Consider the following 72,089-nt stretch of genomic DNA (forward strand, 5'->3'; position numbering starts at 1 on the left):
ATGTCATGTGTGACGCCTCGAAAAGGAGATAATGGCGCACACTCCGGTGTTACAAGCCAAAAGCACAGTTTTCCCTGTCTACGTCCTAAGAAAGTAGTCACATTAAACTATGAACCACACATAGGACTTTACTAAAGGGCTCGTATTTCTCAAGGTGAAGGAAGGTGTAATAATTCACAAATCAATCTAGTATAGTCTAGTGTTCTATAAAAGCATGACCATTCTTCCATGGTACCGTTGGACACCCCTGACTTAGAGGAAATACTGACTTAAACCTGCCATAATTGCCTTTGTGTCATGTTTTGGTCTTGTACGTTACAAAAATGAAATACCATCAGCAGGAATCTAAACTCTCTACACTATATACATGTATGCTATCTACCATCATAAGCATTTTCAACCTTGTAGAATGAAGGTCGGTATAACTGAACCGAGACCAACTCATTGAGCTACAACATCCTTCTCTAGCAGGAACTCGCTCCTCTCTGCAGAGATTTGTCAGTGTAGTCAACCACTAAAATGAATTTGCGCCCTGCCTTTTCTGGGTTATGGGCTTAGCTGAGCACGTGAACTGTCTGCCACCTGCCACCAATCAAACCTCCACCTGCCACACAAAACACCTGGTGGATGTTTGCTGAGGGCAATCAGCCTTTTAAATTTCCCTGAGCTGGTGGTTAAAATGATGCGGCCTGGGGACAGAGAGAGAAATACTCCCACAGCTGATTTAAGATGTTAACTCTTGAGTTTGCATGCTGGATAAATGCAATGGTGGTTTTACTTAATATACTTTAATATCTTCTTAATACGACTCATTAAGGAGACCTTTGAATTGTTCTCAGCTCTGTTTTTTCGAATGTTCGATATGTTTCCCTGGTTCAATATGGCAAAATCACCCACCTTCAACTTACAGCCTCCTACGCTCTCAAATGTGCCCCCCCATTCATTTGACTTTAGACATTGATATCTCCACATTGGCTGAACAGATTTTTACCATTCCACCTGCATTTGAAATGTCCATCTCCCGTCATGGTTTTGCACTGTGAAAATAGCCCCTACTAATGTCTTAAAATGAGGACTCTGTGAACATAGATATGATCCCAATAGGGTCCTAACATGGCTGGCACATGTACAGACTGTGTGTGTGTGTGTGTGTGTGTGTGTGTGTGTGTGTGTGTGTGTGTGTGTGTGTGTGTGTGTGTGTGTGTGTGTGTGTGTGTGTTTTGGGGGGATGGGAATACTACATCTGTCTCCAGTGTTCAGCATGTTCCATTTGCTGTTGTTTGTAGTTCAACTTTTATGTTACACGTTGACCAAAGTCACTTTCTCTCAGGTCTTTAATTGTGTTCAACGTGTGTAAATTAACAGTTTCTTTATTCTAAATAAATCCTGTAAAACTAAGTCAAGTTCTGAGATCTTTTTTTTGTCTCCATTTGATCACTCTGTCTGGGAACAGCATTACCTCTTGCATTTTAGACAGCTGCCGTGTCACTTTTTCCACCCGCTGAGCCAGTGGGAGGAGGGCTGCTGCAGCTGAAAGCTAAAGCTATGTGTAGAAGACATCTCCTATCGGCAGCAGGAAAACCAGTGAGTGTTAAGTCAAAGTCTCTGGCAATGGAGGGCAGAGCTTACTGGAGCTCCAGCCCTAAATGAATAAAAACTAATATTATGGAGTAAATGATCTTCTGTTGCCCTAATATTCAATTCAGAGGATTAAGGAGCACATTTACTGGCCATTGTTGGGGATCCTTATTTGCATAACGGCATTTTATGGCATTCTGATTCAAATGTAACTATTGCGTTACTTTCAAGTACATTTTTAAATACTCAAATGTGTCAAAGATTTTGGACCCCACCTCCACCCCTCTTTAATGGAAGTTAAAATACATTTGCATGTTGAAATATTATTGATAAATATGAATAGTATAATGAAATGGACACCTTATGCAATTAAATTATTAACAGAAACAGTGTACATAAATCTGAACGATTTTTATTGTTGCTGTGGGACAAGGTGAGCATAGTCTCTGATTAAACTTCAGGTATTTTTGCAGATATTATAATTCCTGTTGTTTTTTATATTATATTGAGAGAAGTAACACTGGAATTGCATGAAAATTTGACGTGCAGAAGCACCAGTATTCATTCATTCATCTTCAACCGATTGTCCCTATCGGGGTCGCGGGGGGCCTGGAGCCAGTTGACATCGGGCTTGAGGCGGGGTACACCCTGGACAGGACGCCAGTCTATTGCAGGGCACATAGAGACAAACAGAGACAGACAACCATTCACACTCACACCTACGGGCAATTTAGAGTCATCAATTAACCAAACACGTCATGTCTTTGGAGTGTGAGAGTAAACCGGGGAACCCAGGCAGACACAGGGAGAACATGCAAACTCCCAGCCGGTATTTGAACCAGGAACCCGAACCCTCTCGCTGTGAGGCGACAGTGCTAACCACCACACCACCTTGTCACAGCACCAGTATTACGGAGCACGTATACATTTGTTCCTTTAATCTCATATAAGGAAAATTAACAGCTATACTTCCAGTTCAAGAAGGCTACTTTGGGATCACCTGGGCTCGCTAATTCTGTTGTTGCTCGCTGACTCAGGCCTCATCCACACGAAAGCAGATCGTATGAATACGATCTGTTTCCCACCCCCTTTTCTTAAAATCAAGAACTGCATTGAAATTGAAACTGACCTAAAAAGCTGGAGTTCACATGCTAGGCTTTTATGCGGCGCTGTAACTGCCACAGAAATACACTGACAACACCCGCCCAACTTCACCTCTGATTGGCTTACCATATAATTTTACTCTATCTCAGCCAATCAGCATCATTTATGTAGTCTTCTGCCCTCAGAAATTCAATTTCTTGAGGGTCTCAGAAGTTTCCACAGCCATTCAATGGGACCTACATGTGGTGATGAGCTTCTACATTAAGACCCCAGTACTGCAAGGATGAGCTGGCATGAAGAGGATACTAACTATGTTGAAGAAAACCCTCAAGGGAGATAATTAAGGAGAAGATAAAAGAGAAAGCAACCTGTGAAAGACAACACCTCCTCAAACAAGATTAGATTAATTGATGTTTAATCCAATTAACAGGTGTGTTAGTTAGACATTATAGTTCATGATTTAATGATGAAATCTGTGATGAATGAGAACTGTCTCTGATAAACTACCGCTGAACTAATGAAAAGAACGTCTACTTTTAAGTTTATATTAAATGTGCTTGTCGACAAAACAAATTAATATACTGTAATTTTGTGAGAGGAGATTTAGGAAATTCAAACATGTCTCTGCTACTCACAAGCATGAACAGACACACAATGGCCAACTCATCCCTTTCTCCTCTCTCCCCTTTAAAAAAAAAAAAAATCCTTCTATCTGACTGTATTCTGGTTTCACAAGCTCCACATCATCACTCCTCTCTCTCTCCCCCAGCACGCCTCTCGCTCTCTTTTCTTCTCTGCCCTGCAGTGCAGCTTGTCTGGATCCACGGTTTTGGATCACAGTCCAAATGTTAGGGTTTACTGTCCAGAGAAAACACAGTGCAGAGCCAAACAAAAGGAGAAAAAAAGGGAAACTCAAATTACTGCAGGGAGCAGTTTTCTGCATCATCTGATGTTCAGAGATACGGATTTAAATTACCGTTGCTTGTATTTGATATGGATTCACGCTGCTTTGTTTCAAAACCTAGAAAAAGCCATATTTATGCACCAAAGTAGCAATATTACGGTGTAAAAATACTCTGCATTTAAAATCTAACATAAGTGAAAGCACATACATAGAAACATATTTAAAGTACCAAAAATAAAAGTGTTCATTATGAGGAATAGCCAGATTCATATACAGTATCAATGGGTTATAATTATCATCATCATCACTCCACTTTGACTCGTTAATCCATCCATCTTCAAACGCTTGTCCCTATTGGGGATAGGCTGGAGCCGATCCCAGCTGAGGCGGGGACGTCAGTCTATCACAGGGTACATAGAGACTAACAGAGACAGACAACAATTCACACCTACAGGCAATTTAGAGTCACCAATTAACCTAACACGTGCACGTCTTTGGACTGTGGGAGGAAGCCAGAGAACCCGGAGAAAACCCACGTAGACACGGGGGGAACATGCAAACTCCACACAGTGCTAACCACCAAATCTATTTAGTCTCATTCTTCTGCTTTAAAAAAAAAGACATCAGCCATGTGCCTAAATGACAATCTGGAGCATTAAGGAGACTTAATTTAGGAATGTGGAGTACACTTTTTGGTGAACATGTGGCTTGCTTCAGGAAATCACCAGGTGAGTTCCTGCAGAGCGGCTGTAAGTACAGGTACTTTGTTTGGAAGTTAGTGGCTGACCAAGTATGTTTATTACAGTCCTCACAGTCTCCAATGGCTTTGTGGTTTGTGCAGGTGAAGACGATTACGTATCACTATAGCACAGTGCCACCTTTAATAGTAGTAGTAGTTTAAAAGTAGGGACTGTACTGATAATGTAAACATGAGAAATCCACATCACAGTACAGTATTAACAGTTAAGCCTTTAATTATCTCCTTTATGACTCATCCAGTTAATAACAATGAAGAAGATAATTAAATACATGTATCCTACTCCAGGTTAGTCTTTATGAATTGAAGGCTCCAGGAGCAGCAGGACATCCATCGAATGGGATCATGTTTAACTTGCTAATTAGTTATTAGTTAGTTGCTAATTACTCTGAGTTTCCTCCGTCACTTACAGGCTGCTCCTCAAGAGCTTGTAGCTCGGCTTGAAATGCTTTATATTTCCTGTATAGCCCCTGATGTTGCTTTGCATAGCTGTGGAAACTGTGTGGTTTGCTCCTATGTGCCTCTTAGCACAAAGGATAAAGATAGGATGAAGCAGTGCTATAGTCATGGTTGGTGATGAGGGTCGCCGGGGCCTCCAGCACATCAATTTCCTCTCAACCCTACAGCGCAAGTTCCTCTATGCAAAATAATTTTGGTGTTTGCATAACTTCTGAGATCGCTTCTTTTTGTTTGTGTATACAGTATGTAAGTGCGGGACTGATGTTTGTGTGTATATCTCGGGGATGGTAAAAAACAAAAGTCTCCACCTCCGCACCTGGGATACATTACATCCTTATGGAGCCATGTGGTGGGCACATGAGTCTTAAAGTGGCAGGGGCTTCCTTTCCCACATTACAGTCATTAGCAAAGCCCGCACCCCCCGCCAGCCTGGCTGTTTGGACTGGCCCGATGACATCATCACGAGCTGGGTGAGATGGACCCCTTGTCGTCTTTTTAAGGCGATTTAATACCTTCAGTTTACTTTCTACTCTCAATTACTTGTTAAGGCGTCGTCTGAGGTTAAGTGCTAAGTTTGTGTGAGGGGGATGCTTCTTCCTCCTCGGCCCCTTTCACCTCAAAACTCTGTTCATGCGCCTCTTCTTTTTTCTCTATACATGCTTCCACTGGGTTCCCCTCATTAGGAAGCACAGCCTCTCCTTCCATTGTTTTGCAAACGATACCCAGCTTTACCTCCCGTTAGAAAGTCATAGCATTGGTCATTGCAGCCTCTATTTGACAGCTTGCAGGACATCAAAGTCTGGATGTCCTGAAACTTCCTGATGCTAAATAAACTAAAAACTGAGGAAGTGGTTCTCTTTGACAGTCTGAAGCCACCAGCTTTCTTTTTGGGAAGCTTGGCCCACTGTTCATATCATCTTAGGAGGATTTTAAATTCTGAACTTAAATTTGACAAACAGATCGATTCTGTGCTGAAGGGTAGCTTTTCCCAACTGTGAGTTCTAGTAAAATTAAAACTCCTTTTATCCCTCCAAGACTGTGGAAAAAGTAATCTATGCGTTTATTACCGCTCACCTAACTGCCCCACCACCTCAGATCTGCGTCATTCGAAGCCCAGCTTAAATCTATTTTCGTTGACTTTGAATGTATTTAAACCAGTTTATCGGATTTTATTTGTGTATATGTTTATATATGGGTATGTTTATATATTTGTGTGTATACAGATTCTGTATTTATTATATTTTTAAGCCCTTTGGTCAACTCAACTTGTTTTTTAATGTGCTACACCAGAATTAGATCATGTAGTTTTGAGAAGTCTTCCTGATTTAACTAAAGGAGTTTGTGTTGATCTACGGTATATGTAGGCCACCACATTCACCAGACTTTGTGTGCGTGTGTGTGTGTGTGTGTGTGTGTGTGTGTGTGTGTGTGTGTGTGTGTGTGTGTCTGTGTGTGCGCGTGTGTGTGTGTGTGTGTGTTCGTTGACCTCTGCTGGTTACATTTGGCTCTTGATGGAAGAAATTCCATTTGAGAATTACAGATGTTTTTTTTTCCAGTTTCTTTTGTCTGGTCCCTCCCACTCTCCCTCTCTCTCTCTCTCTCTCTCTCTCTCTCTCTCTCTCTCTCCCTCTCTCTCTCTCTCCCCCTCTCTCTCACTCTCTCTCTCTCTCTCTCGTTTCTTGATTGCTCAATGGAAAATCACCATCATAGCAAATGCTAGTTTCCGCGTCTGCTCAAACTTACTCAGTCAGACAAAAATCCTACATGGTATAAATTGGGTTTCATGGACCCAGTTGTTGTTGCATTTCAAAGCCATGTCCTTTAAATTTGCCACCCTACTTATTACCAGGACTAGACGAAATTCATGACCAGCACTTATCACGACAATACACAGTCCACGTCCCCCTTTTGTCAGACGTCTATTTATGCAGTATGGATGAGTCAGGGCAGGAACGAAAGCAGAGGAGTTAAACAGAGAGCGAAGAGGGGGGGGGGGGGGCATTGGGTTTAGAAACGTTGGGAGAATATGTGAGAGAGAGGTTAAAAGATGTGTGTGTGTGTGTGTGTGTGTGGGGGGGGGGGTTAAAGGAAGGGGGAGGATTTAGGGTAGAGCAGGCAGCCCATGACATAGCTAAAGCATGAGTACATGCCTGTTGGCTGACGTCCACTCCGAAGTTCTGCATCTGGTTAAAATCTACAGCCTCTGCTTTCCTCCCTCTACTTCCCCGCTCCTTCTTCTTCTTCTTAATCGCCACCTTTTGTTTCATTCTCACCTCTTCCTAAGTTCTGTCTTCTTATTCAATTCCATTCCCTATATCTTCTCTGTTGCCTAATAGTTTTCTGTTTCTGTCAACAAAGACAAAACACAGACAGGTGGAATGACAAACCTATTTTTCCTTTTGTGTAGTTTGGAGGAAAGGGCTTTTTTTTGCCATTTGCCAAAGTGTTTTGTTTTGTAGTTTTGCTCTTCTTCTGTGGTTGTGCTTGTACCCTTCTGTCATTTTTAAACTTTGTGAATAAAATGTTCAGATAACAAGAATAGAAAGTGGATACCAAGAATTCTGTTTCATTGAAATCATGCAAATAAGAATCTACTGCCAGCCGGTTAGCTTAGCTTAGCTTAGCACAAAGACTGGGGACAGGGGGAAATTTGTTTTTACACATTTGAGATTTTGCAAACAAGATATATGTTTATTTTTTTGTTGCCTTGGTAAATGGGGGAATCAGCCCTCCTGTTTCCGTACAGTATTTGTACTAAGCTAAGCTAACTGATGTTAGTGGAAGCTTCATGTTTACCATATATGAGTGTGGTATCAATCTTCTAATCTAAGTCTCGGTAAAAAATTAAGGAGGGTTTGAGAGTTCCTGTTTTTTTTTCTTTGAAATGCAAACAATGGGTTATGATTTGTATGCATATAATCATAATTTGTTGACTGTTGAAACCCAGAAAATATGCAGACACACTAGTCTTATAAAAGCAACTGGTTCCTATCGTTCTGTGGAGAAAGGAAGTTTCCCTTTCATTATCAGCTAACTAAGTCCAGAGTCTGCCTTGTCACGTGGAAAAGTATCATCTCTTTTGTATTGTATTAACTGAGAAAAGGAAAAAAAAAAAAGAGTTGGCAAATTAGCACAGGACAAACTGCAGTATGTTCACAATAGCTGACCAAACAAGCAGGAATTTTGTCCAATAGTGCAGCTTTTCAATCAGTGTGAAAATGTATCCACAATAAAGCATTGAGGTGGCCTGGCTGCGACTTATAATGCCTTGCCTTGGAATAAACAATATTCAGATTACTGCAGGTGAATTATGTTGTGTTAAATTACTTTGCACTTTTATTATTTCACTACAACTATATGGTCCTGCACCCTGCATTGAAGCAAATAGTGAAAGAATGAAGTGCTTGGCGCGACAGCTGAGCGCTGGTTTTATAGTGACAGTAAAGACTAATGGATGAGACCACTTGTAAAAACAATGTGGTGGTCCTGACTCTGTAGTAACTCCCACTCATTCCATGGTTTACGTGGGGCAGTGGGACAGGTATGGACTCGTCTCACTCACTCGCTCTCTCTCTCCCTCTCTCTCTCTCTCACACACACATGCACACACTCACAAACACACACTTCTTCTATCTGTTTTCTTCAAATGGTTGTTTTGGGACAAATGACTTTGATGCATAAGACACATATTTATTCATATCAAGGAAGAAACCAAGTTTGTCTTCTCTTTCTTTCTATTATTAAATTATTCCCTCTTTGTCATATCTCTTTTACTTTAATCCCCCTCTTTTCTTTCTGTCTGTAATATAAACACACACATGCCACACACATTTCATAGCTTCAGGGCCTGTCCGCATTTCCCCTCTTCACCCAGTTCAGTTTGTTGAGCAGATGATCTCCTGCAGCCAGTCGTAATGCCAGGGCGGAGTCTGAATTCATGAAAAAAAAACCTTTTCTTTTCCTCCTCTTTAGTCGTGCTTTGTGCCTTTCTCTTTTTTCCTGCTGAGCACAAAACTTCATGATGACCAGAAAATTCTTCCACGTGTCCACTGCTGGATTTGGATGGAGGAGGGGAGAAAGAGAACATGTCTGGGGTTCCTGCTGATTTTTAAAATGTCTCCTAGCCTCAAATCCAGGTCCAGGTGTAGATGGGGTGCACATGCACGCACGCACGCACGCACGCACGCACGCACGCACGCACGCACGCACGCACGCACGCACGCACGCACGCACGCACGCACGATGTTCTTTGGTATAAGTTTGCATCTGTGTTTCTTTGATAATGTGTGTATGTACAGTATGTGTGTGGGAGAGAGAGATTATAAAGTCATACCATCAGAGAACTCTCTCCCCTTCTTTTGTTTTTTTAGAGCTTCTTTTCCTTTTTTCCTCCCTTTTATCTTGAGAGTCTGATAAAAGCAGTACAAGATTAAAAAGCCTTAAAACAACGTCAGTGTTTTCGCACATGATCCTCACTTTTGTAGAACAAAATGTTGAGGGGTTCCTGAAATACATGGGATAAAAAGGAAACAAGCTACTAGGAAACTACAAAACTGTAGTATAGAGAAAGGGTGTCATTAGCTTGCAGCAATGAACATTGAATATACTGTATACAGTATATTAGTGTAGGAAAAATCAGGAGACAACAAAGTTAAGGAAGCTATCTGTCTATCTGTAATACGGCAGTATATACTCTATATCACAACATATCAAACATAAAATCAAGAAAAGTTGTTACCGGGGAACATAAATAACTACATTTTTGATCAGTTCAAGAACTTCACTTGACCTTCTGTTAGAATGGCTTGTTCATCTACTTAGTCTTTGTCTTTGCTTTTTTCATTTCCTTGTTCATCCTTTTGTCAGTCCACTATTTCAAGCATGTGTTTATTAATAAATCAGATTTGCCAGATGCTAGTTTCAACACCACTGTGCTGTTTTGACCTGAGTAACCCAGGAGAGGAAAGATGAGGCAGTCTGCCTGGGGGGTTTGAGAGTGTAGGGAGACTCTGAGCCGAAGAGGGCAGGCCCTGACTGGTGTGTGTGTGTGTGTGTGTGTGTGTTTGTGTGTGTGTGTGTGTGTGTGAGAGAGAGAGAGAGAGAGGAAGAGGTCTTTATAAAGTTAATATTTTTAAACCCTTGGAAATCCCATTTCCATGCAAATGTCAGAAATAAATTTAGCCTTATTTGGGATTTATAAGATCATTAAAATGAATCCACTGAGATGGCAGTGAGCATTCATTAGCAAAACTTCACCACCCTGTATTCATTAATTAAAGCATTGCTGAATTAATAGCTTATAAACCAATTAGTATCAAATTAAAAAGAATATGACACATCCCAGAAAGTGTTTTGAAATGTATAATTTTTACATAACTAATATATTATATAATGTTGTCAACAAAACGAGAGACATATATTGTGTAATGGCTTCATGTTCATGCTGTGCCTTCATTTTTGACACTAACAGTTTTGTGTTTGCAAGCTCACTTCAATAAACCTTTAAAGATATTGTAGGGTGAGAAGTTAAGAAAAAAAAAGACGGAGATTGTTGTGCCTTTGAAATTGAAACAGCCGTTATTTATCAAAAGGTTTTTACCTTTATAATCAGAAAATATCCTCGGGCTCTATTTTCATCTCATCTTCCGAATTGATTAAAGACAGAGGGAAGGACTTTGGGGCTTGGGTGGTTTTAAAAAAGACTGTGTCTTAAAAAGGATGGCACCTCATTGAAATCTACAGCCTATAAGGAAATAACACTGAAACACCTACGGTAAATGTGTGTCTGATCTGTTCCTCTCATAAAGGTGAAACTTTTCGATTGCTATTTAAGATCAGCGCTCACTTATATATCTTTCTTATTTTGAGATGTATATAGCAACCTGGTAAGACATTTTTATATCAAGGATTTGCAAATTTTAGACTGAAATCTTTATTTTATGGTTGCAAATCACCCCTATTTCCCATTAATCCCGTAATTACCTATGTATTTTTCTTTTGTTATCATGATGGCTGACATCATGGATGTCTGAGACTTGCTGATCAGCCTCTCAATCCTGACCAGGCTGAGATCAGAGATGTGCTTGGACTTGCTGTGTGAAATGTGACCCCTTTCCCTGCCTCAGGAACAACAGCCACAACAAAGTTCCAACCATGTTTCCCTTTCCAAATCAATAAACACATGACTTAAATATATCACCACAATTTCATCTTTAATCTAAAGGTACAAAACAACACATTGAGGTAATGAGTATATGTAAACAGTAGGAATAGCCATTTCAAAACTGCTTTAAGCTTTTTAGCTATATATAGATTTATTTCCTGATTTGGAATATGGGGATATCATGTTTTTATTATGCGGATATTTTTAGTGATGAACGTGTTGACATGTAGAAAAGTATGTTATCAGCACAGCACGTGCAGAGCCATTATACAGCAGTGACACATGTTTTTGTCTAAAATAAATGAAAGAAAGCATTCAGCATACTGCACAGATATGATGATATCCCAAAGATGGGATTCTACGTTGTACATGGAAGGTCATAAACATCATCCCCTTTACATTAATGTATGACAACACACTAATACACACACTCAGGTGATCCAGTCAGGTGGTGAGGGGGGCCATGTTGCCTTATTTTATTAACCGGTGTCAAACAGGATGACCATACTGGGCAGGAATCAGGGTCGTTTCCTGTTACTCCCTGGGGTCTTTAGTGTCAACACACACTCTCTCCTTCACACACACACACACACACACACACACACACACACACACACACACACACACACACACACACACACACACACACACACACACACACACACACACACACACACACACACACACACACACACACACACACACACACACACAACCATGCTTTTCCTTGGTATAAGTTTGCATCTGTGTTTCTTTGATAATGTGTGTATTTATGTGTGTGGGAGAGAGAGAGAGAGAGAGAGAGAGATTTTAAAGTCATGCCATCAGAGAACTCTCTCCCCTTCTTTTGTTTTTTTTAGAGCTTCTTTTCCTTTTTCCCTCCCTTTTATCATCTTCTACTTCCTTTCTTGCAACGTTTCAAAAATCTGTACTAACAATCGTGTCCAATTTTACAAAGCTTCGCAGAGATATTGGTAAAGTTTTAGAGTGATGCGAGGTTTTTACTTTTAGTGAAAATTGCTGAGAAAGAGATAAGAAGAGAGAGACAGACATTTTTCCAGCATGTAGTCTGAGCTCTAAATCTGCAGCCTCCAGCCTCACAGATCTGGTCTTCTTCCAACACGGCAGAAATTCTCTCCCCTGACTTCTTCTTCTTTTTCTTGGATTCCTTCTGATTTTCCTCTTCCACGTCTGTTGACCACTCCCTCTGTGGCCACAATTCCATTTGAATCACAAAGCAGTAACATTTCCCATCAGGTCTAAAGGTGTTTGCACTTTATGGTATTCCTATCAGACTTTTCTCAAGTAAAACTAGCTACCAGTCTGCAGATTAATTAGGTCATTATAAACTTAGGCTATATGTTCAAACCTTTATAGCGTCATTTAACATTTTAAGCACAAAGTTTCCAAAGATACCAAATCTGCTCGCTGCATAGGAGAAACGCCTTTGGTTTCAACATTGTGTGAACATCATCAAGCCAATACTTAATATACATGTCACAGTATGGAATGAGATGCTTTAAACAACCTTAAGGGGAAACTAAAAAGAGAAAACTGTAAGTTACGGGGTTAAAACAGTTTCACAGTACAATGGAATGTGCATTATGAAAGTTTAATAAAAATGACTTTTATAATGATGTTATGCACAGTGATCCTTTCCCAGATGACGTGGCTGGGTCAGACTCCTGAGATGGTGCCTGCTTCTCGTGGCTCAAACCAATGTCTAAAAGAGAACAGAAGAAAAAAAACTTGATGACAAACCCAAGCAACCAGAGAAAAGCGAGAGCCGGCAGCGTTGGATTTCATTTCCCTGCCATGGCCCGCCTATTGTGGAGAACAGTCGTGTTTAGGGAGTGAGGTCTTCAGTTTAGAATAAAATTGCATTTCACTCACAGATGACGATTCACAGTCTCCCTTTCCCCATTTTCTAACTTATATGTATTTCTCCATTTTTCATTATCTCATTTATACTCTTTTCTCAATGCTATTCTTTACTTTTTTTCTTCCTAACCAGATGTGCTTCTCCTCTGGATCTCCCCCTGCGCAGTCCCCCATGATTCATTTTCCACAGACATCTTAAAAGGTCCAAAACTCGCCCCTCCCCCATGTCTTTTTTTCCTCTTCCCTTTCTGTTTTTCCCTGAGCTCAGACTCCGACTGCTGGATTGTCTCAGCCTGCAGTGCTTGTCAGTAACAGTGGGAGCAAAGCTCAACACAGTGAAGGAATGAAGCTCATGTGGAATCTCTACAGCCAAAGGGGTGGTTTCTTTGGGAACGATCCCCACTGTCTTTTTCTCCTACCCTGGTGGTCAGAGGGTGGAGGTGTCCAGGTGCTGTGGTGGGTGTTGGGTGGATCCACTGGATGACACCCTTCAGGAGATTAACACACCTCCAGATTGAGGGGGAAGTGATAAAGTAGGCGGGCCACTTTTCTTATGGGCTGCATTACTTTCACTGATGGGAGAGAAAAAAAAGTGGAGAGGGAGAAACCTGTGCTTGCAGGCACTCATCCTCCTCCTCCCTAGTTGCTTTTGCTGCACAGCCACATTCCCACCCTTCCCCACTCCTCCCTATCCCACCCAGATACACACTTGCTCCCTAGCTCCTCAGCAGCGACCCCTTCTCTGTGATATACTATGACTTTCCAAGGAGGTTGATGCTTCCTTGTAATTAGTGGAGGGATTTCTTTGCTGAAATCTGATCTGATCTGTTTGATAATGCACTTAGGAAGTGACACTTTTGGAAATATTTGCGTTCTTACTGAGAGATACAGAAGATGACAAGATTGGTACAACTCTCATAATTGTCTTTTAAATATGAAGCAACAATCAGGAGACAGTAAGCTTAGAATAAAGACTGGAACAACGGGAAAACCGCTAGCCTTCCACTGTCCAAAGATAAAAAATAATCCACCAACACATCTAAAGCTCACCTGACATGTTTGTCTCATGTAAAAATGACAAGTTGTTTTTGTGGGGTTGATGTGACTATTTCTTGACTAGGAATACTGACCTGGATCTCCAGTGGCAGCGTGGCGTCCACGTGGTGATGACAGGATTCAAGGAAAAAAATGATATATATATATTGAGATAACACAGGCGCTGGTTGGTATAGGCTATTTCGTTAACTTTGAAGAGGCTGCTCTCCTGAGTTTCTAGTCTTTTCACTAAGCTAGGTTAAGCTAAATTAAGCTGATGCTTGCGGTAGCTTCATATTTACCGTACAGACGTAAGTATGGTAGCATATTATTTTCATGTCTAACTCTGCAAGAAAGGGAATCGGCGTATTTCCCAAAATGTCGGACTGTTCCTTTAAATATAGGCTATGTCTTGACATTTAAAAACTGGTAGGGTCATAGTAGCCTAAAATGTTGATGACATTGGGGTCAAATTCAAATATCCACAATGAACTATGACCAACAAGAAGAAAGAAGAATTATATTAAAAGGTCCGGCAGATTTTTTTTATAATTACATAAACAAGAGGTTGCTCTTTGCTGCAGTTATATGTAAAACTTTCATTACACAAAAGGGAAAGCACACCTCTCTCTCTCTCTCTCTCTCTCTCACACACACACAAACATACACACACACACACACACACACTGTAAATCCCAGGTCTGCTTCTGTGAAGCGAGTGTGTGAGTGTGCCAGCCATACCTTGTTTTTACAGGCACGTGGCCTGTGATTGCATGTTAAGAGAAACTCCCCATTTCAACAGCAATAAAGTGTAAATTGAAAGGTGGGCCAAGGAAAGGTGAAACCTACACTTACCTGCAGCCTGGTCTGCAGTGCATCTATATTTCCTCAGTGTCACAAATCTTCACGAGGGGTTACATAGTCCCTTTTTCTTTGAAATGTTGAACACACATTTTTACACTACCAAGTCATACCTACATCAGCACCTAGGTGCCCAGACACACACATATACAAAGTGTAGACTTTAATTGTTCAAGGGAACATATTGTAAAATTTTAGATTTCCATGTCCTCTTTGATTATAAAGCAGGTTCATACTGTGAAAGTATTAATACCCTAGACTGTATATTAAAGTGAAACCAAATACCCTGCATGTGTTAATTTTGGAACCAAGGTATGCGCAGTATTGATTGAGCGGTGGAGCTGTGGTATTGGAAAAATAAACACTTGAACAAACATCAACTTGATAAGAACTAATAATCTTTGGAAAACGTATTTGATGTGAACTTTTTAGTTTCGCCCATGTCCCATCTGCTAGCATAGAGGGGGCGGGATTTGACCCAAACTGCAGCCAGCCACCAGGGGGCGATCCAGATGTTTTATCTTCACTTTTGGGGAGCTGTCAAGCCATTCATCGTTGTATACATTCTATGATTTAAACGTTTAATCCACAGAGAACTTAACACAGCCTTTATTCAGAAACTGTACCTTTTAACAATCTGTCAGGACGTCTGTATGGTTGTTATAGCACAACTCTTCTACCGTATATATAGGTTGAAAGTGGTGTTACAGCCATTCCTTGGTGCAATGCTGGTGCAGAGACGTTGAGAACGCAGATGGTAAAGGCGCTAAAAAGCGCGTTAAAAGTGAAGTATGAACCTGAAAATGAGCAAAATAAGGGACCATTAAAAATGTATTTATTATAATATCTCTTCCTAGCATAAGCAGGTATTCCAACCCGTGCTCATCTCAACTTGTCACTGCTGTTTTATCAGGACCCTCTACTGCCATCCTCTAACTCTTGTAAAAAAAAGAGTCAGAAACCACAAGCAGCAAGAGCCCAAACAAGTGCAAAGGTCAAACGGCTGAAGCCTAACTGTTTTTTCACTGTTTTGCAAGGATTCAATATATTCAACATTCTTCTTCAGTGTGCAGTGACCTCATGCTCATGATTTATTCAGCAGCTACATCGTGCTTTCCTTGGGGGTAAACAGGAAGTTCCATTTTAATAGGGCAGCTTGATCACTGTGATAAAGTCTGTCCACGGGGAGAAAATCCAAAGACAGGAGATGATTGTGCTTTGGAAACACAATAACTTTAGTCAAACTAAGCTATCGTCTTCTATAATATGCATTACATTGAAGAACTGCTATTACTTGGATACTATGTCCAATTTCCCCCTATATTAAACCGTATTTAATTCTGTGGGGTTTGGCACTAAAAAGATAGTGAAAACTAAAGTGCCTGATGCAAAAAGACCCATCAGCTGGAGTGCAAACAGCAGTTATAGGGGTTTAAAAGTGAATGACTGTTTAGTTGCAGCACACTTATGAATGGTTACGCAGAGCTTTCTTCCAGCACACATCCTTAGATGAACCGGGAGTCCTATCATCCCATCCAAGATCTACAGCAGACGAAACCTCCTGCCACGTTGTCTCTCCTGTTCTCCCCTCCCTGTCTCTCTCTCACTCTTCTCTCTCTCTCTCAGTCTCTTCCTCAATCCCTTGCTCTACATTTCTCACTGTGGTTTCTTTGACCGTAATCTGCTTCTCTGATTTTTCATCATCTCATTACATCTCTCACTTTCTCTTTCCGATTTCACCTTTTTATCTTTCTTTCTTTCTTTCTTTTAAATCTTTCTTTCTTTCTTTCTATCTTTCTTTCTTATGATGTGGTTTTTGCAGAGATGAAGGGAGGGTCAGTCTAGTCGCCTTGCTTCCTGTGCTCTGTGCTGTCTAAACGCCAGCTTGGTGACCACACAGCATTGCATGATGGGTGCAGTGATTGTCACAGGCCATTTTCACCAAGCTGCACTCTTTCATTTTGTCAAGACTCTCAGACGGAGACACTGTCTGGTCCCATGAGCCTCCATATTGTGCACACAAAATGCAAAAGTTAAGACTGAAGTTCTGCATTTGAATTTTTTCAGCAATCCGCAGTATTTAAAAAAAAAATAGAACTATATGATGTATATTTCTTGTGTCTATGCACAGTCTGGATTATGTATTTTATTTTGTAAATCTATTCTGAAGGAAAAGTCTGTACAGTAAGTTTTACAATCTTCCCTCATCTTCAGGTGTAAATCTGACACACGTTTTTCATAGAGAGCAGGAATATAAGTCATCAAATAAATTGTTTTCTTAATGCCATCATCCCCACTCCACATTTTAACTTTGATTGAATAAACCAGGAACAGTGTAGTTATATTGTATGTGTCACCATTATTCTACCGAACCAACCATATATTTCTACTTGTAAAGTACAGTGGCCGATTTGATTTTGGGTGCAAATGAATTAATAATTACCCAGGCTATAGCTGTGTCCCAGATTAAAGAGAACCTTATAATGCAAATGTTCAGTTTCAAACTTTTATTTTGGGTTTCTACCAGAACATGTTTCCAAAAAAAACTCCTTTTCCTCCACAGATGAGACAGTATAGCCTCATACAGACCAAAACTCCTGGTTAGTTTGCACACTCCACTTTGACTCATAAAGTCAAACAATTTCCAGATTTATCTGCAGGAATGCTGTACTTAAAAAAAGAGAAGAGAATGAGGTTTATGTTTCACTTTAACACATGTTGGATAACTGGTGCAACGCCTCAATAATAAATATATGCCGATAACTTATATATTTACATCTGTTTAAAAAAAAATGTTAAGATTAATGGTTAACGGTTAATTAATGATTATATTAACCATTAATCAGTGAGCACCTGAATGCAAAAATCTGGCAGGTCATATGGTCATGTGATATTTCTATACTTGATCAGAATCAGAATCAGAATCGGAATCAGAAATACTTTAACTCCAGATATACAAACAACAAGTATTATACAGACTAAACATATATTAGAAAAGAGTAAACTCATATGCTGCACAGACGCACACACACATGCACACACACACACACACACACACACATACACACACACACACACACACACACGGTTGATCAACCAGTTCACCCCAGTCTCCAGTCTAGACTGCAGACTCTCACTAAAGCTCCGGGAGGCCACAGCGATCTAAACTGCAGCTCTTCCTACCTACTCATTACATTTAAACATATTTTACAGAATCACACTATCACTTCACCTCAAACGCCTCTAGCAACAATGTGAGAGACGTGAAGCATCGTAACACCTCCCACAATCCTTTCTAGTGACCGCCCAGACCATCTGCAGACAGAGAGAGAGAGAGAGAGAGAGAGAGAGAGAGAGAGAAGAAAAACGAACTACTTCGCCCAAAATGAATTGCGAAAAAATAATCAAGAAAGATTAAAAAAATAAAACAGCTGACAGTCTGTAGAGTTTTTTTTGCATCTGTATTTTTAAACTTTTTTTGTAATCCAGAAAAAAAGGATTGCATCAAACCCAAACTGGATTTGGGGTTGCTAAATAAACTGTTCAAAATGTGTATATCATACGTTTATGTTTTTCCTTTCATGTTGCTGTTACTTTTTCTGACCGCACATTCAAGGCGTCGTTTTCTCCTCTCTTAACTCCAGCTTGTCCCTTTCATGAGTGAGAGAGCAGCATCCTCTTCTGGTTAAAATGCTCAATAAACATTAAACACTCCCCATGCTGGATTTCTTACCCTTTTATTCCTCTGGAGTTTCTACAGAACACACTTGAACTTCAACAGGGGGAAACTGTCATTCTACTGTAGACTGTAGAGATGATATTTTCAGTATGATGGTTTTAACTCCATTAATAGAACATGATTGGAACACATGCATGTGCACATTTCTAGCAGGAAATATAAGATCCGGCTACTGTATCATAGTGTACTTGTGACACTAAACAGCTGTGGAGAGCACTATCATATTGTCCACTGGAGGGTGCCACTGCATCAACTACAGCACTATCAGCAAGTGTCACAAAATCCAAGTATGCTCAGTAGCAACCACAGTCTGATCTGTTGGACACCACATCTTTTGTCACTGGATCAGCCGGAGATCGAATACCTTGCTTGAGGACACCTCAGCACAATTTATTCTGCCAATTCAAGGAAACAACTTGTTTCTTTGACAACAAATCTGCTATCATCACATAATAACCTGTATTTACCCACTACTGTGAAATCCTTTGTAATCTCCTCTGGGAAGAGGACTATACAGTAATGTTGTTCAAAGAAAAACAAAAACAACAAAGACATCTTTGCCAAAGAGTGCTCGATTCATCTTGTTTTTCCACTTTCAACTGTAATGACCCCAGCATGTTATAGCCCTTCAATGCATTATGTATTTTAAAACTCATTTCTGGGAGAACACCAATAAAGCCTTTTGTAGTGCAGATTGATGTAGCTGTGTTGACAGCTAACCTTATGTTGGGTTTGTCTGCTTCCAAGCAAACCTGACTCCTCTGCCGATCATGGCAATCATTTCCACATCACTGGCTTGTTGTGGTACAAGATGCATCATTTTATCCAAGTCCATTTGTAGACTCCGCTACAAGCCACAGTAGCATCAAGCAAGCTTTGTGAACTCTTTGTGAGCATCACAGAAAATAAAGAAAACTTCTGAGTGCAGCATGACTCTGCTGTCAGTCCCCAGAATACATTTTGTTTTGATTTTCTCCTGCAGCCATGTATTTCTCTACAGATGCAGGATGACAGACAAGCTGCCCAATGGATGAGTGATCCGTCACTCCAGGTTTATGTATGTATATATATATACATACATAAACAGCCATAAATCATTTTCTGTTTTAGGTCGGGACAAAAAAGTGGCAGGCAGTCATTTACATGTTCAGTTTAAAAAAGCAGTTTAAAAGTTTTATATGTAACTATTTTGCTTAAAATGACATGACATTTTACAAATGTTTCCAGCAATGTTCTAATCCAAAGAGTAATTTTAATCAAGGTAACAATCCGTTCGCTCATTGTTTAGCTGTGTGAGCGAATATTTGAATACATTCATCAAGGAGCCAGAAACTTAACATCAAATGAATGTATGTGTCGATGTTATGTATGTCCATGTTGCTCCTTAACTGTTGGATGCTTAAATAAGCAACTGTTTGCTGACATAGTTGGTGACACACTGTGGTCGGTCTTCAAAAAATGTTTTTGATCTTCATATGAAATATAATTTCTTTGGAAAGGATTTTTATAAACAGAACAAATAGTATTGTACATGTATATGAGAATCTGAACTCTGTCATACTGTTATCTCTCCTTTCATTACACCGTGCATCTTATCTAAGTTGCTCCCACCCTCATGGTTTCCATTTTACAGCATGCCATTGATTGACACTTGACATCTTCCTCCTTGAAGATTTCTCTTGGAACATGTTATTATTTCTATAAGCTGCCCCCCCCCCCCCCCCCCCCTTTTTTTAGGAATAGTTGCATATCGGTTTATTGATACTGATATAATAAAAGAGAAGCCACACGTGGTTTCTGATGTTCAATGTCTTTAGAAAACAGAATGAACAGTGCCCAATGTTCAGTTCTCTGGAAGGACTCCTCTCTAAATCGAGTCTGATACGGTATGATGCGATGAGAAAAACCTCTACCGTGTTTGCTTCCACTGTCCTCCGCTTAGCTGTATTTACCAAAGGTATCATTCAGTCATCCAAGAGTCACCAGGAGACTCAGTGAGGAAACGAAAGCTTGATCTGAATACATTAGAATTGTAAATGTAGTCAGACGCTCACGACAGCAGCCATACATAAAGATTGGTTTCAAAAAGTGACAGTAGTCCATAGACATGTGTAAAGGAGGAGAGAGGCACAGATCGGCGGTCTACAGACAGATGGGCCATCAGGACACATAGATAATCATGAATATGGTAATTGGCACTGTTAACTAAAATATGCCCTTGATGAGAAATGAAAAAAAAGTGGGTCTCTAAAGCTGCCAGGGCAGTTTAATGGATATTTTCGCCTCATTAAGAAGCACGGGAACAGCTGCAGCATGGTTTAAAATAATCAAAAACTAAATTCTATTTTTCTCCATGTTTTCCTGACAACCAAATCATTCACTGAAAGTCATTTTTACTGGCATTACACTTCTAAATATCTAATGAAGAGCTAGTTGTGGCCTATTGTGCCAGTCGATCACTCATGTAGCTCCAAAAAAAGCATTTTACAATTCTGAAAATCGGTATGACCCATGTAACTACAGATCATAATCTATTCTGCTTCATCATCTTCAGCTGAAGAATTGGTCTAAAAATATTATTGGTACTGTTCAAAACTAGATTAATGTGGATCTTTTATCTGTGAAATTATTTCTAAAATATGTATGGCTTTTATTTTGAAAGCTCAGTGATTCGTGAGCCAGAATGGTTATAATTATAAATCACCTTCAAATATATTATTTCTTCTGACAAAGCTAACATTAGCTTGCTAATATTAAAGATTAAAAAGGACCAGATATCTGACCTGACACTTGATCAACATGTTGTTCAATCATGATGTAAAGTGAGGAGATTTTAAATGTCATTGCCCCGCTCAAATAACATTATGTGAGACTAAATGACCAGTAAACATTTTATCCACACATTCTAAAAACTGTACATATACTCATGTAAAAAACATGTAAAAATAAAACATTAGTCATACATTTACAAAGGATTTGCTGTTAAGTTTAATATAATTTTTTGCCTCCTTTAAGTTATGTTACCACTTATGATGCTACAGTAACTGCCTGTTTATACTGTTTCTTGCTCTTGATTGGACTGTGCTTCATAGGTTACCTAGCAACTGATTTACACATTTCTAGAATCTCTACCAGCCAAAATATTTCCCAAGTTTTAACGCTGCAATCTGATTTAGTAAAGCACTAGTTTGAAATTAGCTGGTAGAACTGGTAAAACATGAACTACTTATTCATTCTTTTTAAATGAGAAGTATTGCACTCATAGATATTTTGCCACAGTGGATACATATAAGCATTGCACATGAGACCCTCAGATCAGAGGAAGAACTTTGGTTTGTTTACTTGCAGATTTCACCTGCCAGTCAGTAAAAATCCCTTCTTATCATCTGCCTTCTGAGAGAAAGTAGTGTTTACGTTTGCCTGACGTAGAAGTTCAACAGGACTTTTTGGGTTGGGAACATTCCTGCATTAGCTCTGGGCTACCTGTTACCTCTGGGCTACCTGTTACCTCTGGGCTACCTGTTACCTCTGGGCTACCTGTTACCTCTCAGTCCTTAACATCCAGATACTTGTTGTGAACACTGATTATTGTGGACATAGTTATGATTTTTATTTCCCATCTAAATTCTCACCCTAGAGGAAGATATAAATAGCTATAGCGCCCCACTGAGGGTCCTCCGGCCTGTGTAGAAGATGCACTTTATAATCAGACATGGGTCCAGACCACCAGGAGGTCAGCTGTTTCCACCTTCCCTCTTGTCACCCTGAGTGGAAGTGTGCAAACAATTAATTAGCTAACTGAAAGTCCATGGCACATCCAGGGCTCAAGTGATTAGTGTTGATTTGACATGAAGACCCTCATGTTCTCAACACAGTATGGAGTTAGAAAACACAGTGTGTCTGAAAACTGACTCTCAAGTAAATTCATATATACATACATGTAGATTACCATAAAGCTCAGGCCAAACTGTAAACTAACATGATGATTTGTGAGTTAGCAGTGATTCTGTTGCTTTCCAGTAACATTTAGTATTAAGCAAAACAAATCACAATCAGTGCTCCGAGCAAACAAGCTTCTGCGGATTTTTTTTAATTTCTGAATAGCATACTGCAGCCTGTTGCTATGGTTGCAGTTCTCATCATATACTCTGGACAATTTTTTCATCAACAAAATAATTCTAAATCAATATTTTGTGTCAAATTATTAATTTCTTTAGTAACGAATTAACGGGATGATGTAGAGCAAGTGGGTCATTAGGAAATCAAACCCCTTCATGGTGGGAGCATCACCCTGTCGGGGTTCTTACTCGCTCTACATGATCCCTTATATAAACAACATACTTTGAAAACAGGTAAATAGGAAAACTAAACAATATGAATGGATGAGTAAAATAGTGAAAATTGGGCATATGCTAGTGTTCTAAAAAGTCGATTGCTTGCCTGTCTGTATAACAATCTGGAGTTCATCATCTGAAATTGAAATGCTTGTTGCTCCACATAATTGTGCAGTGTTACATTTCCTTGACATGAACATCTGACATGACCTGAATCAATCATTGCGTTTTATATGTTTTCACCACAAAGCCACCACATGCTGCAGACATGATGTTTTTTTCATGAATTTGCTTTTACAGTACCCAGCTTGTTTCCGGCAACCAACTGTGAACAATCTCAGCCCTGTTTGATATCTTCCGCTGTCCAGAACACATACTGCGTAGTGAAGATAAGGAGGTGGAAAATTACCTTCCAAATATAGAACAGAACAAAAGCATTCAAGAGGATACACATTCAGACCTAAATTAATAGGGCTGTCACAAGAGAGAGAGAAAGCAGCTACGGTAAAACAGTTAAAATTTAAATTAAACGTCCTAGTTAACACTTATCAATAGACTTTATTATCACTGAGTTTGGATTGGAACTGCTGCATTTGTAAGTTAATGTTATTTCTCTTAATTTGGCTGCAGAAGGAAATCTTTTCACGCTGACTGAAAAGCAGGCATGACAGATTTGCACAAACCTACTGAAGTTTCACTAATCAATCTAAAATCCTCGTCTTTTCGTTTCAGTGACAGCACAGGATAATCCTGTCAGTCAAAAACAGCCATATTGAGTTCTCCGTTGGCTATGCAAAAGCTGTAAATACCACTGATGTCATATTATATTTGAATAATGATCTTTGTCTTTCTGTTTTATATTGTGCTGTTATTCTTTATGTGCATTGTCTTTTGCAGCTACCCACTGTCCAATATTAACTTCAGAGCTGGGATTTTGTGCATATTTGAAAGACAATCCAGTGACTAAATCCCAGGAGGCGAAAGATTCGATATAGTGGCTTTGTTGGTGAACAGGAAAGGCCTTGGATTGAACTGTTCAACTTTTTCTTACACTATGGCCTTAGCAGCACCTGCCTGCACCTTGTTTTCTAATCTTACCATCAACCTCAAATGAATCCTCTGACAGGAGCCTCACCTCAACTTTACCGTCTGTCCGTTCTGAATTTAAAGATAGAGCTCTCCAGGGGGTGTGGTCGTGTCCCTGAGCCTACATATCTGATGTTGTCGAAAATATTGAAACAAGAGAAAAACTACGGATCCCAGGTATTGAAATCAAGATACATCTCCACTGCAATAGAATTCAGTGTTTCAAGTTTGGCAAGCACAGGCACTGAAGAGAATCTACACCTGGATTCAAAGCATTTGTTTTCAGTTGAGCATCTAAAGACAGAGGGGACAAAAAGACATTTCATACACTGTGTCCAAAAATAAATTGCTGATTGGTATTCTCCAACTAGCATACTCATAAGGGAGCCCTGTGTATATGACTTAAGCAGAGGTGGAAAAAAGGGTTTTGCCAGGATAATCTAAAGTCCTTTTTTCCATCTGTGAAAGTTATGCCAGGATTAGTTTTCTAAGTTCATTGTTTAATTTTTCTTCTGGCAACACATTTTTTGGGCAGGATAATTTGTTTTTCTAATATCAATTGGACTTTCTAGCCCCAAAAAATGTTACATAACGTGCTAATGTGCAAAACGTGTACCTTATGTTTAGAGTGCATAAAGAAATGAAAACTCACCTAGAATAAAACATGCATGCATTTAATCCTAGAGTGTGGGCTAGCACTCCAGCCTCTTGTGTCCAAAATGAGCAAATATGAGGCAAAAACTAACCTTTTTTCACCTGTTCCTAAGTCATAAGCACAGCAGAGAAATCACTATAGATCAGACTTCGACGATGGATCACCAGCAGAAAAAAAAGTCTCACTATAGCCTCACAGGGCTTCCATATCCATGCATATCACTTCCACTTCAAAGCTCATGGCACCAGCATTGCATCTTTTCCTCAAATTACCACTGTGAATCTAGTTGGCACAGGTCAGCTCGCTGAAGAATATTTTAATGATGTGTTTTTCTTTCTGCTAGTGTTCAGTGAGCAAGTCATAAGAGAGACAACTCACTAATCTGTTTATCAATAAAAGTCTCCTTCCCAGTAAGCAACTGGGAATTTAAATGACTCATTTATAGTATGCATAATTAGATTCATGTTGATTTATTTGGGGGATCTTCAGGATGCACTAAGCCTGTTTAGTTTGCCTGAGAGTCACTAACAGCTGAAAAAAGACGTAGGAGGCTTCTGTACACTGTGTGCATGCCGAGAACTGAATGAAATGATTAGACCTGCATCATTTCAGCAGTGTTCAGGACACTGTGGCATTTATTTCCATCATGGAGTTGCATGGTAAACAGTGTGTTTTATCTCTTTGGTAATGACAGCTGATGTTGACTTTGCTGCTTGCTTGACATTCTTATTAACCTTGTACAATCAGATATTGGGTAATACAGTATTTCCCTTTTTTTGCAAATCTGACAAACGCTGTTTTCATCAAGTGCTATTAAGTGTGCATAAATGCTGCGTTTTCAATAAAGGCAGAAAGAAACTCTCAAGAAGAAGAGAGTAGAGAACAAAACATCCTCTGCAGTATAATGATTGTCAAAGATGATGTTTCCTGGCTGAAATAGCACCACAAAAAAAGAAAAATGTCTTGTTTGAAAATATTCCCCACCTCCCTGAACTCTATAAAAGTCCTCAAAAAAAAAAACTAAATGGCTGCCATCCATTAGGGCTTAACGTCTTCTTGTGGGGCTTTCCATGTTGGTTCAAATGCTTTCGTCAAAAGATGCATAAAGTTGAAGTGAGATACTTCAAGCAAATTAATAGTGAAAGTTAAATTCTAGTAACAGGTTTCACATTTCTATCTCATATTGCCAGAGCTATCTCTACAGCGCTGTGTTAGCGCTGTAGTATGGTCTGGGATAGGGGAAAAAAACGCTTTGACTTTAAACCAATCACAATTTGCTTGGGAGGAGCTAAGTGGAAGGCGCTCTTGCAAAACAGATAGCGGAAGAGGCCTGCACTGCGGATGTCAGGATTTAAACCATCACTGTACATCCAGGGAGCTAGACTACAGTTCAATCTGAGCGGGAAAACAAACAGCAGCATGCAAAACACTTGCCTGAGAAATGACATATCATTGTGTCATAATGACATACCAAGGTAAACTTGATCGGTTTGCTTTTAAAAATTAGGAGGGTTACTTGAAAGTAATACATAACACATACAAAAACAATCTTTTTTTAATTTCAGAATTTGAAAATAAATATATGTTAAATTTGGTGAAAGGTGTAGAATCTAAAACAAAGCTCAGGACGTGGAGTTGATTTTGAACTTCTTGACTTGGAACTTGACTCACGACTTCATAGCTAAGACTTGAGATGTACTTGCATTTGTTTTTTGTAGAGTACAGTATAAAATCAGGTTAATTTAATCCAATTTTAATAGCCCTATATCACAAAGTACAAATGTGTCTCAAGGGGCCTTTAAAATCTTTACACCTTCTATCCTTTGACCTTTGCTTCAGGATCCTTCTCCCAGGAAAGACAATATATGATAAATGTTGTGTGTATAGCATTAACCAAAATAACACAATTACAGTAAATACAATCCAAGTGACAAAACATACATCTAAAATATCATAAAATATATCGAGAAAATGGATCCAGGAGGATGACAAGCAGCTTTCGGGTTACACCAAACAGCTAGAGCCTGAGTCATGGCAAGTATCAGAATTTCTGAAAGATTCAGGAGACCACCACATGACAGAAATACCTGTCACTTAAAGTACTGTCTTGCAGCGTGATTGTCAAGTTTCTAAATTGGCCTCTAGACTCCATTCACCAAAAACAAAGGAGAACAATAAATGTCGTCTGAAAGCTTCATTCTGAAATTGTCTTATTTGATGCAGAAAAATATTAAAATATTCTAATTTAACCAGGCTGGCTTGTGTTTGCCTTGAAACCCAAATGACAGACAAAGTATAATTGTTTACAGTGTATTGGTTGTCTCTCCTGGTAGTGCTATGATGACTCATTGTTCGAGCAGAGCAAGGGATGTTGGGAGAATATAATTTGCATGGTGTCATCTGAGGAATTAACAACGCTGTGCGGAGCTAGCCAAAGTCTGATTAGGACGTGTCTGTCTCAGTAAAGCCCTTTCATGTGTGTCTGGTACCCTTTCCACAAATATTTATCAGCAAAGACACATCAAGGAAGGTCAGGCCTGATGTGTTCCTGACAGCATAATGTTGATGTGATCTTCTCAGCACTGACAGGCTGTGTCAATCAATGTTAACATACAGACTATCTCATTATATCCCATTAAAAGTGACTGTTCCTTCAAAGCTTGGACGTTGAAGAGGAACGCTCTTGTACAATATACTAGGTGGCACTGTTGCTCTTTCTTCTGACTTATACTTCAGAGAGAACAACTGTGCCATTGTATTAATAAGTACCTACAGCATGAGGGATGTGATCAGTGACATCTCAAAGACAACCTTGGTCTAATTATCAGTAATATTAGTAATTGGATAGTGTCTTTACAAGAAAAAGAAAGAGTAATCTACTGTGATCTCCACAGTGCTCTATAATAATAATAGTTGTGTTGTGATGATGATACACTATCTGCATTAGTTAAAGGGTAATCCATTTGTGTTACATGAGAAGCTATGACAAATTTCAGGATTTCACAGGCGCTCTTTTTGGGGAAGTGTGGCCGTAACTAATACCTGTGCTGGCTTTTAAAATCAGATTACAGCTCATATAGTCAAATTGTTCTTTCCAAGGCAGAAAGTGGGTCAGGATGTTATAGGCAGCGTGGGATCTGACTGCTCCTCCCACACATATTTCTCTTTTCTGAAGATACTGGGTGTCTTCAGCGGGTGGCGGTGTGAACCCAAAGTCACTGTGTAACTTTAGTGAAACTTCACCCGTATGAAATCTGCTACATTGATAACAGGCTGTGTAAAGCTGTTAAAAAATGCAAATGTTTCTGTCTCTCAGTCAAGATATCAATAGCTCTTTTCCTCAAACAAGATGAGCCATCATAAATCGGTTAAATCTCCTGTGTGACCAAGCAATATGTTTGCATTAAAGATGCCAATGTTATGTATTGAATGGGATTCTTTTGCATCCTACAGGGTCATGCTTGCGAAAACAGACAAGGTTTTGCTAAAGCTGCTAAGGATATTAACACATCAACAATGGATCAAATGACTAGGATTAATATGAAATGAATCGCTCGTGAAAATAATAAGATAAGGTCAGACAAGACAAGACAAGATTAGATAAGATAAAACTTTATTAATCCAGAAGGAAATGGAGAAATAAAACTGATATACGGTGCAATAAATATAGGTTGGCTTAGTCTCGGGTGTGTGGCGGTCTAGTCTACAACAGCACTATAATATGTGGGAAAGTGTGAACAAGCAGAACATTTTTGCAGGCCACAGAGAACTGGGACTATATTAGCACTAGTGCTGTGACGATAATGTATCGTAATAAACAGGCTGTAGTTCAGCTCATGCAATAGAAAACATTGCCAAATTTAGCAGATTGCTTTGCTCTTCCCTGTGTGAAATTTGCAAACAAGCCTTGTTATGTCCACCATATGGTTCCTTCATTGTTATACACAACTTTCGCTGCAGTAATTCAGTGGTAATTTGCTCACCGAATACTGCCCAAACCCACTCCCGTCTGGACATAAATGCGTAAACTGTATCAGGCCAGGCAGGCCTCGGTCACAATAAGTATTCTACAACCGCAACAAAACAGAGGGTTTGACATTATGCCATGTCCCTGAGGGGAGATTACCGTAAAGTAATTCATAGCACTACTCAGCAAACTATGAATTACTTGTCAAATCTTGTCATGCGTAGCACTGGGGGTATAAGAAGGTGCTGGAATTGAGCCTCGGTGATACTCAATTATAGCAGGACAAAGGCATACAGTGCAGTGACATATTGTAGAGAGAAGTGCAGCAGACCAAAGCTTTGGTGACATGAGGGACACAGCAGTGCATAAAATTGTGATTCTGTTTTTGGTGTTGGTAAGCCTTTCAAATGGAATTCACATCAGGGTAGGCTTTGTCTGGTTTGCTCTTTTGCTGAGAGAAAAAAATGTCCTATTAATGACTGAGTTAAGAGAAAGCTGTCAAGCCTGTGGTAGCAGCAAATGATTCAGCGGTGCATCAGCACATCTGTGTGGTCACTTCCCTGACTTTTCACCACCATTAATACTAAGTGCGCAAGACTCCTCTATATGAAAATGAGGCCAGAGCAATACCAGCTTGCACATTAATGCTCTTGTCTAACTAAGTTGAAATGAAAGAGCTCAACTTGGCTGCAGGAATTAAAATGTTTTCTCGGTATGATCAAAGACAACAAGCTCAATCTGCTCCTGGCTGGCTGATGACTCACTCAACTGAATTGTATCTCTTCACCTTGCAAACTTTTCTCCTTCAAGTGGACAAACATAAAAAACGAGTTAGCTAACACTAGTATTATATGCCCTTTCATCATTATGACTCATTATCTTTGTGTGCAGGGATAAAGTGACCTTGAGCAGGATAAACATTATACAGGATGGATGAATGGACTCTCACACCTTTGTAATTGCAAAAACACTTCCATCCTCCTGTCCTGTTTTTCTTGGATAACTCTCAAATGCAATCACTTACTTTATTGAATTTGCTTAAGTAATTTTTTTTTCACCCAACCCTGTTCCTTTGAAATACTTTGTTTAAAAAGTCAAAGTGTTAAAGGGTTATGCAGTAAAGCTCAGGGAAGCTCAGACATGTAGTTGTCTGTGGACAACATGCTTGATCCCGCAGACCAATCGAAACCATTCAAATCAATGGCGATGGATGGCTCTTATTGATGTGACCCCATTGTAACTGTTTAGAGTAACTGGCAGCAACTTAAATAAGTGGGAACAGTAAAAGAAAGAGACTACAGTATGTGTGTATTTTACCAACAAACACAGAGGCTTTGTCCTTTTTGCAGCAATTGTTAGGAACTGTAGCAAACATTTGTCACTAATTAGTTCCTTACTGATATTGAAAGAAACCATGCTCTGCTGCTGCTACTTCCCAGCCAATGTATCTCTCTGTACTATGTGTTGAAAATTTTGGGACATTTTACCGACAAGACTTCAGTGGAGCTTCCTCTTTTCTATTTAAGGCAATGCACCAAAAATAATTCCTGGACATTACATTTGTTATGTTTATAAATGTTGAATGGAAGTGTTTCCCAAAACAGGTTGTGATATTCAAACATCCCGTATAAAATGTTTAACTGAATCAAGGAAATAACAGAATATGAAAATGATTCACATGTGATTCACATGTTATTATGCATCACTAATTCACATCAGATGAATGAACTGGACTGGAATGTAACATTTACTTATTTACCTGCAGTTTTGAGGTGTATTTTACTTGAGTATTTCATTTTATGCTACTTTATATTTCTACTCCACTAGTGCCAATTGTCTGTGGCAAGAATGGGTTCCATTAGTTGCACTTAGTTGTGCAGTATTTACTTCTCACATCAGCGCTGGAGTGAAAGTGAGAAGGTATTCCAACATGATTACTATAATGCAAGATCATTTCCACCAGGTGTAGTTTGCCTTACATTCTCTTGCATCATGCCTTGAGGTAAGCAGCCTGCAGCAGGCTTGATTGAATTTCAATGCATCTGTGGCTAATGGAAATGAAAGTGTTCAGCAAAGACGTCCTGGTCAGGCGGGTGCAGTCAGTGACCCAACACACTTTTTAATGGCAATGTAGTAGTAATGGCATCAAATGCGTACACACAACATCTCACGTATCTTCACTTTTTACCTCAGCCAGTGTTCAGCACACTAATAACAGATTTGCTCTGCATTAAGAGCAGATAGAGAAGAAGGAATTGACTATTAGAAGTGTATGTGTGTGTGTGTGTGTGTGTGTGTGGGGGGGGGGGGGGATGTGTGTGTGCATGTGTGTGTGTATGTGTATGTGTGTGTGTGCGTGTGTGTGTGTGTGTGTGTGTGTGTGTGTGTGTGTGTGTGTGTGTGTGTGTGTGTGTGTCTGAGTGAGAGTGACAAGATAAGAGGCAAAGCCTGGGAGTCTGCACCAAGGGTCAGATAAGAAGGCAATGTAATTTGCAGCTTTGAATGACATTCATTGATAAAATGTCATCTGTTAGAAAGGACTAAATAGTCTTGTGTACATCATAATTAGAATGAAAACAAAGCCACTTAGGCCCAGCTCCCAGCAACGCTAAAGTGAATCAATACTTCATTTCATTTTGTTTTGCATCTCAAGAGAATCAGGGTCAGTGTCAGCCCATAATTCAAAGCTCAATTTGAACATGAGAACGAAAGACAAGGAGCTCATATGTTTAGATCTTTTAGATGGGGAATTTTGCCGCAATTCTTTGGGATTCTAGGGGGTTCGTCCGGGTTGCTGACGCACGCACTCACCCACTAACACGCCGATGCACAGATGAGACGAGTGAATGGTAACATGGATCCAACAGGGTGACAACTTACTTTAGTCTGAGTAATAGCCTTGTTCATTAGCAGTGACGGGGGATCCCCTGAAGGGATTCAGCAGCATGGAACAGCCATAAAACTAAAATGTGAGCTTTAAATAGATGAATTTGAGAAACCAAAGCCGCTCTGCCCCGATCTTCCTCAAACCTGTCTCTCTCGTTGTCAATTTTCTATTTCAGTTGTGCTTTATTTGCATAGATGGTTGACAGCCATTCCTGAAAAAGCAATAAGATTACAAATAAATATGTAAAAGCGTATAATGATTTAAATCAAAATGTAAGAACTTGAAAAACTGTATATGCATATAGCTTCATCTGCTCATAAGATAATGTACACCGACATGATTTAACAGACAGCTTCTCCTTAGATTTTGTTTTCAATTGGAAAGTTAGGTCTGGTAAGTTAAATCTGGTGAAGTCTGGCAATTACAGTGCTGCAGAAAATTTTGCCTGATGTCCTTGTTACACAAATTCCTCTATAATTTCCCAGTGGTCACCAGACAGAAAGTCATGAAATCCTTCTCTCATCAGCATACTAATCAAGAGTTTGGATAACTTCTCTTCTCTTCTTTAGAGCCACGTGGTGTGATCGCTGTCCCCATGGACTCAAATGCACTTTCCCTCCTCTCAGAGCCTTTAATAACAGTAATAATTAGTCTGGTTTTCAAAACAAAGGATTGACTTTTAAGAATGTATCGAATTATTCACAATGTGTCGGTTTGTAAACCAGTACATTGTGAATAATTCAATTCAATAGTTTCCCTTCCTAGGTTAGTTTCTATTTTCATCTGTATAGTTGTCACTTGTAACCACCCTCAGCCAATCACATGTGCCCTTAGCCTCTTAGCAAGCTCACAAACTGTTACTGAAATGTATCCAGCTAGCTCTTTTAGCTAGAGCAACAACAATGCCAAAGTAATTCTGAACCACCTAGAGGTTACTATTGTAAACATATACATATTCTAAAAACGAAAACAAAAAAACCCCCTGCAATTTCCCAGCTTGGGATCAATAAAGTATTTCTGTTCTATTCTATTCCAGCGCTTCATAACTAAGCTCTCTTTTTATTAAGCTTAACAAGGCTAAATATGCTACTTTGACAGCTGATTAGCCTGTAAGCTCTTTGTTACGCAGCTAACACGTTATTTTAGTGTTACCGCCTCAGAGTAACTTAACGTTTCTCAAAGAAAAACACAAGAATCTGTGAAAAACAAAAACATGCAGACTTTTTCTGTGGTTGTTGCAGTCAAATGAAGCTAGCTGGCTTGCATGCAGGTGGTTAGCCTGCTGGGAGGCTGAGGGCACAGGTGATTGGCTGAGAGGTGAAGGAGCGGGTCAACTCCACCGTCAGGAAAAGTGAGGCTAAAAACAATTGGGAATAAAGGTACTATGAAATAAAAATGAAATTAAAATAAGAATGATTCAATCACATTTCGTAATAATACTAAGTTGAGTTTGAATAATGTTTTATATGTATTCATATGACTATCTATTTAATAGTAGGCTGCTGCTTTGCACCTCCATCCTCTCTTTTTCACTGTCTTCCACCTCACCCAAATCAGTTTTATTCTACTCCACATCTTATTAAAACCCATTTACTAATGAATGAAAGGATTTAGGCCCATTCTGAACAACACAGCCATCTATTCAGAATCCAAATCCGCATATAATAACACTTTACAAGCCAGAGAGCCTGGCTAAAGAGCTGCCAGAGGTCTTTTAACTGCGGTTCAAAGCAATGTTAAGTGTGGGAATCAAAATCCTCCCTCCCGAGACTAATAGTTGGAAGCACAATGGTGTCCTTTTGATCTCTCCTCTAGCATGTTTCTGCTCCGCCGTCATCTGACTCATTCATTTCTCCATTCTCTGGAGAAATTATGCTAATCAGGGCGAGCCAGATATTGTTAAGTATCAGCAGTATCCCGCCAGAAGTGCAGCGCAGAGATGGATAAACATTTCTTATTTTCAGCTAATTACAGTCCTGTTTTGCCAAATGGCAGCATACTGAGTCGGTGGGCGGGGGGCATCTCTTTGATCCTGATCCATCATAGATAATTTATTAGAATTTGTTTGACTTACTATGCATTAACTGTACGTGAAGAGTACAGTGCATAAGTCCTCCACCAATCTGTTTTTTTTGCCCTTTCCTTTCCTAATATTTGACAATACAAAAGAATGATTCTTGATAATAACAGGAGTCTTCGTAGCCATTTACAGTATGGATACTGGTGGCTCCCAGAAAAAAAATAAGCAGGCATATAATACACCATAAAGGGTTGAAATGTTGTTTAAACTTCAGTATTTATACAGATCAAACAAGATGCATGTTTTTAATGAGTGACTAATGAGTGACTTTTAGAATAGCTAATAGGTGGAGTTTCCAATCTTTATGGTAAACTTGGCTAACCCATTGTGAAAACTTGTCTCCATATATCAACCAGGCCCCTTGGGTTTCCCTCCTTGATATGGGAACTGCATTTTTTGGGGTGGCCGTAGCTCTCTGCTGAGGTGCCCTTGCCATGGATTCACACATGCCACGATGCCAAATCGGGCCAGGGGAGCTCCTACCCCCTACTTCTTGGACTCATCCTGGGACCACACCATCTTTGAACTTGGCCTTCATTTTGATCTCAACTACACACCTGTAAAGATTTTGGGACTGCATCTTGAATTTCAGGCCAGGGGCGTAGGTTGTGGGGGCCCTTCCCTACACCATTGCTCAGATCACACACATTTTTTTAATTGGGCCTTTATTTTGATCTCAACTACACACCTGTTATGTTTTGTAACTGTATTATGCTAAATAAGTGTATTTACCAAAATGTTTGTCTGTCCCTTTAATTATCCCTGATATTACAAGGGATGCCAAATTGTGTCTCTGTCACATTTGATTGTTGTCACTGCAGAAAATAACAGATGGCACTGACAACATAACATTTAGATCTAGTTCAGACATTTGAAACAGTGTTTCAAAATACTTAGGGTGGAATATGTAGAATATCTGAAGGTATGGAAACAAGCTGTTACACAAAACGTACTGTGTACACAGCACTGCTGAGGAATACTGTATGTGCATGTGTAGATTCAAACCAAAGTGTGTGTGTGTGTGTGTGTGTGTGTGTGTGTGTGTGTGTGTGTGTGTGTGTGTGTGTGTGTGTGTGTGTGTGTGTGTGTGTGTGTGTGTGTTGATCACTGCACCAGGAGTGCTCTCGATCCACTCGAGTTTCAATGAGGATTAAGACCAGTTTCCAAAGACCCATCAGATAAATCCAATCCTTTCAAATCCACAAAGGCTGAGATGTGCAGACAGTTCAATCAATATCTTCTGTTTCTTGGACATGTGTGTCAAGGTCATGCATACAGCAAAGCCTCTGGGTGATATATAAAAAGATGAGTACTGGGGCATTGAATGCATTATAGTAGATAGGAGCTTAAAGTTGTATTTATTTAAAAGATATTGGATTGGAATAAATTAATATTATGAAAGTCATTTTAATCTCCTATATCATATTAGCTGTCTCCTGCAATATTGGCACAAGGCTAGGTAAGGGATGATGTATGAGGGGATGAGGAAAGCTAATCACTGCTAAACAGCACCACTAGGATTTTGTAAATATTGAGAAACTCTTTTCTATCCTACACAGCACAGATGGATGTGTCAGTAAGCTCCATTATTAAATCCACAAAATATATTTGTCTCAATTTTATGGTGGTCATATTTCAAAATGTTCAGAGAAAACAATCCATCTGTGTCTATATAAATGGAACACCATAGCAATTTCCTCCTTATAACAATTTGTTTCTCCCACAAGAAGGGAGATTAACCCGTTGCTGTATGTTGCTTTGGGACCTGTGTTTCAAAGAAAACTTAACTACAGCACTTGATAATTATTATTATTTTATATGTACATCATACATTGGAGTATAGCGGTAAGCCCTGCTGCCTTGGAGCAAAAATGCTCCCTTCTCTGTGGAGTTTGCATGTTCTCCATGTTTGCAGTGGTTTCCTCTTCTAGAGTTACATTAAAAAAATCATAAAAATGTCACAGAATAGTGTGTCATTAAGAGGCAAAATCATGTCATAAAAAGTCATAGGATAGTCATACAATACTGTGCCAAATAGTACACTACTACTACTACTACTCAGAATCAGAATCAGAATCAGAATCAGGTTTATTGCCAGACAATTTTCATTGCAAGGAATTTGACTTGATTTGACAGTGCCTACATAAATATAAACATGAACACAAGCAAGACTAAACATATGGCATTGAATTATATACATGCAATATAAGTGACTGTATTTGTATGACCAGTGCAGTTGGTAGTGTGCAAATTAAAGTGTCCAGTGAAAAAAAAAAAATATAAAATAATATAACACCTGTGATTTGGGTATGTTAATATAACGTACTACTACTACTAGTTCTACATTTTCATAAAGCCTTTATTGTGGATTTTTAGAAAATAAAAATATAATCCATAATATTGCATAGCATGTCATAAAAAGTTCAGAAAAAAGACATAGTATAGTATGTCCTTAAAACATGTAATAGTATAGATTCATGTCATATAGTAACTATACTAATATACCACTACTACTACTATACTACATTTTTATAAAGCCTGCAATGCTATGTTTAAAAAACATGTATTTTATGAATGTCATAAAAAGTCACAAAGTCATAGTATAGTAAATATACATACATATATATGTATATAATATATACATATATATGTATATATTTACGATATATACATATATTTAGTTTGCTTGTGTTCATGTTTATATCTATGTAGGCACTGTCAAATCAAGTCAAATTCCTTGCAATGAAAATTGTCTGGCAATAAACCTGAATCTGATTCTGATTCTGATCCAGGTATATATATATATATATATATATATACATAAAAACGCATAATAAAAAGTAAATAAGTCATGTCAGAGCATGTCATCAAACATTTCATATGCCTGGAAGTATTACAATTTAACAAAACGTAATATAGAATCTTATTGAAAAAGTCATAGTATACTTTTCTGTTAAAAAGTGTCATAAAAAGTTGTGTTTAGTATGTCATAAAAATCATAAAAATAGAATGTCATAAAAATGTCGTTAAAAAAGCAAAACAAATAAAAAACATGCAATTACATGATTGAGATTTAAATCAGGATAGTCTGACCTCAATAGTAACCCGTGGTATCGACTATGCAGTTACATCAGTAGGTCAACAGAAAAATGATATTTGGATTCTTGTTTTTTATTGTAATGTTGCTCACGTGACATAAACATAAACAAACACACACGTCAACAGTTTATTGTCATACATATTAGCTGTCAGTTTAATAAAATGTCTCTTAAAATAATTAAATGTGGAAATAACACACACCGCCCACACATTGATGTTGTCAGGCAAGGCTTGTCCTCATCGGCCACCGTATGATGTCGTGGCGTTTACTGATGTGCACAGACCAACTTGCCAGAGTTACAGATTGCCGTTAGGTGCAAAGTGTATCTTACATGGTCTGAGTTTGTTGAGTTACACGTTACATAAATCGCCGGACAGTATCACCATCAGTGGTTCAAGATGAGGCGCGCAGGTTTAGGTAAGAGACAGAAGTAGCTAACGTCACATTTTGATTTTAAGCTCATAAGTAGCCTGTTCGTAGCAGCTAGCTAACGTTAGCTAATGTTGTTGTTAGCCTGTGTGACTATTTTAATATGTCCATGATGTGAATGAATGGTCGTCGTTGTGTAACGTGACTCGAGGCCCAATTTATATATGTAGGGGCTAAAACACGGACAAAGTAGCTTAACTAATGCTGTATTAATTGCGGTTTCATGAAGGTGAAGCAGGCTCTGGGAGTTATGTAGCAAGTGGATACAGTGTGTATGAAGAGGAGAATGAACACCTACAGGAGGGACTGAGAGCTAAAGTCAACGCTCTGAAGAGTGTAAGTGATGTGACGTCTGTCCACTTTGTAATATATATAATATAAACAGGCATGGTATTACATGTATGACAGAATTATCCACTGTTTCTTATGTGTACTGACGTTATAGGCCTAAAAGAATGTGAACGAGTTCCTTTGTCTTTTACATAAATGTTAATATTTGATATTTAACGTTACAGCTGTCTATCGACATTGGGACGGAAGTCAAATACCAGAATACAATGCTGAGCGACATGGTGAGTTTCTCTTTGCTTACTGACCAAACACAGAGATCTTCAACAGGGGGTACGGGACCCCCGGGGGAGTCCTCAAGAGTTGCTGCAGGAGGTCCGCCAAATTATTGGATTATCTTTCCAACATTTAAAAAAAATATATATGCAATATCAAAATATACATTAACATGAATGCAACGTATTATTAGTATTATTATCAAAGACACCTTTGTGAAAAAATAAACAAATACATTTACACAACATTGATGATAGGCTTACTGGCTCATAGGCAAGGTAGACATTAAGGTAGCCATGTAAACATACAATTGAGGTGTGTGTGTGTGTGTGTGTGTGTGTGTGTGTGTGTGTGTGTGTGTGTGTGTGTGTGTGTGTGTGTGTGTGTGTGTGTGTGTGTGTGTGTGTGTGTGTGTGTGTGTGTGTGTGTGTGTGTGTGTGTGTGTGTGTGTGTGTGTGTGTGTCACTCTAGCTGTTTGGACTAATTTAATATGCAACTCTATTTAATACAATATTTGTAGTAGGGGGTCCCTGTTTTGTCTCCCTTTCAGCTAATGGGTCCTTGGCCTAAAAACACAGAAGACCCCTGCTGTAATGACATTGTATAAGTGATGGAAGAGGGAATAGCCTACCTATTCAGATTCTTAAGTAAAAGTAGTAGTAGTAGTAGTAGTACTTACAAGCAAAAGTCCTGCATTCAAATCGTACATTAGTATTAGCAAAAATGTACTTAAAGAATAGACAGTAAAATCATTACGAGTGGTAATCTATTATTTAATCATTGATTCATTAACTTAGATGCAGCATTTCAATGATGCAGCTGATGGAGAGGGAGTTATATTGAACTGTAAATCACCTTTTTTGATCATACAGTTTGTTATATCATTCATATAACTGTCAAATAAGTGAAGTGATTTTAAAAGAATATGATTTCCCTTTGAAATATAGTGGAATAGAAATATTAAATAGGGCCTCACAGTTGTACTTAAGCACGGTATTTGAGTAAATGCAACTACAACTGTCAAAAACAAGATCTGCATACAGTATATGTGTTTCCTGGCCAACCTGGACTTTAAACTTTGTATCCCTCTTTCCCACAAAAGGACACAGACTTTGACTCAACAGGCGGCCTGCTCGGTGCCACCATCGGCAGAGTCAAGCAGCTGTCCAGAGGCAGTCAGACCAAACTGTTGTGCTACATGCTGCTCTTCTGCTTTTTCGTCTTCTTTGTCCTGTACTGGTTCATCAAGCTGAGGTGATAGGAGGTCTCTGTTGAACTTCGGAACCCCACATTTTCATCCTCAGTCTGTGCCATGCTTATGCATCAAATTTTAACCAACAAATTAAAGGAAGGGATTTTTTTTTGTCATAGCTTTTCATGTGCCCAAGTCTCACATTCAAATTCATAGAATGACAGCAGAATTGAGTCATGAATGGATTCTTTCAGATGCTATTTGATGAAACCCCAATAAGTAAAACAGAGTCTGAGATAATTTTGACCATGTGAAATAGGAATCATCTACCGTATATCTGAAGTAGACACTGCAAGTATGTATTTACTTGATAGTAGCCCAGTTTGCTTGGGTGAGAAGATGAGACCTAAACATTTTACAACTGTAGAGGATAGTTCTGTCGATAAAGTCCCAGTTAAAAGTGATTAAGTTATAGAATGCTACTTGAAGCAAATTATTTAGTGCATTTGCTTCTAAGACTGAATGGATATACTGTATAACAGCGTTTTGCATCCATACAAATGTTTGTTCATTATTTCATCTTTGTTGTAAAAATATTTTTTAATGTAAATAAACAAATTTTATGTCTGGATTGACCAGCGTGCACTACTTACACACATATAATGTCCTGAAAACATAACAGTTGAACTGGTACCATAATAAGTTTTATAAATCTGTCAGTGACACAAAAAAAACACAGAATCTTGGCGGAAAATTTATTTTACACAAAATAATTTTTTGTGCACTTCATGCTTAGTCTATTAAAACAGATATATTTAGTTGTTAAATGATGTTTAAATTTACCTCACTACAAATTAAATATTAAAATTGGGCTGTAGGCTGTTCACATTTGTAGTCATGAAAAAACAAGAATACAGGAGCTTCATATTTCTGTGTCTGAGGTGAGTTTCTTTCGAACCAAGACAGTATAATTAAAACAGAAAATGCTAATCAATATAACCATTTTATGTCAAGAATTTTAATATAACTGCACTTCGGTGAACTATGTTAAGCAATTCATTGTGAATGATTAGCACATTATCAGCAGACATTGACCCCTGCGTCGGGTGTTGATGACATCAGTTCTTGGGCATTGTGTCCATGTACTTGCAGATGATTCCAAGCATGACCTCATCAGCTCCCCCACCAATCGACATTAACCTGGCATCTCTGCGGAAAGGACAAAGTTAATACAAAGTGGTACGAATCCTCTCAATTTCCTTTAACGTTAGATTCACTTAAACAATTGCAGCATTTTTTTTCTCACTGAAAGCAACATTGTGCGTCCTAAACCCCTTGTTCAGCTGCATTACTTGCCCCATCAGTAGGTGTCAGCACAGTGTAAAATAAGGGTTAAGAGAATCTGAATATATATATATTTATTCACTGAATAAACAAATGTGAAGACTCATAGCACAGCAGGAGACTGAACCTAATTGCATGTCTTCCAAGAACTATGATTACTTGATCACATACTATATCTATATAGAAGCCATCAATCTAACAATCGGGTTTAACTTACTTGTAAAAAAAATACATCAACCATGAGCTTTATCCTGTTCCTGCCAACTGGCGAGATTGCTCTTACCATAGAAATGTTATACCCTCAAAAAGCATAGTTGGCAGCCAGATATGACCACAGTTGGCTAGCAATATGTGTTACTGACTGGTGCTGCTATGTCATGGTTTTGCAGTCCTATATTTCATTTGTTATTTTCAGATGAGATGAACAACTGGTACTGGAATGCTATAAATCCCTATGATTACTTCCAAACCAGATCATTGCATTTCAGCTGACATTTCTCTGATAACCTCACCTGTAAAATCTGCTGACCAGCACGTCACTGGTAAAGCCCATTCCTCCCCAAAACTGGAGGCAGCTGTCGCCCAATTCCCTGGCAAGGCGGCCCCCCTTTAATTTGGCCATGGATGCCAGCTTGGTGACATCATTGCCTTTAATGTATAACGCTGCAGGAAAAATGGGAGGACAGAAATAGTGATACAACAATGGATGAGTGAAAATGGCCAGGTGGATAAAAATACATTATGAAGACTGTAGAGAGGAAAACGAAGACACTGAATAAATGTGGTTCAGTTTCAGAGTTGCAGGGGGCTGATCAATGCCTTTATTGTGGATACCACCCAGAGGAACTTGTGAGCTGCATGATTTTTCCTGTTTCAGCGTGTAAAGAGGTTTGTTTGTGTGTGTGTGTCTGTGCTCATCTACCTGTGTCAAACAGATGAAAACGATTTTTTTTCTGGATAAACAAAACAGTACAGTTCTACATAAATTCATTCTAAGCTTTTTGCCACTGAAGTGGTTACAAACACAAGAAAATCACACGACCTTGAACACCGGCCAGCCAGATATTCATATAATAAAAACTGTGTGTAAACGCACTTGCGATGTATTTTAGGAGCTGAGTATGTGCCTGATTTTGAAGTTATGCCAGTACAAACAGAAACAACATTAGTTTGGTCGGCTATTTCTCACTGCTTAATAGTGAGCTACCACAATATTCTCCAGCCTGCACTATGCACTCTATCTTTTAAACCAACTTGCTGTAATATACATGGACAAATAACCCACTCAAGGCTACATGTAGTTTGGCATTCACATCATTCTTGCAGATCTGAGTCAACTGTGGCCTCAGTTTAATCTATGGTATTAAGTTCCATGATGGCAGCTGCATGCATTCATGTTTGTGTCCAATCTTGGCCTGGGTTTTAAGGGTATTTTGGATATGCTACATTTGAAGGTGAACTAACTGTATCTACCTTACTTTATGAAGAAAAGGTGGATGTTGCAGATACATGTATGTTTTGCTATTAAATAACATTTATACTAGCAAAAGTTGTGTGAGTGGATTGTTAAGTAGATACAGATCATCACATAACCCAAGGGCTGTGATGAGCAGCTGTCTTATTACCACTGTGCTCATTCTGTGTATCTCCATGCTCTGAGTCAAAGATGGAAAACATTAAGAGGGAACATAGTCGTTCAAATGCAGCACTACCAACCTTTCATTATTTTTGTTATGTCGCGGGTGTACTGTATGTAAAGAGATCCCACCTGTAGCACGGTGGAGGAGGGAGCGGAGCAGCTCGACTTCCGTCTGCAGCTCAGCCAACCTGAAGTGAACCGACTGGTGGTGGAGGACAGGCTGCTTGAAGATCTTCCTCTGCCTTGTGTACTGGATAGTCTCCTGAATGATGTTGTCCATCATGGTCATGACTGGAGGTGTTCAGATAGAGAGATAGAACTTACTGCTTCCACCTGCACTGCATGCATGTCTGTGAGTTCTTGTCATTTGTGTATCTGATTTATGATATGATGAACCAGGCAAGACAGCTCGGTGTCTCTTGAGTGGTTCTCACATGTTCTGCCCAAGAAAATATTGATGCATGCTTGTAACTTGTGCAAACAACTATTTAAGAGAAGTTTCATGGCTTGAACTTTGTGACAGAACTCCCTAATTCTTGGAAACTGAAACAGAAATGATCCAATACAACAATAAACTGCGCAATTTACAGTAAGTGCTGTGAAAAACAAAAGTGATATTAAAAAATTAAGTGAAAAGTAAGTACAACTAGGAAGGATGAGTGATTACTGGCTATGGCTGGGGGAGAGATGAAGAACTGTAAGAAAGGCTCACTCACTATTGGCCACTGCCCAGAGCCTCTCTTCCTGGAACTGAAGCATCTGATAGGTGAAGCCCATGCCTTCCTGGCCGATGATGTTCTTGCTGGGCACTCGCACATCATCGAAGAATACTTGAGCTGTGTCCGATGACCACATACCGAGTTTATCAATCTTGCGGGCGATGTGTACCCCTACAGTGGGAGGGACAGGAAACAAAAATAAACGCCATCATGCATCTTGGCAAAGGCACGCGAATTATAACCAATCTTATTGAAAGAACAGATACGAACATAATGTTTTAGGGTAATAGGCTCGGCAAATTATGCAGGGAATTACATGTTTTAGTAGAAATGAGAATCACAGAATCTTAATCTAGAAACCCAAATGATGAATGTTAATTACAATGGTTAATTATTGGTTTAAACAAATTGTTTGTTTTTGTCCAAAAAAAAAGCATTCTCCTTTTACAGGAAAAAATGATTACTGAACTAACCCATACCTGGCAGGTTCATAGGTAAACAGATGAGGGATTTGTTCTTGTGTGGTGGCCCGTCACTGGTGTTGGCGAGGAGACATATCCAATCAGCCTGGGTCCCATTGGTGGTCCACATCTTTCCCCCGTTGATCACATATTCATCCCCTTTCCTCACAGCACTGGTCCTGATACCTGAAAAATAAGTATAAATGGATGGCTAGAGATAAAATTGGGAAGATGAATGTAAGGACATAAGGTTAAATGAAAAGTTTTAATGGATTAATAATCCAAAAAATACAATTTTGGAACTTAAATGACAAAGAGCTGAAATGTTGAAATGAGTCTAAAGCTAGCGTTACTCTAAGTGTCAAACATAATACAAACTAATCCAGGAAAAAAAGCCAAAAAGTGGTGAAATCTGCGAGGGCAAATTGAGCCTTATATGCAGTATGTTGCATTCGGCATACCATCCTTGAGTTGAGAAAATATCAGCGCAAAACTGACTGAAAAAGTAATGTATTTCGGGCTTCTCAATCATTTCTCCAGCATGAGTTAATTCAAAGTGATCCTTCAAAAATTAAAAAAAGGAAATTCTATGACTTAAAATGACCAGAAGATGATGAAGGAGAGACATACTTGAGACATCAGAGCCGGCCCCAACTTCACTAACTCCAAGGCAGGCCACTTTGTCCCCCATGATGGAGGGAAGAAGGAACTCTTTTTTTAGCTCAGCTGAACCAAATCTGCAGACACACACATAGACAAAAATAGTAAACTTAGTAGCTATTAATTAGCCCTGATGGGAACAGAAGATCATCCTTTGTTGATTTCCTGTAAACTAAGATCTAAAAGACAATACTTTCTATGTTTAGGAACATGATTATCAGATGTCTGTCTCATAAAAGTTGTGTGAAAACTGTACTGTGCAACTGTAGCAAGACAGAGAAGTAGATTTTGTGCATAAAAAACACTGCTATGTTTGAGGCAATTACAGTTCCAATGGGAAAATTAGAGGAGACTTATTCTGAAGCTACCATGCTTTTTGGGCTGCTCTCTTTGCACTTAGACCTTATTCCAAACTAGTGTAGATCACCTAAGTGAGCTCCTGGGACTTCAACTGTCTGTTTCACTGAATTCTGTCTTGTACCACCAGCAGCTGTTTCATAGCAGGAGGACATCACACACACAACAAGCCGAGGCTCTACATGGTGTGAGACAAACAATTACCAAATATATTAACACACATACCCTGTAGGGAGTGTAAATTTGATACAAGGGCTGTACAACAGGCTGCATTTTATTGATTCAGTTAAAGAGGGGCCATAAAAAATGTGGCCAGTATATCAGAAGGCTAATATTCTTGGCTTGTCATAGTTATAGCCACATCTATCCATCCATGTTTGTCTAGACTTACATAACATATGTAGTGAAGACTTTGAAGTAGTTTTACGAAAGGTATTAAGTGTATCTTTTTCCAAAACTTAGGATGCTTGACCCACATCTTCAAACCAGCAGCACACAAGATCTACAGTATACAATCGCCACAGAGTAATGACACTGAATAATGGACAGAAAAGTGTTATTGCAGTACATTATGATGTCAGTGATGTTAACCTTTGACCTTTTGGATATAAAATGTCATCACTTCATCGTTTTATAACCATTCGTGTGAAATTTTGCGTTATGCCCAAAAAGGTGTTTCGTGAGATCACTGTGACATTTTGTGTTGTGTTTCCCATCTATTGCCAGTGTGGTAGCATAAAACAATCTTTACACACAATGCAGTAAAAAGTACCTGGGATGAGACTTCAGTTTCAATTGTTTATAATACTCTGCAGCCCCTGTGCTGGCGGAGTAGCTGAGTGGGTGACCAGATGGTGCTGCAGAATCTGTTAATCAATTCACTGATTCCACCATACAATCTTATGGCAATCTCTGCCTTCAGTACATATCGTTGTCAAGCTCCATGTAGAAATGTGTTCATTTATTTAGCAGTGGTCACTATAACCAATAGAAACACTATGGATATGGATTTGGTCATAGCATTAGTAGCACTATAAAAAAGAATTACAAGTGCAGTTGTTAACATAATCATTATCGATGATAGACCAATAAAAATGCAGTAAAGTAAACACAGGAGGGTGAAAAAGGAGGCAGGTGTCGCTGCAGAGCTGGACCAAATTCGAAAGGAAATGTCTGTAACACAGATGCTTCTACCATTGTTTGGATATTCGTTGGGTTTAAAAAATCTCATACTTCAAAACACAATATAATTATCTGCAGGTCACACAGGGCCACAGCTGTTGCCAGAGGTACAAATACAAGCAACCTTTTACCAGCTCAAAATGAAACATGGCCCATGTACGATGAATGTTTCAAAATGTACTCCAGCTCTGACACAAGTGGCTACAAGTGGTGGTGTAAAAAGGGGAAACCACAAAGCAGACATTGTTGCCTGAGGCACTGATTAGTTTTTGTCCTTCTGATAATAAAAAGCAGGGGTGTAGGGAGAGTATGGCTGCAAGCAAAATGTGCATTTGCATAAAGTCTCCAACCCAAAATGTTACGAGTTGCTTTAAGGGAATAGTGAAAACACTAGATTTGTTTATTGTTTATGTACAGTATTTCTAAGCAACAGACCTCTCCTTCAGCAGATTTATCAAAAAATTGTTTGGGATTGTACCTGGCCAGTGCAGGAGTAGCCATATCGGTCTGTACCCCGATGGCCATGGGGATGCCTCCACAGCGGATGTTGCCCAGCTCCTCTGATACGGCGACGCTGTAGCTGAAGTCAAGTCCCAAGCCTCCATACTCTGCAAAGGTCAAAACACACTACTGCTGACACTTCAAGGCTGACAGTTCACTATACACTCTGTTGGTTCTTGTGTTTAGATTTTTTTTTCTTCCTTATTTATGATAATAGATTTTGACCCTAACTATGGGACCTTTGGATAAATATACCACATTACTACATTAGTCACCCTAAACTAGCCTTCACCTGCCTTCCATGTCTCCCTATATGCACATACACACATACTGTACACACTGGTAAACATACGTAGATAACATTATGAACTGATCTGTTGGCACCAGAACAGGCACTCAAATTAATTACAGAATTTTATCATTAATTGCGCTACTATAATTATGTGTGAAAAGCCCTGATGGGAGATCAGCAGCATGGGGCAGATAAGGGTCACTGCCATCTCAGTGTCATCTCATCTGTGCTGATTAGTATTCAAACTTGATTTTGATCTCTTAAACAACCTATTTACTGAAAAAGTAAAAAAAAAAAAAAAAGGCTATTTCCTTCATTCTGACGGAGGATGTATTTGCAAAGACCGTAAGTCCTTAATGGAGTTGATAAACCATGTTTAAAATACCACTTTTTGTCAATCTTCCTCATAACTTCATCTCTTTTCCTTTGCTTTCTTTTGCCTTTCATCATCAGTCTGAGCATCTTTTATGAAATGAATATGGAAACTGGGTAATGGGCTCGCTTTTATACTGCATTCCTTTTAAAGTCGTTTAGATCCTTTCAAAATAAAACTATATGAAAACAAATTATCCCTCTGCAGTACAAAAAAACTGGACATCATCACCCCATGCTGGTCTAGCAAATGTAACCTGACAGTAATTCATTTAGGACAAATCTCTTGACGATAACGACCGGTCAGCCAAAAGTAACAAGACTGAGCATTTGTCAAATGCTCGATGCTCAGTTTTCCCATGACTAAAATACAGTATGCCAGCCACTGGATGATGGATACTAGCACTGACTGACAATAAATAATTATCCGTGAATTTACCACATGGAAGCCTGCAACTCTAGCAAAGTGGTTTAATATCACCTGTCAGACAAGTTAGCAACTAATGGGATTCACCGTCTGGCAGACTGTCAAAGAGAGACAAGGAGAAAAAGAGAGCAAAATAAATGGGGACAGAAAGATGGAGAAATGGTGGGACAAGCAAACACGAAAGTGGGGGAGCCAAAAATAAGAGGAAGCAGGTGCAGCTGTGCAGCGATAAGTCTCTGAGCACTGGAAACCCTGCGGTGGATAATGTGGATGAAGGGAAGCACCGAGGTTTATCCCACTTTAAGCAAAACAGCAGGCCGCCTGGTTGAACAAGCAAGCAGAAGAAAAACAAACACAATTCTGTCACAAATGTCAATCCTGAACACATGCTTCTTCTGAACACCAGATGTTCCTCATTGGGTGGAGCTCCATATGTTGAAAGATAAAGATTGAGAGAAACTGGCAATGTCCAAGAGCCAAACTTTTTCTATTCTATGTTCTCAGCAACATGGTTGACCTGATGATAAACCACTTCTCCCTGGAGGATGATAACTATCGAATGCATGCATCACCATGACAGGAGGGTGATAAACTATAAAATCTAAAAAGACATTGTGTAAGTTATGTTTTTGAACAGAAACACAAGCCAATTAAAATGCATGCATCATATTATTACTAATGTAGAAATTGTGAGAAAGGAAATGGCCTGGACAGTCTCCCTAAGAGGCCATTTATCTAAACATTAGTAGCAAAAATATTCAGTTGAAGGGAAAACTGCAGAGGCTGCCAGGTTCTTTCTGGCAGGCAGGAGACAAGAGGCCAATGCCATGGTGTGAACTGTGGATACCTCTCTGTCAGAGCAGAGGAAAACAGGCATGGAGCCAAGGGTCATCTCTGTCTATTCCCTCAACGTCGCTGCCTTAGGAAAACTTCCTGTTCTCGTGTTTTGAAGGTAATAATGCTGTTCCTTGTACATGGAAAGAGTGGAAAATAGGCGTTGAGTGCTCGTCAGTGAATTTAATAAAAGGGACATGTTGTACATCTCCAAAAGATGTAAACAGGAGCATTTACTTTGTTGCCTGTAATATAACCCTTTAAGTCCACTCTATTTTCTGTGATTTTAAGTAATCGATGGATGCTTACAGAGAAGCACTACAGTAAGTCATTAAAGGTCAGGGCCACTGCCAGTGCTGGTGCTCGTACATGTGCAATCGAGCTGGCAGGCTTAGACACGCTACAGTTGCACTCACACTGGTCAATCCAACTAGACTTTTGCCTTGAATCGTGCTTGGGCACGGTACGAATGGTAAGTGTGAGTAGACCCTAAATGCCTAGAAACAGGAATTAAAAATAATGTGAATCCCTGTTTGTAGTTCATTTATTTGTCCGACTCTCAGATTTGTTTTATTTATTTATTTTTGGACACATTTTATGCCTTGCTACAGGTCCATTTGGAAGATTAAAACCAGGGGCGTTGCAGTTCAGTGTTGGCCTCTTAACCACTAAGCCATGACAGTGCCTCTTAGATTTGATTTATTTTATGACTTGTTGTATGACTTTCAAATGTTTACTGGAAAATTTAAACCAAAACATTACATTATTTAGTCTTAAATTAAGCATTTTAGAGTTCTTTCTCCATAAAACAATGAACAATTTCAATCCCAACTCATTTCACCCTTAAAACAAGACAGAATAAGGTAGATGGCGCACAAAGATGTTTTATTACATGACTGAATTTGTATTGTATTTGGCTTTGAGCTTCTCTCATTCCACCTGATGAATCATTTCTCTATTGAACACACTTCTAAATCCCCTTTCCCGTTCCTGTAATCCAAGCCTCTAAATCAATTAACCCAGTGCAGTATTTTTTAAGAGCATGCTTCATTAGTCAGCACCGGAGCAAAAGCACATCGAGTTGTAGTTACTCCCACTGCACAATCTGTCCAAAACATATGATACCACGGTAACTTTAGTTATTCCTAATGTTATTACAAATGTGAAGCCAAGCAAAGCAGGAATGATGATGACGATAAGGGAGACAGATTCCACAGCAATTGTCCGTTAGCTTTAGAAAACATCTAAAACGTCATTCTTTTAGAAGAGACTTTTACATTTTAAGTTATAAAGACTACAATTAGTGACTACAGACTGCACTGTAACTATATGGGGTCAATTTAAATTGCATATTCAAACATGTCAACCCTTATAATTGTTTCTATATACTTAGCCCAGGTAATCTACCACCTGATAATACAGTGTGTCTTCCCATAGTCTTCTGCTGGGCCATCCTCCTCTCTAATCCTACCAACTAATGCTTAAGATTTGTGTACTCAGCACATTTGAACTTCCCCGCCCCCTCCCTCTCCCTCTCTTCTTTGACCTACAGACCTGCGGTGCGATCCTCTTCACAGAGCTCAGTGTCCAATGTTATTGTTCAGAGATTTGTTCTTTTTGGCATCAAATAATGTCAGAATCAGAACAGCAGTAAGAGCTTTTTTACCACAATGATGCTATCACGACAAGACAAAGACAAAGTGAATGAATCTATTAAATGAATGAATCGGTGACTGTGGAATAACTGAATGCGGTATATCTGAAACTTTAGACTTCTGCTGTTAATTGTCAGGCACTTCTCCCAAATATACTCGGAATGAATAACACAACCACAACTATTTTGTGGTCCTGTACTGTTCTGTACTGTACTTATTCCTCTCCCTCTTCCAACCCAGCAGTGACACAGCTGGGTACACATCTGGAAATGAGTTATACTGTAGCAGACAGCTGTTGTGGGATGTTGCTGTGACACCAGCACCCATCCCCACTGGGAACATGTCTAAACCAGACCAAGTGTAATGTATGGCTGTCTTACAGAGAGGGAATGAATGGAAAGAGAATTCAACTGTGAAAAAAAAAAAAAAGCCAAACGCTCCTTGAAGCAGAAATGGTCTGGTGGGACACATTTTGAACCACCTATCCCTTCAGACAAATTCCAACAACTGAAATTATGACTCTGAGGGACTGTTATTTGTAAGAATTCTTGGATTAAAAAGGTTATCCTTAAAAAGCATGGCCTTTTCAATTCACAGATATGTTACAGATTTATGATGGGACATTTTGCAATGGCAACACACACAGCAGGTCCCAAATACCGTATATACATCATGTAGACTGAGGCACAGGTGATGATTTATCAGGTTAATATTTGATCAATCACCTGTGCCTTTCTCAAATTTTCTTTGCTAAATGAACATTGTTAGTCAGGAAACAGTCAGCCAAAATGGCTTTTGTTTCCAACTGCATGAAAGGTGCACTGAGTTTGGCACCATGAGGGTTATTATCATTTCCCTGTAGGCTTTTTATCTCCTTAGATCCTGTCACAGAAAACAAACCTCTTCCAATATAAAAAGGCTTCTGGGTCTCTAAATCAAACAGACCTTTTCCCTAACTACTCCTCTGAAGTTGGTGCACAAAACCCCACAAGAGTAATTAAACCTTCATCATTTTTCAGAAAAATGTAATTTGTCTACAAAATCACTCACATTTAGGCATTCCTAAATTCCTTTTCAGAGTCTCAGGAGTTGGAACCTATCCCAGCATGCGATGCTAGTCAATTACAGATCCAACAAAGACACAGTGGGCCAAACAAACATCAACTGTCAATCCTATGGGCAATGTCATGCCAAACTCCACAACAACGGGAGTAGTGAACTTTATCTTGGAGGCTGTGTCTAAAACTCTTACCAACTGGTTTGTTGACTCCAAGAAAACCGGCACTTCCTAAGATCTTGAAGATTTTATGGGCTGGAAACGTTCCTTCTGCTTCCCACTGATCCACATGGGGGTTGATATCCTGGTCGATGATCTAGAGCACAAACACAACAGGGGAGAAGCATGATATGTTTATGTGTACTTCCAAAAATGTGCATGAAATACTCTTAGTCATTTTTCTGGTGAATTTTAAGCATAACTGTGCATGTGTGTATGTTTATGTACGAACATGCACATATTTTCTTCCCTTTTTTAAAAACCTCAATATGATACTAATGACAAATGACAGCACTGCACTGTTCTACCTCCTGTCTCATGATAGCTAACACGAAGAAGATATACATTATGAGTGAAAAAAATGTACAATGACAGTTCTACATGCATAGGTTTCCTGCTGTGCAGTGCAGATCCCTACTTACCTGACGTCTATGTAATCTATCTCTAGCAGACAGCGAGATAAAGGTATTACATATCAATGAATAGAGAGCAGGCTGAAAGAAATGGTGAATCTATAATGATTACAATACCATCACAGTATGCATGACATGCTATTTCCTATCAGACCCCTACTGATAGCCAAGGCTTGGCTAGTGACATAAAATATGACAAACTGCAGGAACATTAGACGATGACAGGGGTTTGGCCTCAAATGTGTCATTTTAAAGCAAATAGATCTTAACATAATTCAGCAACAACGTTGGTAACACATAATGGTAAAGTTGTCCAATACAAATTACCCTGCAAGTTATACTGAGGGTTTGGGGATAAGGGTTTTTAAGGCATGACTGATATTTTTAAAATGAAGCTGTTGGTAGCCAATATTGTGCTGACATTCGACAAATTTGCATAGAGCTGTGTATTAGCAAGAATCTGGCGATATGATATTTATCATGTTGCAGGGGTTAAGATTCAATATATTGTGATACTGTAAGCAAGGACATTGCAGTGTTAAGAAGACTGAAATGGCTTAAGATACATTACGAGACTGCTATCTAGCACTCGGGTGAATATAATGGATTGGATTTATATTCACACATGGTGGTGGTAAACTACGATCGTAGTCACAGCTGCCCTGGGGCAACAAAAGCGTGGCTGCTAATCAGCGCCTACAGCCCCTCAAACCACCTCCTCAAACATACAGCATTCAGACACATTCGCACGAGGTAAGGTGGTGTAAGTGTTTTGCCCAAGGCAAGACCCTGCAGACATTGCCCGACCTGCCCTACCAACTGAGCAACAGCCTCCCCAATATAGATACAACACACATGAACTTCTGTCTGCCACAAATCCTTAAATATAAACTGTGAATTATAAATCGATAGTGTTTGAGTATCACAACACATAATGCTATGATAGTCAGTAGGGATGTAATGATACACGTATTTGTACCGAAATGTCACGGTTCAGGCACTTCTGGACGGGTACAGAAGTGGACCGTGGTCCGTAAATGTTGCATACATAGCGTTAATATGGCAAATGTACGGTCTTGTTTTGCGGAAACCGGAGCTTGCAGGCGTCCCCCCTTTAAATCCCAAGTGTGGGATAACTTTAGATGCCAGGTTAATTATGAACATACAGACTCATTTCAAAAGGCACCATCCAGGTGTTACTATCACATTTGCTGTTAAAAAAACCAAGCTGTGCAAACCCTATTTCAACAACCACTACCTGGGAATTCAGAACGGACAAATGCCATAAGCTAAGTTAATGCTGCAGTTATTTAATTATGATTTTATTGCAGCAGTATTTTTTTTACATTTGTTATACATTTTAGTTGTATGTTTCATAATGACAGCTAAAACTGTTTAACTGTTGTGTTTAATTGTTTACTAATGAAACTTATGTTCCTTCTGACAAACATGCCATTTTTTCATTTTCCCTCTTAACTATGAACCGCACGGTCCTGTAACATTCAGTGACTTCAAAACCGAGGTACGTACCGAACCGTGACTTTAGTGTACCGTTACCTGAGGGTAAATTAGTTGTGCAGACAGGTTTTAGCAGTCCAAGGAGACAAACAACAATACAACAGTAGTTTAAACATGACGACCTGATGACTGCAACACATCAAAACAAAAAGAAAACAAAACAAATACTATCAAATATTCTAATACTATGCAGCAGACAGCAATAGAGCTGTTTAAAAGCACAATCACTGCAGATATAAAACTATCTCTGTGACCCTTAGGAACCACATAATGACAGCCAGAGCAGAGTTGGAATTCACCATGTAACGGGTGGGAACAGTCCGAATAAATGGAGTTGGCCTTGCACTTTAGCTGTGTGGTATACAGCACTGATAGGTTGAGTTGAAGTGTATAGATGTGTTCTCTCATCCCGAATATTTTAATAGCACAGTATTTCCTCTACCATTTTTACTCTTGGCAGGGTACAAAAACTCTGAAGTAATATTTATAACAGCATGCAAAAATAAAGCTTGGTACTGAAACCCATACTAATAACATTCCTTCTGGGTTAGCAGCCACTCCATCTATTGAGCTACAGAGCCTGAGAGACATACACAACTGCCTGAAAATGAAGGATGACATTATATGCTTTTAGAGTGGAACAGTTGAGGTTAAGGAATAGTTTTCACTCTTTTTTCCTCCTATATGGAGGTGTAGGTCACAAATTTTACACAATAACCTTGAACACTGAGGGCAGCTTTTGTTTTGTCTCTCGACACCAAATTCAAGCAGCATTCCGCTTTATCAGTATTTGTGAGTCATATTGTCTGCAGGGAGTGAACAGTGGGTTGCAACCTGGCACTTTGAATACATTTTGGAATGAGTGAACCTTGGTACCGTGACTCATTTCGAGCACCTGGATGTGGTCCACAGCTGGAGAAGCACTTATGAATCTATTGAGATGCTCATAGTGTGCTATTTTTGCGGGAACTCAAAGAGAATAGACTATAGATCTATAGAGTAGATAACAGTTCATGTGGTATGTTCTGGCCTATTTTTAACCCTCAGACAGAAGGCTTTGCAGACAAAAAATTTTGAACAGGATGTCAACAACAGTTTCAGCAAAATAATGTTGGGATTAAGTGCTGTACCTGCCATTTCAATCAAATAAATTAGAAAATAAATATATAAAATAAAAATATGTGAGCTGTGACCTTCTTTGTCTGTTTCTTGTTGGATGCTTTTCAATGCAATTTAAAATGCCCTCCTACAAATGGATTTGCCCTTGTTAGCCAAAATATCACGACAGCTACAACCACTTTGCTGTTGTTTAATTGGTGTTATTCCTCTAATACATCAACTTTTTTATGGGCCATGGCTTCAACAGACCCATGATAATCTACTGTTTATCTGTACAGTGCAATATGCTCTGAATGGTGGGTAAAGCCAATGAAAAACTAATGATTAAAACAAAAGAGGTATCTAATGGAAATGGGAACCATCAAATTCAAGCCTCGGACAATTTAATGAGTTAAATGACCCATGTGCAATAATGTAGATTGTGAAAAATAGCCGAAATGCTTTGCGATTGTTCTTTCATGTAGCTTTTGTTAAATCTCCTCTTGAGAGTGAAAGCACAACCAGCATTGAGCAAGACTAGACCTGTGTTTTAGCATTTTTTTTAAAACCGCAGGCAAAAGAATTCAGTTTTTTTCCCCAGGATTCCAGAAAGTGATGCACAATCATATTCTCCTTCCAAAATACACAAACCCAGACCAGCACAACCACTTCACCAGCCAAGAAACATCTGAATACAAGGAGACAAAAAACATGGACATCATTTTACCGCTCAAAACAGAAAACAGACAAGGGGCACATGTCTGGGCCTGAATCTGAGAAAAGCAGACTAAAGTCAAACACAAGACCAAGCAGTAAAAAGTCAGGTGATCCCCTTTAACATGCAATAAACTCATCCATGTTCAAAGGTCAAATCCTGAGGAGGGAAAGGGAGGGATGACTAGCTGCTGGAAAAGGGAAACCTAACAGGTCATCAGGGAGTGATTCTACATCACTATTGTGGACTATTTGTGCTGCATATCAGGACAAATTCACATCACCGAACTGTCAAGTAGTAGCACAGGGTCAAGAACATTGCACATCTCACATTAGGTCTTACTAAATAATGCCCAGTCTGAAGTTTTTTTCCCCTTCCCCTTCCCTTCTTTTATAAATAATGTATTATTTTCAATGAACTTTATTCAATATGCTACACATAAGGGCTGGGACTCACAAAGTCACTCAAGATATGATATTATCAAAACTGTCAGTTAGGTCCGGGAAATATGACCACATATGAGACGACATAAATGTGTCAGCGGTCAGAGATATTGCTGTACCATTTCTATCCCTTTAAAGTCTTAATATCTCTGGTTGGATTATATCTATATTTTCTCATATCAGGCAATGCTGTAAACTGTCAGCAGGGAGGCCAAGTTCTGGATTTACAACATTTTTGATTCAATGTGAAGTAGATATTCTTACATATTTTCAGGTCATTAATTCACTAGATTAGCAACTGACAATTTTCTACAGTTTCAACAGTGAATAGGAGAAAATACGATATCATCATGATATAAATCAACATCATGATATAGCATCAGAGTTAGGCCAGGTGGTCTTTTTTGACAAGGGCCCAGCGCAGGTAGCTGCAGTTTAAAAACCTACATTTAAAAATTAAATCCCTGGTGTTTAGGCCCGGTGGGGGATCCACTTAGGCCCAATAATAACTGTGGTATTACTAAGTGGGCAATTCATGAAACAGCCTAGGATTCATCACAATATATGTGTTTGAAGAAGAAACCATACTCCTAAACGACTCAAAGTTATAATTGATCAAATCATTGCATAATAAAGTGTTTACAGTTTCAGAGTGTTATAGCAGAGGTGAAAAGCTTGTACCAAAGTCGCTCACTCATTGCAACATGAGAAACAGCCATAAACTACCAAAAGATTGAAAGATTTCTGATATACCCTGACAAAATCCATTTTCAGTAGCTCGCAACACTAGGGGCCAAACAATTCTGAAAATCAACAGATTTTAAGGTTGGACTTGATGATGTGATGTCACATTCAAGTTCAAAATTTGGGATTTGTTGCAAAAACAACATGTTCTTCATGCAAGGAAAAAAAGTCATATTGTAATTAGATGATTTCAAACGGTCGGAAAAGCTGTGTAGCCATGTTGCTATGCCTACATATGCTTTGTAATGTGTGTGTAAGTCTGAAACCATGGGAGACTGCACATGAGGAGCCTCTTCCTAGAAGTGTGGAGGAAATCTCTTTTGGCTCATTGTCCCCATTAATGACAGAAGCTGACCTTCTCTCTCTCTCACACACACACACACACACACACACACACACACACACACACACACACACACACACACACACACACACACACACACACACACACACACACACACACACACACACACACACACACACACACACACACACACACACACACACACACACACACACACACACACACACACACACACACACACACACACACACACACACACACACACACACACACACACACACACAGAGCCCTTGGGTGCTCTGAATATGTGGGAGACTGGAAGCCTGACTAATTTCTTAATATGGGAAGTTGTTTGTCTCATCTGGAATGAGACACACACCACACTGTAACAGACATACAGCTACACTGACAACAGTCTATGTGGCCCTACGCCCGACCCACCCACTAAGAGAAAATTGGTAGTGGAAACACTGGCACTATGAACATGACCTTGGACAGTCACTAAAGGATTTCCTATAACCCTATTTGTATGCCATCTATATACACACATTCTCCAACAGTGAATTATTTTAATAAACAAAGCTGCCTCAAGTTCCCTTTCCTGCACTGGCAACATATTGTTCTGCATTTCCTTTTCACATTTTCATCCTTCCCATTATTCCCAGAGCTAGTTTATTTTCAACCTCTGGGCATCCTTTTGAAGGTTTAGTCACACAACAAGCTTCCCCCCATTTACCGCAATATATTTTCTCCCTCGCTTAAATTAGGCAGTTGCTGTTATTTTTGAAGTCTCAGTCTCCAATGTCTGTCTAGTAATATGTATCCTGAATGAGTCATGCTGAATACTAATGCTCACCTTGAATTTTAACTGCCATACATAATTTGCAGCTGTTAATATTTAGCTCTTCAAAAATAAAAGCTCTGCATGTCAGATATCACAAATTGTGCCAGAAAACGGCAAGGCAGAGTGTAAGTGCAAGAAATTGAACAAAAAAAACATATTTTTGAAAGAGGAGTAAGAGCTTCACCATTGAATATTTAAACTGTCTTTAATACCTAACATTGCTCAAGCAAAGAGCAAATAGTTGGCTGATTAACCCATCAAAAACATGTACCGTGTACTCACTTTTCACTTTCCACTTTTTCCCATATTACACAATCTGTTTTCCTACCGAATATCTTTGAATATGCCAAAGGAAACAGCCAGAGGAAGAACACCACTTCTCAAATGTGCAACTGAACATTCACTGGCTCCTAGATAAGGGAGATGGAAGATGTAAATCAATTCCAAATGTTTATGTGACACAAACAAACATGATATCTTCTTTGGCTGAACTACATTGGCTACCCCCACTGACTTAATAAAAAAATCCATCTGAATGGCATGCCCCCCTCAGTTGTCAAGCCACCATCAATGTTGATCTAGCTCTTTAAAAACATCCATTAGCAAACCCTCTGGTATCAGAAACGTTTGCACACATTACTTATAAGAACTGACCTGTCTTACAAAGGAAAGGCATGGTTTTAATGCTAAGTACTGTAACTGTAAGAGTGTAGGGAGGTCTAAAGGATCATCACACATACTCAATACCATTTTGTGGTGCTGCAGAGATGTCCCAGCCTACAAGTTGTATTGCTATAGATCCTTGCAAACTGACACCATGATCATGTTATATAATGTTAATAATGTTATCGAGAACAGTGGTGCAATCATGCAATCATTCCCACCAATATCCTCAGTAAAATAACAATTGCAATATCAGTAAAAGTAAACTAATTAAATTGATTTTTTTTTTTCAAATCATACAGCCCGAAGCGAGCTAATACTGTCTAACATCAATCTCAACAAAGCATACATTTCTATACTTTATCTAAACATAGCTGTTAAATGTGTTGCGGTATGATTTATGTTTTTGTCAAATATCTCTATTTCATTCATTATGTTCACATTTCGAATTTATCACAAGCCTGGACTCGGCCACTTACTAATATTTATAGAAAAAAACATGTTTTGCATCGACACCGATCTGTCACACTATGTTTCCTGACATAACATAGCAGATATTAGAAATCTGAAGTGACAAATGTAAGCATATAGCTTCAGATCATCTCAGTGCCAGAGCAGAGATGCTGCACACTGTTGCTTAGAGCATGCAGGACAGACTTCAATCAGGTGTGATGTTGGGTCATGAAAACACACAAGCCAGAGGGTGTTTGGTTTTGTAATCCGGTGTAACCTCAGTGTACCTGGTGCTCTGCCTTGCTATCTTTATTTACCAGTCCCTCAATAACCCCGGGACTGCAGAAATAACTACATGTAGGCTTGTGCAGTTGTTTGAGGGAGCAGACAGATACATTTACACCCCTTCCCTAACAGTGACTACAAGACTACAGTACATAACAAGCTAGCAAAGTGACCTCTCACCCACTTGTATTACTGCCCTTCCGCTGGTTCTTACAGTTACATTCAGCACTTGCATCACACTGCTGCTTTCTCTCAACACATGTGGGTGTTAAAATACACCGTCACCTGCTGAACAAAGCAAAAACTAGCCTTGTTTTCATGGTAACGCCAAAGCTTGGTACGATGTTAGCAGTCCTGTTACCTTTCTGAGGGACTCCTTTAAGGCAAAGTGCTCTTGTGTGTAGATTAAATGGTCTGCCACGGTCTCTGGGGCACCGGACGTTATAGGTTTAGAGGACACATTGTCAGACAACGACCGGAAACCAACTAATGAGGTACATTTGTAGAAATGACGGCTGTTGACTAGCAGGTTCAAACGGAGAGCTCCTCCGCGCAGCGCCATCTCTGTTTACATGCGTTTGTGTGCGCATGCGCGTAATGTGACTGCTCTTTAGCCTACTTCAGGGACTTTGGGTTTCTCCCGGAATAAAACATTAACCCTAATGGGAAATTTAAATGTTGGTAGTGCCTGATTTCCTCTTGGATTCCGTCATTAAACAAATAAAAAACGGGTAACCCAGTGGTTCACAGAATAGGAAAGAATAAGAAAAAAAAACATAGTTTCTCTGTACATGTTTCTTTTATTTTCTCTAAACTTTGATGTTTGATTGTGAAATACTGGATAGTTTTACCTCTTCAGGCTTCTAAAAATAGCTTAAATCAAATTACTGAATGAATCATGGTACAATGAAACAATCTGCAGAAAATCCCTCTTTAATGGAAGTCCTGATGCATGCAATGTGGGTCCCAATTAGAAATGCTTCATTTCAATGGATCTTAAGGCAAAACAGTTGGAAACAACTTTTAAAGGGTCGTACCAGTATAGATTTTCATGTTTTGACTATTTTAGAAAATGGCGGCTAATATATACATGTTCTTCTATTCCAGGCAAAACATATAAAGTTATGCAGAAAACAGCTGAAAATAGCTCAAACTTGCACTATGGTCCTTTAAACGTGCCCCCAAAAAATGTGAATTATCTTAAAAAGATGTATGATGAATAGTTGGGTAGCCTAAATTCTAAATGCAATCTGAGTTATGAAGATGTATCCGATCCTCCCACCCCGTCATGAAACCTTCCCACAGTGAATGATGGAGACATGGCTCAGTTATAAACAAGCACATTTAATGAAAGTTGCTTGGGTATGAATCGTCACATGGGTCCATTTGCTCAGGCTATACACCACATGAGAGAGAAGCTTTACCTTGCCAAATACAACTCTTATTTATTGCATCTTTTCAAAGGAAGAGATTATAAGGCTAAAAATCTGGCCAGAAAATGGGGAATCGTTTACATGGGAACTTTTATAATTGTTTTCTTCATTGTGTCCCTCTAGTCTTGTCAGTCTGCGAAATCCATTTTATGAGGGAAGGGAGAATGTCCTGATGTGCTAATCAGTGATATGAAAAGCTCCTCAGGTCCAGGCTAGCAGATGACACAGCCACCTTTCTCCTTGAATGGGTTCTTCTCCTCTGGAATGCCTTTGACGAGGATGTCCTCCTCCTCTCCAGCCTGAATGTACTCCTTCATTTCCTCACAGCATTTAGATGTCTGCAGTGATCAGGCAAAGATGATGTGAACAGTCTCATCCAGAAATGCATATCAGTGTTAAATGCTGTTCCTGGTAGAATTATGAACTGCACTTTGTATTATTGCATTCAAATAGGATGAAAATTATAATCGTTTGCTTTTTAAGGATAGAGCTTTATTCACTGGTATCTTTGAAAACAAAAAAGACCCTGACATATTCATCACCTCAGCGCAAAATAGCAAACAAACAAAAAAAACTTACCAACCACCTCTCAAGTTTCACCTCAATTTTAAGTTGGTTTACTTCCATTACAGCTTTGTCCTTGTCCGTCAGGTCATCTACGTTTATGACTGGCATTCTCTGTCACAAAAGAAACCATTCAGCATTTTTGCAAAATCTTCACCATCATACGACAGATAACATGAATGATTCTACCTCAAACTCCACAAAATCTAATCAAAAGAATAGAAATGTACTCACGGATGCTTAGAGGGAGCAGTTCTTCACCCCTGAAATTCTGATTAAGAATCCCTCTCCTCTCCCTCAATCTGGGTTATAAAGTAATCTGCATAAACAATCCTAATCCCCTAATCTGATTAAAAAAAGGCCTCACTGTGGGACCAAGCCATTATCTGCAGTATGCTATCAAACAGGACAGTGACCCACACAGGTGTCTGTTTGGGTTGGAATTATATTTAAAACTGTATTTACTGTATATTGCAGATTAGATTTGAATTACTTCTGTTTTGACTGTCCTTTTTCTCGTATTCAGAGATGGGTTAAGGGCCGGTGCTTCATGTATCAGGTCACTTTGATAAGACGGCTAATCTGTATTTAGCCTCCACCTGTCAAGGTGGAGACACCTCATTGTTTGAAACATGACTGCACGGCAGTTTTCTAGTAACAACCTTAACCTTAACTAGCTGCAACAAACCAGTGGGATACGTTAATGCAGACACATGAAAACAAAAAGCTATATTTAAGGTGCATTTTGGCTCAAGTTTCCAGATTATGCATGCTTTTAAGTTTAACGAATGGGAACCTTGAGTGTTTAGTGGTGCGAGACATTACTGTTTCCTTAAAAGAATGTTGGAGGCGGCAGCGATTGTTAAGCAAAACAAAAGATAACATAGCCTAAACCCCAAGGCTGGAAATGTAGGTGACAGTGCTTTGGGGCTTTTTGTGTCAAAGTGTGTGTGTGTGTGTGTGTGTGTGTGTGTGTGTGTGTGTGTGTGTGTGTGTGTGTGTGTGTGTGTGTGTGTGTGTGTGTGTGTGTGTGTGTCTGTGTGTGTGTGTGTATGTGTGTGTGTGTGTGTCAGATCCAGTCAGACGAGTGTGTGATGGGAACTTTGGCAGGATGCATCAGACGAGTATGTGTTAATGTTTCACAAGAGTGTCCCATAGAGACAACATTAGATTCTGAAAAGGAGACAATGCTGTGGAAAATAACTTTACAGAGATTCTCTAGGGTTACTGGATCTCTGTACACCACCACCACTATCATCATCACCACCATCACCATCACCATCATCATCATCATCAGTGACCTGTGATGGCAGAGGGAATTCAACTTTCTCCCTTGTTGTCTCAATTGGGTTGAATATGCCCTTAGTCACTATGGCATTAGCAATTCTCTACGCAATATTACACACACGCGAGCCCCTCTGATGTCAGTAAAGCCATCATAACTGTAGTCTAGTTGCAGTTGCTCGTATGGAAATGAGTCATTACATCCCCGCCCCTAAATCCCCCGGGACACATTTCCCTATAAAACTGGATGTGGCAGGGATGGTCGGCAAAGCGGAAAAGACTGGAGCTGAAACCAAAGTTGCACAATGGAGTTTTGCACATTAGCGCTGTTTGCACTTGTCTCGTCGTTTTACAACGTTTTGGCGTTGTCCCCTAAAGGTAATCCAACAGCATGTTGTCTAATTCCTTTCCTAGCGTATATCGCCGTACTCTTTAAAACACTTTAAAGTGTTGTTATTGTTAGCCATCATATGACTTCCTGCGTGATGCGACATGCTGGCATTATAGAGCGCCAGCGGTCGCATCAACGTTTAAACATGAATGTTTTCTTTACTTTCTTTGTCGGTTTCATGTTTCAGTAACAATGTTTGCTGCTTTCAGGCGTTTGTCTCCTTCAAGTGGACGAGGGACCTTGTAGAGGAGAAATTGAGCGCTACTACTACAACACTATCACCCAAAAGTGCGAGATTTTCTACTATGGAGGTTGCCAAGGGAATGCCAATAACTTCAAGAGTTATCAGGAGTGCCAGAAGACATGTTTCAGAATCCCGAGTAAGTTGTGGATGCGATGAGCATACTTAAAATGATGGTGACCTTTCCGACCCCTAAAAAGTTCATTAATTGTGTACTGGGTGTGTTTTTACTCTTTATATTTATATTTAATGTACTTTGACTACAAGAAAAATAAAAAGCCACATGTATTTTTTATTAATTTATAGTATATATATAAATGTATATTTGATTCTAGACTTATTAAAACGAGTTATTTTTGTGCCCAAACATTTCAGGATGCCACTTGAATGTTCTAATCAACCTCTTTGTTTCCCCATCTCCCAGAGGTTCCCCAGATCTGCAGGTTTCCTAAAGAGGAGGGACCCTGCAGGGCCCTCTTTCGCAGCTACTTTTTCAACATGACCACCATGCAGTGTGAGCTCTTTTATTATGGTGGCTGCCAGGGCAACTCCAATCGCTTCAAAGACCTCACCTCCTGCAAGGAGTACTGCAGTCCACGAAAAAGTTAGTAGGAACTCGTTTGCTCTGATGCTCACTGGCATCTCTGTATGCATGGACTGGTTCTCCTCTTTAAATATGACGACTGCTGGCCTTATACTGTAGTGCTTTGTGTCTTATCTTACAGCTGTTCCTGTGCTCTGCCTGGACCCTCTGGACAAAGGGAGGTGCTCTGCCTCAATTCCTCGGTATTACTACAACACAGCCACCAGGATGTGCGAGGAGTTCATCTACTCAGGCTGCGGAGGGAGCAGCAACAACTTTGTCTCGAGGCAGAACTGCATGGACGTGTGTGCTAAAGGTGTGTGAGTGGGGAATGCATGTGGTGGCGTTCACGACAACATTTGGATCGACAATTAAAGTGTCATAAAAATGTTATTATCAGAGGAAACAGAGACAAATCTGACTGTAGAAAGTTATATTTGCTTAATTATGAGTATATAAGTATAGGCATTAGATTATTCATGCTAATCAGTTGTTATACACATTTTTTCTTCCAGGAGGGAAAAAACACACAAGCCAAGGAAAAGTTCGTCGCTTGAGACGGAATAGAAATAATCGCATCACTTTCTTGCAGGCATAGACGTCTGACACTCAGGAATGCTTACATGGACAAGCCCTTAATGGAAACTAACATTTAATAAAAAGACTTTAATTTTATGCCAAAATGTTGACCAGCTCTTTGTTGTAACTCGAGTGGAACACACAATTACACTGTATTTGTCTGTCATGCTTTATGAGCAATTTCAAATGTGATTTCACTGTATGTTGTCGATGAAGTTTGTTACTACTGCACTGATGTTCCTGATTGTGTATATACTGTATGTATGTAATGTATGTTTCGTATAAGTAATACATTATGCTAGTAAACATTTTCTAAGCACATTTTTGATAAAAGATACAGAATTCTGTGAAGTTTTGTGCCATTTTTTTATGACTCTGGACATTGTATGTTATTATTTGAATAACCAACTAATTAGAAATGCATTGCTAATGGATACTTCATAGCAGGGTTTGCATAAAACCTTCAAGAGTGTCTTTAACTAAAGCAAAAACAACACTGCAGTCATAAGAACAGGTTTGGCTGCTTCCTTCACTTTCTCACATTCATTTTCACTTTATCTCTAGGCCTCTTCCATTCCTTATTAATGCTGCTGTCTTTCTTCCTTATCTGGTAACACATACTTTACAAGGCACTCGTCTCTCTCAGTCGCTTCAGCATGGCCTTGAATCAGAAGGGAAACAATCATGGTGCTGCAAACACGACCATGCCAGGTTCTTCGGGTTTAGATGAGAGGAAACTTCAAACAAAATGTGAATCATGAGGAATGAGGTTTACGGCAATTATAATGTAACTATTTGAAACACACACACAAACACACACACACACACACACACACACACACACACACACACGTATAAGCAGAAACATGAATGCATCCATGCACAAAGCGTGGTAAGCAAGTGTATGCACACATACTGTGTTTTCTCCCGAGCTCCCAGTTACTGAATGAGATTTTCCTTTTTCTTTGGTCATTAATACCAGTTTTCTCAGATAAGGAGAATTCAAATCGCTCTTAACCTCATTAAGGGAAAGATGCTATTAATTAAAAGTATGCTGTGTATCAACAGTATCCTGACTGTACTAAATCTCTGCTTTGTCTCCTAGAACAGTTGAAGAGCTGTGGTTTTTGAAACAATAAATATTTATGGAAGATTTCAAAGGAAATTGCTCACCCATCAGGCTTGGCTATAAATAGCAATAAAGGGTAATATATCTGTCTAGGCCCTTTGCTATTAAGAACCAAAGCTGAATCATCTCCTCAATAGCGATATGAGGGTGTCATCAGTCTGTATTCAGCTTCTCAAAAGCCAGTGAAATCATTACTACTGGTGGTTTTAGGGGGATTGAGGCCAAGCTTTTTATTAGTTACTGCTCCTTGAGGTAAACTTTTATTTCATGCCTGAACTTTTCAATCAATAAACATTCAAGCAACGTGTAGAAAGCAGAGAAGCAAAACAGGCATCCTGAATCTCATCCAGCACAGATCGGTGGTGGTTCATGAATAATAAGCGTGATGCAGTATTTTCTGGGATATATTTCCTTTGGCAAAAGATACTAAAACTGATGGTTAAAAATCTTTTGTTTCGAGTTCAAGTAAAATTGCATCAACATATTGCTACATTTTTTTAGTTGTTTTTTTTTTTTTTATCACCGAAAGGCATGACAAATGCGTGAGATGGTGCAAATAGACACAGCTGGTTAACTTTTAATTATAACAAATCTATGTCTTAGGGCATTAATGGGTGGCAATATAATACTGACTGCAAAAGATCTGGTGTAGTTCAGATGGCTTGAGATTAATTGCTCTGGTTATTTCATTAGCTAGTGTGCATTAATTCCGTCCCTTATTCGCAATGGTGATTAATGGATGTTTACATTGAAGCATGCATCTAATTTAAAACAAGATTTATTCCATGCAGAATGCTTTGACCGTTTGTCAGACAGTTATGTTGTTTTGTATTTGCATTATTTTAAATGTTGTCCCCAAATTGAAATACTGACTTTAAAGTAGGTGCATGTATAATATCTGTGCACTGTCCAGTACTAAATACTTGCTGGAGATAATGTATGGTAATTAAACAGTTAAGTGAACATATACGGCTCTTAATAGACCTTAACATAGTAGGAGGAGGTGGAGGGGAGTATCTTAGACGCCCCCTGGTGGCAGATTCACATACCTTACTACTACTCCCCCCCGAATAAAGAAACAATCACAGTTTTGTAGCCACCTGTACTGTGGTCACATTATGTTTCAGAATACTGGAGCAACCCACGCAATGCATCTTAAGTGATGACTCAGCAGCATTAATTCTACTACGGTGTGATTCTGTGGGTAGATCTGGCTGGCAGAATATATCACTGCCTTCAGAGTGCTCTCAAACTAGGATGGGAGTATGAAAACCACCGGGTGGAAAACCAGCTGCATGGCTCACAAGTTTCCTCTCTCTCTCTCTCTCTCTCTCTCTCTCTCTCTCTCTCTCTCTCTCTCTCTCTCTCTCTCTCTCTCTCTCTCTCTCTCTCTCTCTCTCTCTCTCTCTCTCTCTCTCTCTCTCTCTCTCTCTCTCTCTCTCTCTCTCTCTCTCTCTCTCTCTTGGTACAGAGCCCACTCATCTTGAGTTTCTCGTTTCAGAAAACTGACATTGGAATATAATCAAGCAGTCATTTTATATTCGAAAGGTAGTTCTTCAGAAGGAAACAATATTTTTGCTTTTGACAAATCGTTCTCCTCCAACAGCCCCAACACCAGAAACGGGAACATATCTGGGATATTATTACCAACCAAAACAGCCCTGTTGATAGATCAATGGGTTACTTTGTTATTGCCCATGAAAACTCCTCAGCTAATACAACAGAATGTGAGCACTTTGGTTTATAAATGTTGGTGATGAATGGAAACAAACCTCTTTAGGAGTAAATATTCCTTTTTAAGTGCACTGGATCAGTCTCTTCATGTGTGACATATTGTATCCTGCAAGTCTACCACTTTAAACCATTTCACTAAAAGAGTGATTTTTTTTTCCTCTTACAATTTCTTTTAAAAGTCTTACATTAATGTAGTGCTGCATTATAGCACAATAGTATTGTTGGAAGGACACAATGGTAAAATACTGCAATCAAATGTAACTGAAGATGTTAAGATGTATTGCTTGTCTGTCAGAGTTTGTTCTTTTTAAACTGTAGACCAAACATGTCATGCCCTGACATCAGGAGTTTCCCTATCATCCATCAACCTCTGTCGGGTAAAATGGAACATCTCAGCTCATCCCCACCAACCCTTTCCCTTACACACCTTAGATTGATGCCTCTGGTGATGTGAATCTAGGCTGTTATTCGCTGTCCATCCGGCTGCCAAGCACACGTAGCTGTTGTATAATTAAACAAGTCGGATGACTCCAGACTTCTGCTTCTGAGATTTTTTTGGACCTTCTCAGATTAGCAATTGATTCCAGTTGAAATGCCAAAAGTAAGAGATTAATTTGTCACCGTGTGTGTTGCCTGCATGTGCATGTAGGAGAGATTTACTAATAGTCATTACCTTCCTGCTTCTAAAGTCCAAATGTAATTTCACCCTTTCTTGGCTCTGGTAGTGGTGCAGTAATTGATTTTTGAGTTGAATACTAATTTCTAAAGAATCTTGGACTGATTTTTGGTGTTAGAGGGGCTCTAACCTATTGTATGAGAGTCAGACACTTGATGTTTACATGCTTTAATGCTGGAAAACAACACATTATTTTTCTCATACTGTCTGTCTGAATATACATGTATTGATTCTCTGTCTGAAATGCCCCCCCCCCCCCCCCCCCCCCCTATCAAAAAAGCCCAATCTGCTCTGATTGGTCAGCATTTACGGGTCTTCAGCATCTGTGCTCTCTCTTAGCGCTTTTCAACCAATAGGAAATTGAACTCAAATTTAACCGGCTGCCCTAGATCGGCATTATCTCCATTCCCTTGTAAATGCATAATCTATTGTTCTATATCCATCTAAATCTTGAAGAAATCAAAACTGAAATGGCCGGTAACGAGAAACAAACAACAAGGAAGTCCAACACAACCACCGCCATATTAGCACCTTTTACCTGTAGGTACTAGTTGTGACATCACAACCGTACAGAAGCTCTGATGGCTCGTTTAAGGCACAGTTTCTGAATATGGGCTGTGTGCATTTCTCTTTCGTCTTTTTGCTTCTGGCACAGTCGAAAAGTACTTAAAATATATATAAACATATATACATATATATAAAATAAAGATTTAAATCTGGGCTGGGGCTTCTTCCTCTTCTTCTTCGCCTGTATGCTTCAATTACCAGCTTCCCAGAGGGTAAAGGCTTTATATCAAGCACCGTTCAGCACTTCTCTGCAGACTCAACACCGTGACACATTGGCAAAATTGAATTTGTGGCTAAATAATGAGATTTAATAATACATATTACATTTAGGAAAGCTGACCCACCACATGTTGCCCACGAGAGGGTTGAACAGGAGAGCTGAACATTCCCTGAGTAAGCATGTTGTATGCAAATCTGTCTTTTGTGATACCTGCTGCAAACTAATCAGCCTAATCAACTGATCCCACTGCAAAGACAATAACTTGCAGTAGGGGTATTTTCTAATGTTACATACTTGCCAGGAAGTCTCCCCCTGGTGTCACATCTGGATCCATTCAAAAACCCTGAAACAAAACCAAAAGAAAAGGATATTGAACAATATAATCCACACACTAGGAACACAAAACGTGGCAACAGTATCAGTTAACCTTAAACCTGTGCTATTTGAGTGCAGCGTAAATAAAGCTGTAAGCACAACACAGACATAATATCACTTTATAAGGTTAAAACGGTGAACTTGTTAACAAAGAATTGCTCGGTTACACATCCAGCAGAGCAACATTATCATTTGGAGCCATCTGTTGAATGTAATTACAATATTCACACATATTTTCGTTCTGTTTTGCTCTCCATCTCCTGAGGGAAATATCTGTCTCTTTCATGGCTACATGCTCCACTATGTTCACCAGCTAGTCGCTCACTTTGTCAGTCTGCTGTTGAGTGCTGGGTAGCGTACAGTGGATTAATCAGAGTTTTCTTCCTTTTTTCTGAAAATAGCTGCCGTTCATGGCCAGAAATAAAAGTAGTCAGAGTGAAACAAATGAGTTTGAAACCCTGTCAAGCTATAAAATATTGATTATAGCAGTTTTCATAGAAATTAATTCATAAATGTGGCTAAATATTCTCCGATTCTGAGGAGCAGAGAGGGACTAAAATTATTATGTCAACAAGAGACAAATTGTGGAGCTGAAGACAGCAACCATGGTGATTATTAGTGGGATATGGGCACATTTTTTGATTCACTGATGGAAGCAGACATATATGAATGAAATGTCACAGACAAGCAAACTCAGTGTACCCACAAAGTCAAAGAATTCATCATCCATTCATTCACCATCCAATAAAGAGTGAGCTGGAAACACAGATTTGCAGTTCACATTAGGTTTTGTTTGTAAATGGATATTCAGTAATTGCTGTTGAAAAGATATGTAAACAATCATAGTTTAAAAAAACTTCCTCTATCATGATCTCTCTTTTATTGAGCATAATTAGCAGAACTGCACCACTGCCTTTAACTTTTAGCACAAACAATCATTCCAGCTTCATTTGTTGTTCCCAAATTCTCCAAGATAAAAAAAAAAATCACATATCTTCATGCCAGAATGTGCAGCAGTGACATCCTATTAAATTCAGACTGTGCGCAGACATCCAACACTGGCACCAAACTCACAAGGCCTTTTCTCCAGCATCATTATCCAAGAGATTCACATGACAGCATATCCCACAAAACAGGCGTCCCTCCAGCTCCACTTTCCCCATGCACTCCCCACCTTCCGTCATCACCACAACTGACCATAATGAGGGGATTAAAGGAAGAGGACTTGCTGTTCTTGTGGAACTGTCCTCCAACTGCAACGCTATGAGCAGCAGCATGACTTAAAACGTGACCAGTCAAAGTAGGCTTCTGCCAACAGGAACTTACGATATGACCCTGGTGTTTGCAAGTTCAGAATGACTTTTATTCAGGTGTGCGGGTGGGGGGGAAACAAATCTGTCACTGACAACCAAAAAATGAATGAATGTGCAGAACCCTGAAGGTCACGTTTTTCATTATATAGCATGATTTAGAGTTAATCTAATTAATTTATGTGTGCGGACGTGCATGCCAAACGTAGCTGACAAGGGCAGTTCTGTTTGGGAAGACGAGTAACATTTCTAAGTAGATTGTGTTTGTCCACTCCTCTCCTCATCCCCGGTGGATGTTCTGTCTTTTCGGCTTGTTTGAAGGCAGATCTCATGCCTTTAGAGATGACAGTCTCATCATGCCTTTCAGTGTTATAATGTGGTATTCGTATGCAGCATCATGCAGTGACTCTGTGTGTGTGTGTGTGTGTGTGTGTGTGTGTGTGTGTGTGTGTGTGTGTGTGTGTCTCTCTGTGTGTGTTTGTGTGTGTGATAAGGGCAAACTGTTAAAATTGATGACAGGAACTGCAAACAAACAGCTTATGGTGTTACAGTGTAAAGCGAACGTTGTGCAACAAAAAGACAACAATTAGGAACACTTCCTGTTTTCTTAAGCACTCCCAAAAGGAGTTGTTTCCCGCATTCTGTTTTGTACACCACCAGCTAGCTAGATGGCAAGTCATCAAATTACCAGGCGTCTAATAAGAATATCATATACTAGTTGAGTGCTTAATGCTCTTTGTCATCTTGGCTTTCATACAACAAACCTTCTTTAACAAAAAAGTAACAGATCAATAATAGTAAAATATAAATACTAGTCTATCTCAAATGTGCCTGTAAACCTGTAAAGGTGATAATTGGATAGTGGACAACATCTGGCGAGAACACTCAGCTGTCCAGTGGAAATCTTGTTGTGAGGCTTTGTTGAATACATAGTGTTTAATTATCATGCTGAAATTATTATTATTATTATTATTATTCATTATTATTATTAACGTTTAAGAGATACAATCATTTCCTTTGTTCCCATAGTGCCTGAATTGTGGTCACATCGATTTTGGAGAGCCCACTGCTGATTATAATGTCATCGTAAAGTCTGCTGAGTCATTTAGAAAAGCAGATCCTACATATTCAGCATCTTTATGCTGAGGTCCACCTTCACTCAGAAATGTGCTGTATTGATCCTTTACTTGGATGCTTGGGCTTCACTGTGCAGAGTTTGACACTAAATGGCTGTTTTCACATCCATCTGCTCAAGAAGTTTCTCTGTGAGCACCTTGACGTTCGCCCTGGGGAGTTTTCTTTTAAACAAAGCGTATGTTTCTTTTAGAGCTATTCACCAAAACGCATTGTGTGTATCCTTGACACACAAACATATTAAGTGCATTTCATGCTCACAAAACATTTGAACAGCTGAGCTGCCAACTATTTTAAAGCCAGCTTAGTTTACATACAAGTTTGCAGTCTTCTTCTTCCCTGTCTTTACTGGTGCATTGCTGCATATGTTGGTGTGTTACCGCCACCTGGTGATCAGTGGAATAGAGGGACACCATTAGAATCACCTACGTGGATGCATGTGAAAGACATAAACAAAATGGGGGCATACTCTTGAAAAACAGCTCCATATCGCTACTAGAGGTCTTTAAACTCCACAGGGAACCTTTAAGATGTACAAGAATGATTTTGTGACATCACAACAGGAAGCCAATTATGGTCCAATATGCAACTTGTGAGCGTGAGAATGGATCTTTCAGTGTAGTGGGAGACTTCTGGTGATCAGCAGTTAAATTCTGACGTAAAAACACATGCTTTATTGTTAAAAAAACAACAACAACATTTTTCTCATATGTGTCTAAATATTCACCTTGAAACGCTCCGTTTGGGCACCTGTCGAACTTCATCTCTTGAAAAAGCCTAGTCTGCTCTGATTGGTCTTTGCGTGTCTTCCACATCTGCGCTCTTCTCTGGACCAATAACTGTAACTGTCTGTCTGAATAAACCTGTATTCACCCTGTCTGAAATGATTTGTTTAGTGGATGTTTCTCATTGCAGCTGGGGAATGACTGTAACAGCACTGTAGCAGCACTTATACCTCTATGTAGTTGTGACATCACAACAGTACAGAAGTCCTGACAGCACATTTAAAGTTTCTGAATAGGGGTAGTGTGCATCTCTCTGTGGATTGAGCCTTTTGAAGAATTTATATAGCACCTCAAGCTGCTATATAATAAATGGAAATCACACTTTTTACAATGTCGGACTTTTAACTTTTTAGTGAAAAGAACTTATATTAGACTCAAATTATTATTACAAGCATATCTTTTATATGTCTTAAACTAATGTTTATTAACCTATTAAGACTGTTGGGCATAGTATGAAGAGGGTGTTTAATAAGCCTTGCCTACTAGATAATGAGTTTGATAACCAAACAACATATCATGATTGTCACATTTGACCACTTAGCCAGTTTATATTGATGACAGCAATATATTTATGAAATAAAAAAATATGGTAAGTCATAAAAAGAGGTGACTTTAAATTCACCTTGACTTTCACAAATAAACTGAGTCGTAGCAAATTGCTTCAATTTCTAATTAATTACGGTGTTTGTTTTCATTCCGGAGACCAGAACAGTCCAAACCGAGCGCACACACGCAGGCTGTGTGTCTGTAACACACACAAAGAGATAAGGCGAGGAGGAGCTCCACCACCTCACGCTCGTCCGCGTAAACGGGAGGCAGTTAGACGCACTTGGATTACCGGGCAGTCAACTGTCACCGCTCATAACGGCTACAGACCGGCGCCCTGCCCAGCGCGCGTGCATCGCCGGTCATTAATTCATCTCGTAAAAAAGGCAGGCACCTGGGCAAAGCCGCGGCAGTAGGGCATTTGATTGATTTTTATTATGGGTTTTACCTCCGTGGATGCAAAAAAAAGTTTTTTTTATTGACGCTGCGTTAAATAGGAGCGCAGAAGCTGTGAGTCAGTCTCCGAGGAAGGACGACACCGGGCTGCTCTGAACCTCCTCAGCA

The 72,089-nt window shown here is 39.3% G+C and overlaps 4 protein-coding genes across 5 annotated transcripts; 2 read left to right on the forward strand and 2 right to left on the reverse strand.

Moving 5' to 3' along the window:
• Positions 1 to 36,875: 36,875 nt before the first annotated feature.
• Positions 36,876 to 39,393, forward strand: bet1 (Bet1 golgi vesicular membrane trafficking protein). Its single transcript, XM_083925058.1, has 4 exons — positions 36,876 to 37,007; positions 37,249 to 37,355; positions 37,535 to 37,591; positions 38,686 to 39,393. Exons 1-4 carry the CDS (start codon positions 36,989 to 36,991, stop codon positions 38,839 to 38,841), a joined length of 339 nt encoding a protein of 112 aa, XP_083781184.1. The 5' UTR covers positions 36,876 to 36,988; the 3' UTR covers positions 38,842 to 39,393.
• Positions 39,394 to 39,516: 123 nt separating this feature from the next.
• LOC310955878 (putative acyl-CoA dehydrogenase 6) lies at positions 39,517 to 58,541 on the reverse strand. Its single transcript, XM_083925955.1, has 9 exons — positions 58,336 to 58,541; positions 50,471 to 50,591; positions 45,616 to 45,745; positions 43,569 to 43,675; positions 42,957 to 43,124; positions 42,475 to 42,648; positions 41,888 to 42,049; positions 40,632 to 40,782; positions 39,517 to 39,984 (listed from the first exon to the last, which is right to left on the reverse strand). Exons 1-9 carry the CDS (start codon positions 58,534 to 58,536, stop codon positions 39,894 to 39,896), a joined length of 1,305 nt encoding a protein of 434 aa, XP_083782081.1. The 5' UTR covers positions 58,537 to 58,541; the 3' UTR covers positions 39,517 to 39,893.
• A 1,078-nt stretch (positions 58,542 to 59,619) lies between these two features.
• Positions 59,620 to 60,082, reverse strand: gngt1 (guanine nucleotide binding protein (G protein), gamma transducing activity polypeptide 1; the record flags this gene model as incomplete). The annotated part of the gene is made up of 2 exons (XM_083925855.1): positions 59,620 to 59,745; positions 59,987 to 60,082. 2 exons carry the CDS (start codon positions 60,080 to 60,082, stop codon positions 59,620 to 59,622), a joined length of 222 nt encoding a protein of 73 aa, XP_083781981.1.
• Positions 60,083 to 61,506: 1,424 nt separating this feature from the next.
• tfpi2 (tissue factor pathway inhibitor 2) lies at positions 61,507 to 63,395 on the forward strand. 2 transcript variants are annotated; one of them, XM_083926053.1, is made up of 5 exons: positions 61,507 to 61,633; positions 61,856 to 62,026; positions 62,312 to 62,491; positions 62,613 to 62,790; positions 62,989 to 63,395. In XM_083926053.1, exons 1-5 carry the CDS (start codon positions 61,561 to 61,563, stop codon positions 63,035 to 63,037), a joined length of 651 nt encoding a protein of 216 aa, XP_083782179.1. In that variant the 5' UTR covers positions 61,507 to 61,560; the 3' UTR covers positions 63,038 to 63,395. The 2 variants fall into 2 exon arrangements, with proteins under 2 accessions (XP_083782179.1, XP_083782178.1); XM_083926052.1 differs by having other exon boundaries at positions 62,613 to 62,786; positions 62,986 to 63,395.
• The last annotated feature ends 8,694 nt before the right edge of the window (positions 63,396 to 72,089 follow it).

The sequence above is a fragment of the Echiichthys vipera genome, assembly GCF_963691815.1.
Source record: "Echiichthys vipera genome assembly, chromosome: 13".
In the NCBI taxonomy this organism is placed as follows: domain Eukaryota; kingdom Metazoa; phylum Chordata; class Actinopteri; order Perciformes; family Trachinidae; genus Echiichthys; species Echiichthys vipera.

Bases quoted from the DNA above. Each gene is read 5' to 3' on its own strand.
- bet1 (XM_083925058.1), top strand. The intron at 37,356-37,534 runs GTAAGTGATGTG...TTAACGTTACAG, and splicing joins AAGTCAACGCTCTGAAGAGT to CTGTCTATCGACATTGGGAC. The intron at 37,592-38,685 runs GTGAGTTTCTCT...TTCCCACAAAAG, and splicing joins ATACAATGCTGAGCGACATG to GACACAGACTTTGACTCAAC.
- LOC310955878 (XM_083925955.1), bottom strand. From the start codon at position 58,536: ATGGCGCTGCGCGGAGGAGCTCTCCGTTTGAACCTGCTAGTCAACAGC. The intron at 43,125-43,568 runs GTATGTCTCTCC...CTTATTTTTCAG, and splicing joins GGCCGGCTCTGATGTCTCAA to GTATCAGGACCAGTGCTGTG. The intron at 39,985-40,631 runs GTGAGGTTATCA...TCCTTTCCGCAG, and splicing joins CTGGTCAGCAGATTTTACAG to AGATGCCAGGTTAATGTCGA.
- tfpi2 (XM_083926052.1), top strand. From the start codon at position 61,561: ATGGAGTTTTGCACATTAGCGCTGTTTGCACTTGTCTCGTCGTTTTAC. The intron at 61,634-61,855 runs GTAATCCAACAG...TGCTGCTTTCAG, and splicing joins TTTGGCGTTGTCCCCTAAAG to GCGTTTGTCTCCTTCAAGTG. The intron at 62,492-62,612 runs GTTAGTAGGAAC...CTTATCTTACAG, and splicing joins GTACTGCAGTCCACGAAAAA to CTGTTCCTGTGCTCTGCCTG.